General features: G+C 33.6%; 4 protein-coding genes across 5 annotated transcripts; 1 reads left to right on the forward strand and 3 right to left on the reverse strand.

Annotated features, from left to right (window-relative positions):
• Positions 1–803: 803 nt before the first annotated feature.
• On the reverse strand, positions 804–21115 carry LOC149491257 (tyrosine-protein phosphatase non-receptor type 61F-like). 2 transcript variants are annotated; one of them, XM_089714728.1, is made up of 9 exons: positions 20678–21115; positions 18822–18983; positions 18441–18697; positions 15303–15528; positions 14726–14875; positions 13679–13829; positions 8431–8569; positions 6727–6837; positions 804–919 (listed from the first exon to the last, which is right to left on the reverse strand). In XM_089714728.1, the coding sequence occupies exons 1-9, from the start codon at positions 20762–20764 to the stop codon at positions 877–879; spliced, it is 1326 nt and encodes a 441-aa protein (XP_089570854.1). In that variant the 5' UTR covers positions 20765–21115; the 3' UTR covers positions 804–876. The 2 variants fall into 2 exon arrangements, with proteins under 2 accessions (XP_089570854.1, XP_089570845.1); XM_089714719.1 differs by lacking the exon at positions 804–919 and having other exon boundaries at positions 4994–6837.
• A 3920-nt stretch (positions 21116–25035) lies between these two features.
• Positions 25036–33707, forward strand: ArfGAP1 (ADP-ribosylation factor GTPase-activating protein 1). The gene is made up of 9 exons (XM_089714740.1): positions 25036–25241; positions 25324–25491; positions 25702–25815; positions 26441–26595; positions 27440–27557; positions 29114–29224; positions 30363–30496; positions 30798–30966; positions 31752–33707. The coding sequence occupies exons 1-8, from the start codon at positions 25182–25184 to the stop codon at positions 30958–30960; spliced, it is 1023 nt and encodes a 340-aa protein (XP_089570866.1). The 5' UTR covers positions 25036–25181; the 3' UTR covers positions 30961–30966; positions 31752–33707.
• Positions 33698–35355, reverse strand: Pex16 (peroxisomal biogenesis factor 16). The gene has a single exon (XM_089714753.1). The coding sequence runs from the start codon at positions 35052–35054 to the stop codon at positions 34062–34064; it is 993 nt and encodes a 330-aa protein (XP_089570879.1). The 5' UTR covers positions 35055–35355; the 3' UTR covers positions 33698–34061.
• A 12452-nt stretch (positions 35356–47807) lies between these two features.
• Positions 47808–48743, reverse strand: LOC149491260 (uncharacterized). Its single transcript, XM_089700216.1, has one exon. It carries the CDS (start codon positions 48735–48737, stop codon positions 47808–47810), a length of 930 nt encoding a protein of 309 aa, XP_089556342.1. The 5' UTR covers positions 48738–48743.
• Between the last annotated feature and the right edge of the window lie 23346 nt (positions 48744–72089).

The following is a 72089-nucleotide window of genomic DNA, read 5'->3' on the forward strand; positions in this document are numbered from 1 at the left end:
TTCTTTTAAAGTTTATCTACTTTAATTCGGTAGTATCACACGAATATCATTAGTGTTATTAATTTAGGACATAAATATATTCCAAAATATGGATAACGCCTACTCAATTATTTACTTTCGGTGGTTTTCGATCAACAGCAGGTCTCCAAAAAGATGTATTTAGTTTAAAAACTATGCTATTTTGACTAACCTAAATAAATAGCTTAGCACCTATAAATGAAATGAAAGTTAGGTCAAAAATTACTTTGAAAGCTCATTCATTTAAGAATATGTGTTACTCAGAAAGGATGGATATATCAGTTTTAGTAGAGTTTACTTCAAAGTGGCCAAGCTCACTTCGAGGTACATTTGGGTGTTTTTAAGCTTGGTTTATGTTACCTATTATTGGCGTATTCAATGTTTTCGTAACGTTGGTCAATGCGCAAACAAACTCCCCTCCTACACCTACACTCTAGTTACTACAAATTACGAAAAAATAGGAAACGTTATACTCGAACGATAGATTCCCAATACATGTGCTCACTGTGAAACACAATGCACCCTTTTAATATCGATAGATTATATTTTACCCATCGTATTTTTGATTCAATAGCAAAAGTATACCTACTCCAAAACATTTCCTACCCCGCCGACAATCAATCGTATTTGGAACTAAAATAAAACTACATATTGAGAAACCGAATAAAACGGAAATTAAATAAAAGAATATTATGCGTAATTTTTATAAAAGTTTTACCAACTATAAGAATTTAGGACGGATGCCCAATATTATAATTTGGCCAATTATAATTGAACCCTTTATGTGCAAATTTTGTCGCCAATTCTGTGATATTATTATTTAATAAAACAAATTTTGTAGAAAAATTACCTAATTCCTCAGTCTTCATTTTCAGTAATAGGGTTTTCCTCCGATTTTAACCTGAAATTAATAAACCGCTATTCAAATTCACCCATCTTATCATTAATTATACAATATTATTATATTAATTTAATGTACCAATTGTTGTATTGTCGGTTAAATAATATTAATTTAACGTTATTTTTGCAGTGATAAATCGATGTAAAATGCAAGCGATAAAAAACAATGCATTATTTTATGTTAACCCGTTAATAATATTTTGTACCCTAAAATTTAAAAAATGTTCAAAGCGTAGGTAAAAATTTCACAAAATTAAATATTTAACCCGGCGTCATTGTGGTAGAAAACAGATACGCGAACGTTGAGGTGGGTCAATATTACCCATATATTTTATAGTTGTTATTTTTAAACTTTTTGAGAAAATTAGTATTCTGTGTTATTATTATAGGTTATAGGTATTCTGGTTTTGATAATATAAAATAAAAATAATAATTAACCAACGTTTTATTCACTTTAATCAATTTTGACATAAACTCATAAAAATACGAACAAAATATAGACCTCTTACGTTTTCATGTCATTCCTATGCTATTAACCAGTAATTTTGGTTACAAATAGCATTTTTATAAACTTAAGTCTAATATATTAGAAAAAAACTTTAACAAAGCTAATTAGAATCTTCGTTGTAAATGAAATCAATACAGAAAGCCATGATGCGTTCAGGACAAATAAATTTAGGGCAAGCTTGACAAAAATGTTTTGTTTTACTATTTTTATTTCCGGACACACTTAACATCTTTTTCGGGAATTGCAGGTGGCTCCTCTGATGATCCACCAATAAATTCTCTGCCCATTTGTCATTGCTATCGATCAATTTCTGGCGAATTTTCAAATGTTCTATGACCAGAGCAAGACCTACGTTTTTCAAAAAATTACGTCGCTTATCGTTTGGTTTATTTTTAATTATGCGACGTATTATAAGCGCATTAATTCCTGTGTGTCCAGCATGGCATAAAAATTGTCAGGGGCCACCTTTTGGAGTTACGACTCACATCATATGAGGCGCAATGTTCATCAGCGACGTCAACCCCATATTTAGTTTTATTGTAAAAGGTATTGAATTCGGGTTTTCACTTTTCTCCGCTTGAAACACACTGCACTCTAACATGATCCTCTTCTTTTACTTCATCATCATAATAAGGTAAGTCTGAGTCAGACAAGAGTCTAAACCCGCCATGATACGTGATATTTTCTATTCTATCCATTTATAGTACCTATTTTATAATAAGTACCTGTTGGACAAACAAAAACATTAAATTCACAGACACATGCAAAAAAAATGTTTGCAGACACCAAGAAATCATACACAACAATAAAAATCGATAACTTAGCCATGGCGCGAAATTGTTACATCAATTGTGAGGATGGGTCATATTTACCTTTTTCGAAAAAACACGCGTGTAGCTCCCAGTACACTCGACGTCGAAAGGATTTCACTTCCAAAACGTTTAATGTACATTATTAGCTCCAGCTACTACAAAGAACAGCACAATCGTGCAAGTAATTACAAAGATATTGTAAATTATAAACAAGCCGGGTCATTTTGACCCAACCTCAATGACGCCGGGTTAATGCTAAATAAGTTTTATTTCATAAAATATGATCATCCACGATATAGCCACAAACCGTAAAAAATGTTTTGAATATTATAAACCGATGTCGTCTATACTTAGTTTAGCGCGAATATATACATTTAAACTTCATAGTAAGAGTTACCGATCGTGAGCCAAACTCACATTTTATATATAATATAGATGTCTACATTTGTTTTTTTTTCACAAGCAGGTGCCGTTTATTGCTAAACGGGTTTATTGTTGGTAATCATGTTGAATTAAATGCAGTTATGATTCAAGTACAAATAAATGCTTCTGACATTTAGTCAAATGGATGTAGCAATCATAGCAATAAGTTATTTTTAAGATTTACAGAAGAATTTACAATATGTTACGATCACATACATTAAACTACGCGCATGACAATTATATTCTGTAATGGTTCCATACGATGTGGAATAAAATTACGATTGTTTTTATAAGACTTTTAAACGTCAATTTGTAACGTACTGACATTAATTATTATAAAGACTATCAATTACATATATAATAATTACCCCTTAATACACACATTGCTATTACTGAAAGCACATACAATTAGAGAATTATGTTAAAGTTAACCTTAATTAAAAATTATATATCAAATTTAAATTCTTCGTTGCGTTCAACGTGCACCAAACCTGGTGCAACTACATTAGTAGTTATCCCTAATTGGACAGCTTGGATCGATTAGTAGCGTCAGTGTAAGGCAATATGTATCAAAATTTGTACCAATTACTTCAATAACATCTTCAAAGGTCAAGTTTTTACTGAATTCTAAAACTATTTCGTGACATCTCCTCGTATATATGAATAAAAATATAAACATGCATGCGTGTGAGTAAACTCTAATATGTTAAAAAACTATTAATTATTTCATAAAGTGTATACCTAAAATATAAATGTGAATGCTACATGCTATAAATTTAAAACTATTTTAGAATTATTTTCATCTATCGAATTCTGTGTGCTTATTATGCTAACATTTTGATGGGATACTGCTATCAAAAGTTTTTACTTTAATAGTTAAGTATGTCGGGGTGATTTTTCTACAAATACGTATAGTTAATTTCTTCGTGATATAATATCGTGTCGCAGCCAAATTGTATAATATTGTCATTTATAAACAGCATCGTCAGTTTACAACAGCTTGGCATTTTGTAATAATATGCCGAAAATTCGTCTTCAGAAATAATTGTTTGTTTGTTCGTAATATTTTAACTACGCAGAAATAGGAGCCCAAACGGCGCATTGTGGACGTTTGGTTATAGTATCTACTGTTGAGAATCTTCTCAACATATTACAATAAGCCGAGCGTACAGTTTTTCAATGTCTTTTTTGCAGAATAATACTTAACCATAATCTCTAGAAGATATTTGGGTAAACTAAAGGGTACTGTTAAAAATAGTGCTTCCTATTTATTGCATGGTTGTATTTAGAATGAAATCACCTCAAGTCAAGTCGCAAATTACAAGTGTATCGGAAAAATTGGAAACATTTCACCGATAGCTTTTGTAATCGATGATTCACAATTCTAATTGCTATCATTATGTATATAAAATCATCTTAGAGCTCATTCACACGAAGACGAATCGTGATTTTTCACGAATCGTGTTTTTTCACGATTCGTTATTTTTTTTGACGGGAGCAATGCTTTTTATATCATTTTTTAAAATGATTATTTAAATTTTAAACTTTAAAATTGAGATTATTTAAATTACTATTACGCTGAATAGGGTCGTATGCTTTTCTTAAATTGCGATACTAATTTTGATGTAGTAATGTCAATTACGATCACAAAATGTACTCTAAAATAACCTTGTTTACAATTCGGTCGTAAAATTATACGTAAATACCTGTACGTCTTGGATGTATTGTTAAATACATATTAAAATATTTATATGAATTTCTACGGTTAGTTTGTTAAACATGTAAACTACTATTCAAAAATTGTATGGAATTATAATAATTAATAATATTAAAAGCGGTATCCATAGTTTATCATATGTAAGATTACTGTTATATATTCGGAGTTAACATGTCAGTCATGATTACATACATGTTATAATTTGGGGCATAATATATCAATTATAAACATTAAAATTCGCCTTGCAGCATACTTGATTATGCCATAAGCTTTGGAACCAAAGAATGCGTGGTCAATAGTTATATAATATGTAGTAGTTTAATATTTAAACATAAATTGTGTATAAAGTACTATGTATAAAAAGTACTATTGTAGTAGTTAGTTTTAGTTAGTTAGACCCATATATATAAAGTATTATTGTATTATAAAACAAAATCAAAATCTATGGATGTAGGAAATAGCTGCCTCGTTGCCAGAAACATTTTATATTACTTTTTGAATACTACAATCGTAATTTAAATACATTCCTAAAAACAATGATATATATTAATTCGATATTAAATTTATATAAACATCGATGTAAAATGCCATTCGTTTGTCTTATTTTTTTTAAGAAAGCAGTCATATAATTGATGGGAAAGTTAAGTGTTTAGCTTAGTCATACTTAGAAGATATAATTGATTTTTTTTTTATTTTTATTATGCGATTTAATGTTTTATAATGGTTAATTTAGCTGTCAAAGAGGCTTTGGGCATATGACTTTAGGACACAACTAACCCAGTTTTGTAAATGCATCTCCGATTAAATTCAAGTTACATACAATCGGAATCAATATTCGATTAGAAAAATAATATCTGCACAACTAAATTAAAAAAAAATCATAATTTAATTAATATGTATAATCATTATCATATATTGATATATAAAATAAAAAAAAATATTAATAGATGTTCGATAAATTCAATCGATAAACGCACGTCACTGATCACTTTTGATGAACATCAGTTCTGACGTAATTAACTAAAATAAAGTTCACGAAATTTCAGAAGTATAATATCATCTCTACCTTAAAAGAAACATAATTTTTTTCTATCTTACTCGCTCTTAAAAAAATATTTGAACTGTTATACTTTAAATAAATATATAATTTATACCAATAATTGTTTCTCTTAGTGTAATTGATCTCCAAAAAATTGGAGTGTCTGTTTTTAATATTGAAATAACCAATTTTTACTAAATGCATATGGGTATACATATACCAAAATAGGATTTTTTTAAATTTGTCTGTCTGTCTGTTTGTTCCGGCAAAACTCAGGAACGGCTGAACCGATTTGACGGGACTCACTGAAGGATATCTGTTGGTATAGGGAGTAATTTAGGCTATTTTTTATACTGATATTCCCACAGGAACATTAGGATTAAATGGAAAAACTCATTCAATCGTGCTGTTGAAACCGCGGAGCGCAGCTAGTTTAATAATAAAGTCCGGTCAAAATCATAACATTTCAGTCTAATGAAGACCAAAACAAAGAGCAATAGATTTTTTTACTTATGTTTTTAGTGTTTCGCAATTTGTGGTATCTACATTGAGCCCAAAATCAAATGAGTTTGTAGGCTTGACCTTTTTGGCACTAAAATCATGTTTTCATCATGCTGTAATTCATTAGCATGACGGTCACTCTTTATGTTTCATTACGCTTTTTGATTAATTGAAAATTTTTGTGATTTTTAAGATGTCCATCAAAAATGAATCTGTGACGTTTTGCAATCAGTTTGAAGATTTTACAACTGTTATTTATTTACAAATAAATAATTGTATTATTTAAATTATTTGATTTCAACAGACCAAAAATTGTATAATAAACGTGATTTTCAATGTGTATAGGCCTGGCTTTAATTAGTGAGCGTTAGAAAATAACCTATAGGGAACTCGTTAGAAGTTCGAAGTGGGAAATTTGATATTGATATTCATTTGTTAATACAAATTAATGAAACATTAAATTCTAACAGTATAAATTCTCAAACATCGATCTCAACACGGTACGAATAGAAAGGTGCATTAACGGACATTTATTTAAAAATCTAAACAATTAACTAGATCAACATTCCTCAGTCCAGCAATGATATATCAATAATCGTCGCGAGTCAAAACTGAGGCGCGAGGCCTCCACGACACAGAAACTATGACACATATATAGCATTAAACATCAATATGCAAGAAACACCGGAAAAATGCACTTATTAATAATAATCGTCATCCCGTGCACGGCTAGTGTTTGACGTAGGAGTAGACGATGATGCCGGTGAGGAGGAAGCCGAAGGTAATGGTGAGGGGCTTGTATAGTGACCTCTTGAGCGCGTGCCACCGCTCGGCGTCGCGCGCTCGCTTCTTCATGCCGGACACGCGCTCGGCCAGCTCGCGCGTGCGCCGCCGCCGCAGCGTCTCCGCGCTCGTGCCGCTGGACACACACACATATATCATAAATAAAATAATAAAAAAAAATGTATGCGTGTACTAGAGTACACACGTGAGAAGTGAAACTTCTTTATGACCTTAAAAATGTCACGAGTATGGCGTAACGCAAAAATGTCACGCGTACGGCGTAACGCAAAAATGTTACACTAAATTTTTGTCCAACCCCGATAAAGAAGTTTCACTTCAAAAAATAAAAATCGTTTATTTAGTATGTACATATGTATATACATAGATCTAAATTTAAACTCGATCATAAATAACAATTTATTTAACAACAGAACACACATGTACATGCAATTATAGGTTAAACTGCACTTCGCGGTTTCACCCGCGTGGCTCCGCTTCTGTTGGTCTCAGCGTAATGATAATATGTATATAGCCTATAGCCTTCCTCGATAAATGGGCTATCTAACACCGAAAGAATTTTTCAAATCGGACCCGTAGTTTCTGAGATTAGCCCGTTCAAACAAACAAACTCTTCAGCTTTATAATATTAGTATAGATTACATACAATACAAAATTATCGTAAGTACATTTAACTGCGATATCTGAACAATGTCTCCAATGCTGAGATCTCGAATTTATTCTATTCTTCAATAAATTCTCATCACACATCAAATCTCAATAGGTCCCACACGGGAGACTCCAGTTTCCAAATATATAAAGAATCTTCAAAATCGGTTCACCTAGCCAAATGTTTTAAGGAACCCCACAAAAATACAGTTTTTTTCGAAACCAGTTGAAAAGTGAAAGTCCCGTGTCCGCTTTTGGGTTAGATGGATTATACGTCCCTTTCACTGATAGATTTTAATCACGGAATTATCTGTCGCAATTAGCCTTCTGTCTCCTGTTACTGTTAGACCGAGATTTATTTTTTCTTGGAATTTTTTTAATACTTACTACTGATCATGATTCGAACTCGCATTCGATACCTACTTAGCAGTCTTGTGTCGCCATAGTAAAGAGAAGAATAAAAGTAAAGTAAGTTTGATAAAGGAACACCCTTTAATTTCAATCATACATATACACACTTATACAAAAAATATGTTACATTTGAAATTTTAGATGCTTCTTTCTTCGTTATATTATTTTAAACCTTATTCATCGTGAGTATAAATTTATGAATACTAGTCAGTATTATTTTAGAAATTCCTCGGAACTGCATCTTAACTACCAAAACACTGTAGCGTAGGAAATATCGAGCGTTCTCATTGTCGTACTATACACACAACAATAAAGACTAATAATCCCTTATTAAAAGATCGTCAATACAATTTATTGACGAACTTTTAATAATGTCAAAACGACGTTGCGAGCCTTTATTATAATTAACATCTTATTTCGTGGCAGCAATGTGCAAAATCTATCTCTTATTAGTTGAATACAAGCGTAGCGTAATATTGGTTCGGACAAATTTGAGTGTGATAATGTTAAATTTGTAAGTGTCAATTATTTTTTCTCTAAGTGTTTCGGTTCCGAATAAATGAAATTGAATTGTATAATTGTAACTAGAAACAATTATTGTTGTTTGATGTGTGTTTATTGAACTACAAAATGTGTGTGGGAGTATACTCACGTTTCAGTAACGCTGGGTGCGTCTCGGTCGTCGTCCTCGTCGTCAGCGGAGGAGACCGGCGTGGGGCAGTCGCGCGCGGGCGGAGTGGGCGGGCCCTCCTCAGAGCTCGAGCTCTCAGCCAAGTTGTACTTCAAGTTTCCTGTATTTTGTTCCAACATTGTAGATTTGTTCACACATAATATTTTTATTGAATTTTATAACTGATCGGGAGCTATAAGCTATTTCTTTCAAACTATTTGAAATGTTCAAATATTAAAATTATTCAGAGTTAATTGTACTTTACGAATGAGAATGTATTTAGATTTTTCTATTTCTTTCAAACTATTTTGAAATGTTCAAATATTAAAATTATTCAGAGTTAATTGTACTTTACGACTGAGAATATTTAGATTTTTATTTTAAAAAAAATATACTTATGAAAGCTTTTTGCAGAATCGGTCAAGTGAGCTTTTAAGTTCCTTTATTAAAATATTAATAACAATATTTACTTCAAAATATTTCCTCTTTATAATAGTTAATAACAATTTTAAATAGAGGGAATGAGATTTTAACTTCAACTTTAAAAGCAGACTACGAATAAATAATAAGAAACGTCACTTAATAAGTAACTAGATTTCCGCAGTCGCTGTCTAAAACTTAACTTATTACATATATACTAGCGGTCCGCCCCGGCTTCGCCCGTGGTACATGTTTACGAACGAACGAAATCGGTTCAGCTTTTCTCGAGATTTGAGCTTGCAACAAATTTAGCGTTTCATTATTAAATTATAGATTAAAAACATACTCTTAATACGAGATCTGAAATTAAGCCAACCTTCATCCATCTGATAACCAGATGAGACGTATTTTTTATGAAATATATATATTATAATTACAAACAAATATCTCCATGATCACTTGCCTATCAAAAAGTGCTCATGGATATTTTTTATTTAACTAACTTTTATGGATTTTCCTATATCACTTTCATTGCAAACCAATGATAGATAGTTATTGATAGTTTTTTAACATAGAACATGCCTAGATAGACTTTAATAATCATTTTTATGTATGGTTATGGTACAGACGTGAACAGGCAAGTCAAAATAGGTGACTCCACCGGTCTGCTGACTTATCGAAATGGATATCAAAGGTTAGACAATTTTAACACAAAATCAATCACACAGACTTGCCTGTAAAAATCGTTCTTAAAGTACGTATTAAAAAAATTGATTTTTTGATACATAGGTTATCATAGGTATATTTGATCATAAATTATATTTGATAAAAAATACGTCTCATCTGACTATCAGATGAGTGAAGGTCGATCCTAATTCGGATCTTAGACTACTTGAACCACTCTATCTATTAAAATACCGCATCAAAATAAGTTGAGTCGTTTTAAAGATATATGCATTATGCATAAAAATGGAGACAAATAAAAATGTAGTGATATTACGCAATATTTCTACTATAAGAAGACGTACATATATCAAAATAATATTTTACAGCAACATGGTGACCGCATGTTGACTGACGAACATTGCCCAATGCGCTGTATATAATGTTATTTATTCGTAGAATGCAACGACTGGTATAAAAAGTAAATATTAAAGTATTTCCTGTTCGTTGACTCTACATGAGATGGCGACAGGCCGGTGCTTGTCTACTCCGGAAGATGAATTGTAGGATACCTTAAAGCGTTGTTCTTCCTTTCTGTAAGGTTTTAATACTACCTGGTCGTTTGCAGCCTTCATCCACGTAGCAAGCTCTCGTCGTAGTTAAATGATAAAGTTAAAGTTATAAATATATATATAAAAATAAAGTAAAGTATAAGTAAAGTAAGTAAAAAATAAAAAAATACATATTCACTGTTGAGAACAATAAAAAGAATAATAAATATATAGATATAAAAATAAATATACTATATTTATTTAAAAGATATATGTACAGGGTGTAATCGTTAAGTGTGCACAGGCGATTATTCCGTAACTATTACAGATATAAAAAAACTTTAAACTGATATCAAAAGTACTTAACCTAATGACTAAAATGGCCATAGTAAATTTTTAAAAATAAAACGAGAAATATCTAAAAAATTAACATGAAACCCTCCCATACATTTAGTATGAGATATGAATATCCCATGTACATTTAATATGAAAGATTATAGCTTTTTCTTACTTTATTTGGTTTTCTGCTTTAATTACTTCGCAAATTTGAAGGAAAGTTCATTTAGAAACTTTGAATAGAGCTCGTCATTGTATTGAACAATGAGAACGTGACTTCGAAAATCTGCTATGGATACAAAATGTATGGGGAATAAAATGTATGGGAGCGTTTAATGTAACATTTTTGGATATATCTCGTTTTGTTTTTAAAAAATTTTTATTATTTTACTCATTAGGTTAAGTACTTTCGATATCAGTTTAAAGTTTTTTGATATCTGCAACAGTAACGGAATAATCTCTGGTGCACACTTAACGATTACACCTTGTATATCATATAATTTGAATTAAAAATTATGATTTGTTTGTTCAAATTATCAAAAATCCATTGAGATTATGATGTTGAATTGAATTTATAAGTGTATGTAGGTACACGTAGCGTAGGACGCCCTGGTACTCGGTGGAGAGCCGATATGCGCAGGGTTGCGGGTCACAATGTTGACAGCGAGCCAAAGACCGTGCCCAGTGGAGCCACACGAGAGGCCTATGTCCGAAGGGACACTTACAGACTGTAAATGGTGATGACGATCCCCATGGTCCAATAAACCGTAATCGGGAGATACTCCTCGATTGCAGCAACCAATGTCTATCAATGACAGATATTAATTACATTTATACGTACACGGTGGAATTTTGACATCAACATACACACTGATAAGCGTGGAAACAATTTAGTATTAGTAAAACATAGTTTTAATTGTGTATATCAAACTATTTTTACTTTTATGATTACCACCAATTAATAAAGGAGATGTTAACTGACGAGACCATTAATTGACTATATAAAATTCTTGCATGAGTTGACAAAGGAGCAGGTGGGTCGCATAGAAAGCGACTTACACCGCCCACGAACATTTACAGACGCCTTATACCTCTGCAACTGTATTGCCAACTTCAGTGGATACTTATAGAACGATAGCAGTATTATGATACTTATTCCACGCCGATGTTGTATGCGAGGGGTACTTCCCGAACCAAGTTCATTTATATACAACATGCTTAACAACCAAATTAAGATTTTAGACATAATATTTTACGATTACGATGCGATTTTAATACGGGATAATATTATTTAATCTGCTAAAAACTAATTTATCTACATATGCACTATATATCTTTTTGTACATATGCACTATTAAAAATAAATAATATATTTTTTAGACTTAATCTTTGAATTTTTGTGTCTATACTAGTTGATCTACAGATAAAATATGAATGAACTGCATTTATGTTAATACAATAATTACATATATTTAAATAAACCCTTTTAATGTTTGAAATACAATAACAGAATTTGATCCTCTTATTTAATTATTGTTTTTTTTTTTTTTTTTTAATTTGCTGATTTTCATTTGAAGTCTTTTTCATTTTCATAAGAAGACACATTATATTTTTTACGCGGTATTTTGCCATTGGCCATTTACTGGGTTAGCCCGCAAGTGTAGTTGTCCGCAATTTGCAAAAAAAAGACAACACACATTCGGGACTGAAATTGTGAAGCCAACTCATTTGCAATACATTTATTGACTTAGTTCATTTGAAAAAAAATAACCTACATCTCAAAATTTTTTGCGTAATTCTAAGTAAAGTAAAAGTAAAAAATATTTATTCAAAAATCAAGCATACAATCTCGTTGATACTTATGGCAATAAGGCTGTTAACACAGTAAATTGAGTATACATTATTTGAACCAAGGTGCCCACACTAGACTCGTGGCCTATACAAAATATACATAAACAAACAAAACTAGACATGGATGTAAATAAAATGTCGATTTTAACGTTTTACGAATAAATATTATAATTTATAAGCACACATATTATTACTTATGCATTACTTTATTTGATAAAACTTAAATGAACAAAAAAAGTGTATTAAAATATCAATCAAATAAATTTATTTTAAGGTTCTAAGAAAGAGGATCAATCATACATGTACGCAAAATTAAAAGGGTCATTTAAATACTTTTAATAATACCTACTCTGCTACAATATAATGCATATATATGTACATAGAACTTATAGATACTAACTAGAAAATCTATGAGGTGAATGAAATGTGATGTTTATGGGTTAGTATAATATATCTGTAGTATAATATAAGTGGAGTTGTGAATATTAGCTTGAGAGGTGTTATCCGTTTTGTTATACGTAAGATATCAAAATAATGTAGTGTATAAAATTTTATTATATAGTGTACATATAGAGAAAGTAGCAAATTATTAAATATTTTAAGTATATTTTTATATGTTATAGACATGATAAAAATACAAAATTATAAAGCATTACAGAGTAAAACTATTTAATTTTCCATGAAGTTGGAATTTTAGTTTGATCAAGTATACAATCATGGATTGCTTTTATTTGCGTTCGTATTTAGTTTTACTTGCATAATACATATTATATAAAACTCTTAGTTTGTATTTAGCTTTACCTTTAATATTTGTGTATCTACGTGCAATAGTAGATTAAATAATCAAGTTTGTGCGCGCGTGCGATCTTGTGTGCATATGTATGTGTGTGTGTCTGTAATAGTACTTTAAAAGTAGTGCGTGTGCGTGCATGTGTGTGTGTGTGCGTGTGCGCGCATGTGTTCGTACATGCGTTCGTGTGCGTATGTGTGCGTGTATATGTGTGTGTGTGTTTGTGTGCGTGCATGTATGCGTGTGCGTGCTTGTGTGCGTTTGCATGCATATGTGTATGTGTGCATGCATGTGTGTATGAGTGCTTGCATGTGTGTATGTGTGCTTGCATGTGTGTGTGTGTGCGTGCTTGTGTGCGTTTGCGTGCTTGCATGTGTGTGCATGCGTGCATGTGTATGTGTCCGTCCATGTATGTGTATGCATGTGTGTATATATGCAATAGTAGTTTAAGTAGACTTGCGTGCATACGTTCGTGCGTGTGTGTGTTCGTGCATTAATAGTATAAGTCGTGCGTGTGCGAGTCTATGTGCAATAGTAGTATAAGTGATGCGTGTGCACTGTCCGTGCATACGTATTTCTATGAACGTGTGATGAGTAAAGTAATAGATTGCGATATTACCAAGTGAGGTGCTGGTCGGTATAGCGGGGAGAGGTCTTGCGGGCGCCCGCGTGAGGCTCTCGGCGCGTGGCGGTGGAGGCGGCGGGGCTTCTTCCTCGCCCTCTTCAGCAACGCTCGAGTATATACTCTCTTCCATTTTCGGCTCCTCTTTCTGTACCAATCATTGTACAAACAATTAGACCCACAGTCACGCTCAAAAATTGTCAGGAACTCGTGCCACGTGATTTCGCAAAGTTTTATTGTCAGGATTCCGTGCCACGTGATTACTCAGAGTTTTGTTGTAAGGAGCCCGTGCCACGTGATTACGCAAAGTTTTTAATGAACAATACAATCATACAATGTTGAAATGCTGCCCGAAATGAGGTATAAATGTTTCAAGGAATGTTTTGTACGAGTGTGATTACAAGTTATTTACAAAACATCAATGGTGTCTGGGTGAATTGACAATTAAGTTACTTATGGTGGACTGTGTTGAACTTATCCTACGGTGTTCGAAAGTAAACTTTCTCATTCGATCATTGTTGTCAATCTTAGTCTTATTTTATTCATCATTTATGATTTCATACTAGGATCGTAGCGACACTATTTGTTTTTATTAAAAAATGATGACAAACTGCACATGCAATTATATGCAAATGTGCAAATATGCAACCTTAATTAGTTAGATTATAACCACATGAAGGTAAAGGGGTGCGGGCTTTAGTTGTTATCATTAATCGCATCAACCTTGCCTCGTGGCGAGTATAATTGTAATTAAACTTTATTATTGCCGCCTTCACACATATTTAAATATAGTCATTTTTTCTAATAAACAAAAGACCTGAATTGTATGATATACTAACATTAAATAAGTATATTAACTCTTGTTATTCTGTCTTGTTGGTATATAATATTTTATGCTATCTGCTGACTTTGCACCTTTTAAGTATATCGCGACTCTCTAATAATATATCTAAACGCTTCTATTACACGCTCTAAAGAATCCCATTCATGCGTATACTTCAATTTGCAATTCACTTAAAATAATTAGCTAGTGCATATACTCACATAATCGGGACTGAATCTTTTGGCACCTTCTATAATGGCTTGATATGAAAAACGAAGTTGGTCCGGTGTTTGGATCAGCCCCATTCGATCTTTACGCATTTCCAATAGGATTTTCTGAATGTTGACACTGTCGAGACCTTCTTTCTCGATCTAAAACCAAACACAATAAAATCGATAAACCTTATCAAGGTGTCTTCATCATATCGCAAGAAATGTTTATAATTATATTATAAAGCTGAAAAGGCTCTTTATTTGGCTTAAGGCTGTAATCTCAGAAACTACTAGGATTTTTATATCCGATAGTCTCTTTAGCGAGTCAGGTCGTAATCTATACTAATATTATAAAGAAGAAAGGTTTGTATGTATGTATATATGTATGTATGGTTTTCACACATAAACTACTGGACCGATTTTGATGAAATTTGACAAAGATAATCTTTAGACCCTGAGAAAGAACATAGGCTACCTTTTATTGCAAAATATGTACCACGGGCGTAGCCGGGGCGGACCGCTAGTATACCATAAGATTATAATCCAAATGAGTGGGGAGTGCCGTGGGCGAGAGAATAAAACTCACAATGACGAGGCAGGAGTCCACCAGGCAGAAGGTCCCCGAGCGGCCGATGCCGGCGCTGCAGTGCACAATGGCTGGCCCTACGTCCGCCTCCAGCGCGCCCGACGTGCGGACCTTCTTGAGGAACGCTAGAAACGCATTCGGCGAGGTTGGAACCCCGAAATCTGGCCAAGTCGTGTAATGGAACTGCAACACCTCTCGAGCCTCGCGACTCACCATATCGTAGATTCTAAAACAAAATTATATATGCAGGCACGTTGCGCGAATGCATGTCGGTCGCACTCTGGTTTTATATTTCAAGAGTATAAAGGAGTAATTCAATACTTGCCCTATTTTAATAACTTTTCAAGCAAATATTCATTTTTCTTGCGCATAAACTATATTTCCTATGGAGAAACTCATTGAATTTATTCGTTCCATTCCTATTTAAAAGAGACATTTTTCCTCATTACAAAGCGATAATTGAGGAAAATTACCAGTTATAGTAACGAGATTCATTGAATGCTTGTTCTCAGGTAACAGTACATACTGAAATTAATTACCTTACAAATGTTCACTACTTTTACAAATTCACTTTATTAGATTGTAAATGAAATATTCTTTCCTTTGAAAGGTCTAATAAAATTACTTAAATGAAGTCTTATAAATTGCCCTCTGTGTAATATACCATCTATTCAATAAGAAAATTACGACCTTATATTTTCTTTTCATTCCATGGTAATTTATAGGGGATCTTTAAGCTTTGATATTCTAACTTAATAACTAATAAGTAGATTGTAAAGATCTACTCATTTAAATCTCTGTACCTATTGCTGTACATTTCAACATTTCAATAATTCATAAATAAAAATAACATTATAACACTATTATATAACAATAAACTGCTTTACCTAATAAAACATTCGAACTCAACTCTAAAATAAATAATAAATCAAAGTATAAAACCAATATGCATCTTCCACTTATTCTTTGAAGTCCTTAACAATACGTCTAAGACGACCGTATCAGAATAATATTATGTTACGATTGAGAAAATATTTCGCAAAGCAATTTCAATTCGCATCCAACGTATGGCTCGTATTGTGCAGTAAAAAGGAAAAATATTTCTTGAAATATCATTTGTAGTTGGAAAGAATTTTCTACGATTGAAAATATATGTACCTATTCAAATGAAAATTGAAGAACTTGTTATTCAATTCTCGTGAATCTACAAACGTTTCATATTTATTATTTACGTAGATGAGTAGATGTATAGTTAAGAATTATTTACAAGTGGTTTTTATCTTTTATCAAATTTCGTATGTCTACGGTCTACCTAAGTATAGAAAATTTTATATTATCTAGTATGTAATTACACATAATTATTGGATATAATAATTGTTGGAAAATATTGTTTTCAGTTTATTTTTGTTGACACACTTAGTTGCATCATAATAGATAAGTAAGTATTTTCGCATTAGTGACACATGTGCATATATTTTTTGCAATTAGGAATAAATACATTTTACAAACTAAGTCTTAGAACGATAGTAGAACACTTTACAGATTTTTCTTCTCAGCGTTTCTCTAATAAAATTCTTTACTGGAAAATGATTTATGTTTTACAAAGTTCTAGAAATAGGTACTACTTATCTACCTCCCTTGCAAACTGGGTTGTACGTGGGATGCTAGTTGCATCCTATCCTATGCAGGATAACATAGGATTTATTTACAATAAAATTTACCCCCATAAGGACTATGCACTTCTATTCTATTTGCTGTTGCAATTCTTAAAACAATTCAATTAAACAAGGCGGGAGACTACCGAGATTAGTCACGGTCAGATCAATTAAAAATTACTGTTAAAACGTGCAGTTACGGATTATTGAGTTTAGAATATTGGGATTCATGCTTTTAAATTTGGACTTTTCAATGTATAAATCATTCAGTAGTAGGTATTACAGTTCACGCAATTACATGTATTTAACTGCGATATCAATTCTTGGATGAGTGTTACGTTGCATATGTATAAATATTCAATTGCAAACATTGCAATATTATGTATCTTTATATTAATTAACAATCCCCACATATAAGGTTTAAGAGAAATATCAACAAATACGCGCATTACCGTCATACCTCGAAACAATACACGATTCTGCTTTGTATAAAATACAGTATTTTTTTTTTATTTAAAAAAAATTAAAAATGACTTCATTAAAAAATAATGCCTGAAATCATAGTGAGACGGAGTCTAAACTCTAAAAGATGAAGGTTTTAATTAAGGTTCGTTCCGGTGAAAAGTTATGCAAAAAAAAGTTATATACGTATTGCTTTTCAATTAAATCATTAATTAATGGTGGGCATTTTCAATTTTCATATACCCGGAAGCAGAGCCGTAATTAAAAATAAAATTTACATTCGCATTGAAAGCTTCGCACTTGAGCATAACAAATTTTTTAATTCAAATTAATAATTCGCGCAATGTCACCAGCGCGATAATTGCTTATGGCCAAATCAATTTATTCTATTGGCACTGGGCACGTATGCTCAGAATACAGTAATCATATTTAATTTTCATATAGGCGTTCATTATCATTATTTCAGACATTGAGTACCAAACAAAAATACAGTATTCGAAACAGTTCAGATATATGTACTTGATATAAAATCTGTTCACATTGATCGATTTTCTCTGCACCAGGTAGGCGATAAGCTGCCCGAGTTCTATTTATAGATATATTCTTCGAAAATTGCAACAAGCAATAAAAATATTATACTTGTTATTTTCTAGAAGCTTCAGTAGATTCGACGAAGAGATAAATTGAGTAATAATAATGCTATTTCCAATAATTTTCAGAATTTCCTAACGGAAAATAGTCTAGCGACAAACGTATAACACTCGACGTATGCATGTAATATTCGCTGTGCAATTGGATTGAATAAGGATACACGAAATTAGCAGTTATACAATCACGAGCAATCACAGTCACACACACTGGAAATAATTTTGTAGGGATGCCACTGCAGTTATAAAGAACTACAACAATTGCTGCTATAATATTATTTTATTTTTTATATGTTAAAAAAAATGGCAAATCGTATTAGCGTACTTAGAACTGGTACAATAAAGAGGATTAATTAAATACGCAATAAACTTACTTGAATTTCCTTGTTGTGTAATAATTGCAATCTTCTTCACTAAGAAGATGAACTATTAGCTCAACCTCGCTCAGTACCATTTCGGAACCGATGTCTTGGGGCCAATACCAATGGCATTTGATCTCATTTTTCTCAATTAATTTATTGAGCATTAAAATTGCTCGGCTGTTTTGTTCCCACACCATCAACCAGAAATGTCCAACAGTGAATGCGAGTGGCCCTTGTGTGAGAATATATTTACGATTTGCGCGCTCCATCTAAAAATAAGTAACGTACAGGTAAATTCAATTTTTATTGTGTACGTTCATCTATGAACATTGGTCAATTTTATATATTTTTATAGGTTTGCATATAAACAAAACATACAAGGTTGCAACTTACTTTAACAAGATTGGCATTGATATAGTCTCTCTCACTACGCTTTAATATAACACGGCTGTGATCGTAGGGATTAACATCTCTGTAGCGGTTCAGCGGCTTGTTTTGGGGTTTCTTAGCCTCTGTGCATGTGTAGGGGTAGGACTGGCATTCTTGGCCAATTTTCTAAAACAAATAATCCACATGGCATTTTTGGTTTAAAAGAATATCATTTTTGGCACAAACAAAATTATCAAACATTAAAATCTGTTCTGTTGGTCTTGAATTATAATGGTGTAATTAACACAACTTGCTTATACATAGTTGTAGATTAAGATTCATTACTGTAAATGGCATTATTCTTTGTATGGTATTGTCTTTTTTTAAACTAAAGACTTGAAAACCTCATTTAGCTGTCATCAAGGATATGGTAACAGGGAATAAAGAGAAGCATCAGCACAAAAAAGTCGAGACAGCCGTTGCAGTTGACACAATTTATTAACATCCAAGATGAAAACAAAATTAAACTACTTATGGAGAGCCACATAAATAGTGAAACAAGCTGCTGACTACATCTTATGAAGCTTGGGATCATTCCTGTGGTCTCTCGCCCATTGGCCCCTGAATGATTGACCGGTCTTAATGTTTTTATTGTAAGAACTGTTAGACAGTGTTTGTACATTCTTGTTGTTGATATGGTTGTATGACACTCTATTATGCATATTTATTGTATTTATTTTTACAGAATATGACATTATACATTAATAAATAATCTCTTGTGTTATAATAATAATCGTAGTGTAATAATTTTTGGAACATTACAATAATAGTCCAGGATCATTCGCCCATTTTTGCAAGTGATTACTATCAAGCTAATTTTCCGTGAGTAGCTTTATTTTGATGAGACGCCCAATAATTTCCTATACGAAACTCTCGATTGTGGTAGCTTACAGAGGTAACAAGGATAAAATATTTTGATTTGATGGTTCTCAAATATTTATTTAGCACTTTGTTGACAATATGTCTGTTGAATTATATAAATATTAACTAAGTGAAAACAAAAAAATCAGCTGGTTAGTAATCATTTATGATGACCTCGTTATCAATACACATTGGAAAGAGGGGACTCTTTGATCAAACCATAGATTTTGTAGGACAAATATTTTTTCGAATAATTTAGATAATTATCTTGAGATTGAACACAAAAAAAAATTCAGTTAGTAATAAATATTTGAGAACCATCAAATCAAAATATTTTATCCTTTTTACCTCTGTTAGCTACCACAATCAAGAGTTTCGTACATGAAATTGTTGGGCGTCTCATCAAAATAAAGCTACTCACGGAAAATTAGCTTGATATTAATCAAGTGCAAAAATGGGCGATGGATCCTGAACTATAATAGAAGCGGAGAACATACAACATTTGGAAAAAAATAAAACATAGTTTACTTGTTTGTATTTTTCATAGTTTCAAAGCTATGAAAAATACAAACAAGCGAACCATGTGTCTGGTCTTTCTGTAATAAATGATAACCAAGTGGCAATGTTATTGCAAAAATTTACCTAAGCAAAAGGGAATAAATACTAGGAATACCATCAAGAAAATTGAACAGTTCATTTCAACAGCATTCAAAATTTAAGGGAAATACTTGAAAGGAAAAAATAAGCTTTAGCAAGGAAATTCATACAAAACAATTTTCTGGAAGTATGTGCTACAAATTTAGAGGAGTCTATTTAATTTCTAACCTAGTCATTTTGGTATTGAATAACTTGCTAAGTTAATAGTTCTTGTGGTTATAGTGATAACACTCCAAATTAGTCACTAGTGCGTGGCATACACAACGCAAAATAACGCGTCATATCATGCAGGCAAAATTTACCTGGTAAACTATCGGCCAAGCATTTCTGTTTGCGATGTCCATGTATTCTGCTTCCACATTGTTTGAACCCATTTTGTCGTCAGTCATTGTTCAACTATATCATTTCACACCTGTATTGACAAAGTATCAAAGAACAGCCGGATGCCGCAAAACTCGCGGCTTTCGGGAACTTGATACACTCGCATGTACACTCGTAAATATTTTACAAAAACTTCAAACGTCTAAACAGATGAAACAAACATATAGGAGCTGCACATGTATCTCCTAACAAAATTAATAAATAAAATTAAAAGTAAAAGCTGGATATATCATCACAAGTTCTCAACGACACAGCCTTTCTTCCAAAGAGTAAATTAATAATTGCTTTCTCGTAAACGGTGTTGGAGTGCCGAGCTGTGGTGCCGAGTGGATGCTCGCGAACCGACGTTAACTTTTTATGTTGTCACATTTTTGTGTCGTGACTGTAGAGTATAATAAAATAAAGCTTCATCTACACCATCTACACGCACTAACATTACATTTATATGCAGATTTTAATAACTTGCTTGGCAAATTATTGTTCTAATTCTTTTCTAATTGCATCTCATAAATTAAACATGGAAAATATTTTTTCTTCATAATTTTTGTTACATTCAATTAATGGGTGCCATTCTTTGACTTGCGGCTTTGTTCACGTAATCAAAGGAAATTTCGATTGGAATAATCCATACTAATATTATAATAAATGCGAAAGTAACTGTCTGTCTGTCTGTTACTCAATCACGCCTTAACTACTAAACCAATTTGCATGAAATTTGGTATAGAGATATTTTGATACCCGAGAAAGGCCATATAGGCTACTTTTTACCCCGGAACATAGAACAGGTTTTATCCCGGAAATCCCACGGGAACGGGAACTATGAAGGTTTTTCTTTGACTGTGCAGGCGAAGCCGCGGGTGGAAATATATACATATTTCACCACGGTAAAGTAGCCTATCAATTTCTAGCCTCCTAACTATATATCTCCATAAAAATCACATCTGAGAGCGTTTTCACATTATCCGATCCGATATCGGATATCGGAAGCCGATAGCCGATATCCGATATCGGAGGGAAGTAAAATGTATGAAATATGTACCTGTCTTTCACATTGTCCGATCCGATATCGGATATCGGAGCCGACACCGATATGCCCGTGAGCTATCGGACGATAATGTTCAGTGTTGCCAACTCAATTTTCGAAAAGGCAGTATACCAACAGCAAAAAAGCACTAGTTTGTGTATCTTCAGTCTTATAAGGCGCTAAATCTTTAAAAAAATTCTTTGCTTTAACCTAAAATCCTTTCTATTAAAAGAAACCTTTTTTTATTAAGAAAACACACATTTAAGTATTTATAGGCATTAAAAATACGATTTATACGCAGCTATTTTAATTACCGTATTAAAATATACGGCAATTGGCTGAACTGAAGTAAACAAAAATATATTGCGTTCTTAAATTCAAATATCTATCTTCGAAAATATTAGTGTCTATCATCTTTATTTTAACTCATTCTGCTTCGCTCCTCCTCCTACTCGGATGTTGGTTGTGCTGTTTATTGTTGGTACCTATTGTTGTCATTGAGTGCTTTGTTTTTAACCGACTTCAAAAAAAGGAGGAGATTTCACACCGATTTTATTTTTATTTTGAATTAACAACAAAGAATATTTGAAAACTCTTAATTCTAAAATAATTGCTTATGACAATAAAATAATTTATGTATCTTTACTTAAAGGAAATTACAACAATCATAATATTATAAAATATATATTTGAACGGGTGACAATATTATTATTTACAGTGTAATAAGAAAAAGAATAGAAAATGTGAACAAAAATTGTATCACTTAATAAATTTATCATAGGTACTACATGAACTTTTATAAATGTACTAGCGGTCCGCCCCGGCTTCGCCCGTGGTACATATTTACGTTTTCTCTACATAAAAACCATCCTCGTACTTCAAGGAATATAATAAAAAAAGAATTATGGAAATCGGTTCAGACGTTCTCGAGTTATGCGCTTACCAACACATTTTTCGATTCATTTTTATATATAAGAAGATATAGCGAAAAAAGGACTAAATGACTAGGTCTTGTTAAAAATACATTTAATAGATTTTAAAAGGTATTTACTGATACATAATAATATGTATTACTAAAACTATTAACTAATACTAGGTTGTAGTAGGTATTGATATAAATTTATTTAATTTATAATAATGTGTTAACATAATATACTACACAAATGACCGATATCAAAATTCAAAACTATTTCCTAAATAATATCCAGTTATTAAATATCAAATCTTTTTTACATTTTACTTTTATTTTTTTGAAGTTGTTTTTTTTTTACGTAGTTATTTTTAATGTATGTACAACTACAGTGCGACACAAAAGAGATGAAAATAAATGAGGGCGCCACCGTCGCTCATATAGCAACACTGATACTGCGACGCAAGCGATCTTGATACTATAGAATAAAAATCCAAAAATCTATATATATAATCTAAAATAAATACCGCGATTTAAACCGTTATAATTGTTTCATTGTAGCAATAGTGTAAATTTAAGACAAAAATACATTAGTATTTTAATTGACCTACCTAGGTCAAATTTTACTTAAATGTATTTGGAATTAGTTATTTTATAAAAATCGGTCAAGTGCTTAGACTGCAGAGGCGCACATAGAATCAAACATACAAACAAACAAGCATACATGCAGCTCAAACACATTACCCTCTTTCTGGGTCCGTCGGGTAGAAAAAAACAAGGCGATTTGAAAACCACATATTTTTATTTTTTTTGTAGATAAATTTTGTACATTAATATAATTCATCAAAATCTAAATATTCTACTCCTTCAAAGGACTGATCATCACTCTGTTTCGAAGTACTGGCAAGAAGGTACGGGGCATCTTCAGTATCTGTAAATATGATACAGTAAATATGATTTTTTTTCTTATGGTTTGATTAATTAATAGATAGATAGCTGTATGAAAACAGTTATCACTATACTATGTAGTAAAATCTAAACTAGGTACTTTATTTGAGGCTGGTTGGATTGGATATAACTTCTTGACTCAAATTGTGCTGGTCGCACTATAAAAACTAGTTTTTGTTTACATACAAATAACCTCAAATTAAATTGCGAAAACGTAATAATCGCCATACATACATACATTAAACACTCGTCACTAATGGAATATTCTATTTTACGTAGTACTGAGCAAAAATAAATGGAATCTCACCGGTATATTCTGCTGTACGTTTGTAAACGTTTTCCAAATCAGTCAATAAATTTCCAGCTTGAAATTCGGACAAACACCGAATAAAAACTTTATACACCACATCACGGACACCGCTACGTTTAACCTTTTTCATGATGTCTCCTTTTTTATTTAAATTTCTTGTTCTAAATAACAATTTTATCTCAATAATTCTCCACTTCACGAAAAAAACAACAAATTTTTATTCAACTTGACAGCTACATTGCCAATTCAGGGTTGCCAGGTAATGAAAAACGAATTAGTTCCAAAATAATTAATTTCATCTCTTTTATGTCGTACTATATGATCTATCATTAGAATTTTCTTTAATTATACCTTTTTTTATCAACTGGCAATTTAGTTTAGTTTTCTCTAAAAATTTCTGGCAACACTCATGATGATATCGGAAGGATTGTATCGGACAATGTGAAAGGGAAAATTGTATCCGATATCGGATATCGGCTATCGGCGTCCGATATCCGATATCGGATCGGATAATGTGAAAACGCTCTAAAGAGTCTTCGTTTTGATGCGAAGTGAAAAACGAAAAACACAAATTAGGTTTCTCACAGTCGGAGACCCCAATAAAACTGAATTTACTTTTAATACTACATTATACAATTTAATATATTATATGCTCGATGCAGACCGGCTTTTAAAATCACAATATAACATCAATAATTATTATTTGTGTTATTATTTGTACATTGTTATCTATGTAAACTTTTAGGCTACGGCAAATCCCTGTGGCAAATCCACTCTCACATGTCGATGCCGTGCAAACGACGTCTTCAGATAATTACTATCATACTATGAAGTAAAAACTAAAAAGTAGTATAATTAGAAGGCAAGTGTAAGGCAAAGAAACACACCTGAGGACACAAATTATATACAATATAGAAAATTCTCGTGTCTCGAAGCCGGGCCGGGCCGCTAGTATACAATATATTTTTCGAGTGTTTCATTTATTATTATTCTTGTTCAGAATCTGTGTATTCACTTTTATTTCTTTTATAATATATTACCTGTTCAAAATTGCCAAGTGGACTGTGATAAATGTTTTGACAGTGACAGCAATGTCGTCGTCGTCGGCAGATCAGTAATCGCAGATTTTAAATCTGTTCATCTCGTATTGTATTTTATTTAAATAAAATATTTCATTAACTTGTGTCTTTAACAATATAAATCGTTCTATTGTGAAATTCTTCTCTTAAGAAAATGGCTTCTCCAAGAACCCGCCGGAAATTAAATTTTATTCGTAACTTAAATGAAAACGACGTTCGTATTTTTGTTCCTAATTTTATCATAACTTGATTGATCTATAGCGACAATAATGTCATCTTTTTGCAATCTTCCGTAGAAATGTTTCGAGTGCGGTACCTTAAATCCCCAATGGGTGTCGGTTACCTACGGCATATGGATCTGCTTAGAATGTTCAGGCGTACATCGCAGCCTTGGAGTGCATCTTTCGTTTGTTCGCTCAGTCACTATGGACAAGTGGAAAGATATTGAGCTAGAAAAAATGATGGTACGTATTGTAGTTCATAGGGTTTCTGAAGTCCATTTTTCGTTTTTCGCTCGTTTTAGTTAAGAGTCTGCCATTGATTATAATTATGTATGTGCACATGTACCTATAGTTTTTTCTATTCTTTCACATACAATATCTTTGTCTGTATATTTCATTATGTTGCTATGCATTAATTTACATATTTCAAGATTTTTTATTAACATTATACAGGTTGGAGGTAACTCCAAGGCCAGGGAATTCTTGGAGAGTCAAGGGGACTATTCGTCTGATATGAAGATCACGCAGAAATACAACACTAAAGCAGCAGCTATGTATAGACAGAAGGTATCAATAAATAACTTATTAAGCTATTGCATAGCTTCTATGGCGGGCCTTGAGCGCGGGGACCAAATCCAGAAATTGCGTAACGAAAAACGTCACGCTCCCCACTCCGACGGGCGCGGAGGTGTGGCTTGAAGGCATAGCATGCAATAGCTTTACCGCGGCAGTCCCCGAGTGCCACACATCTTTTTTTTGTTGGCTTCAACAATGTGATGCGATTTGACTATTACATATACATATATAATACAATAACTTAATCCCTTGCATAGTCTCAAATGTTCAATGTGACTGTTACATATGAGCATTTTCTCCCCCTTATGCCCATTTCAACACATGGTGCTTGTTACCATGTAACTTTCATGTGGTATAATATTTTTTTGAGTCAATTTTGATTAAGTTGTAAGAGACAACTATCTCTCTGATGCACAAAGATTGCCCAGTAAATCTGAAAAAAAAGCTTTGTAGTTTTTACTACTATATTAATTTTGTTAATCTTTAAAAATATTTATAACAGCTATGTATTAAAGACAGTTATTTTAGACTACTTAATAAGTTTAGTAGTTCCTATTTTTTGTGACATAGTGCTTATATTTGCAAACTTTTAAGATATTTTGTTTACATAATATAGATAGCAGCTCTTGCTGAGGGAAAGGAATGGAGCCCAGCTGACTTCAAATCTGAGGTTGCAGAGAGACCCACGGAATGGAACCAGTCTCACAACTTCTATTCATCTGATGAAACTGGAATTCATTCAAGTGGTTCTGACAATAATATCAGCTATCAGTATGTATTCTTATACAAAAAGCTTTTTGTTCTGCGAATTGTATGTAAATCCTGTGAAACAAGATAAAGTGTGAAAGTTTCTCATTTTATATGCCCAATTGCCCTTATTTTAATTTATTTTTATAATAGTTACTATATCATAGAAATTAGAAACCATATGTTATGTTTTTAGAAAGGCTAAAGACAAAATTAGATACCTAAGATAGATTTGGAAAAATAATTTGCAGTGCTAAATCAATTGCAAAAAATCTGTTCAGGGAATTTGCCAGCTCAACTTAGTTTATATTTAACCATGATGTTGAGTATAAATCCTTATTGCTGCTATTTACATTAAAAAAATATGAAGTACTTACACTTCAGTGGGTAAAAACTTAAAAAAATATAGTATACCTGGTCAGAGCCTGAAATACAGCTAACTAAAGCATTTATACATGGCATTTTTTTTCTTTTGTACATTATTATTTATATCATGACCTATAACATTTGTGTGACATACTAGTATTCACTTTTGACCTTTAACCTTTGGCTTTGTATTTTATCAAACAAGTGGGTGGAGACATTTATTTGATAAAGTACTTTTTTAAATCATTCTATTTTAATTTTTAAACTACATGCTTCTGCGCAGTTACATTATTTGAATTGTTGAATTTATTAAACCCAAAAATAAATTTCGTGCTAAAAACAAACAGATTCATATTAAAAAAATGCTTGTTATTTGGGTCTGTTGTTCAAAAGAGTAAATAATTGGAAAAAGAACAGAAAATGATTATAGACCAAAATTTTGTTAATTGATCAGTTACTATACTTGTTAGGAATAAAATATTAATATCAAATACGTTTTTAGTAGCGAGTATGGCAGCAATCGCTACACTGGGTTCGGCAACACCAACTCTTACTCTACTCCAACCACTCCAGTGGCTGGCAACGAGATGGTGGAAGCTGCTCTCTCATCTTTATCCACTGTATGTATATTATAGATCTTTTATAATTTATATAGCTTTCTGTCTGCGAAATATCTTATTTACTCTATATATATATACTAGCGGTCCGCCCCGGCTTCGCCCGTGGTACCTACATGTTTAAACTATCCTATCTCTCAAGTTGGATCGAACTGCACATGGTGTGCGAATTTTATTATAATCGGTTAAGTGGTTTAGGAGTCCATTGAAGACAAACATTGTGACACGAGATTTATATATATTATTAAGATATATAAAATTCTCGTGTCACCCTTAGTAATAAGAGTAAGGCAGAACAATGTTTGCCGGGAAAGCTACTAAAACTGTACAACTTAATTTATTACGCGAATTATAAAACTTTACTTATTACATGCTGAGACATTCCTCGAGAAACATGTTATCAAAATGTATATTGGTGCAGTTTTTGAGTATATAGCTAACAGACAAACGCAGTGGAGGACTTTGTTTTATAGACTATAGTGACTATTTCATTTATAATCTATAGTAACTTTATAGCAGTTTTGGAATTAGTTGATAAAAATTCCGATAAGAATGAGATGCCTCACTGCAGTAAAATCTAGCCTTTATCACGCTCTAGCCTTCTCACTATCTTCAACCACGAAAATTATGTCAGCAAATTTTTGTATTTGCTTTACGACATGCAGGAAAGACAAAAAGAAAATGTAATACACACAATACATTTTCGCATATATTATATTGAAAGGTATACCTTACGTAAGTGACTACATATTATGCATATGTGTCTTATATATTGTATAAATGGATTTCAATTGACTGAGTGCTTGGTTGGGTCTTTTGTATCCATTATGCTTTCAATCCAGATCAACTCAGATGACCTATTTTAGATAAATGCAAATGTGCATAACAATACTAAGCCATATATATGTTACCTAGATGCATATTATAACATTTGAATGTTGTTTGTATTTGTTAAACTGAGCTAATAAATATAAAGCCTCTTTTAAGAAATTCCAAGCATTAAGACTGGTTCTATTTTCTGTTATTTATGGTTTATCTTTTGCAATATAATGGTAATAAGAATAATTTAATAATTGGCAATATATCAATTACACTGTGACTGGCTGTAACCAATTGTTGTACCAAAATTTATCAATCCATTCAGCTGTAGTGGCGTGAAAAAGTAACTCCTAGTATATCGTCTATCCATCTAATTATACAACCTTTCGCGATTAGTTATGAAGACAGTAGTAGACTGACAACCTTAAAAAATTTAGAGAATAGAATTTTAATGCTATTAAAACTTAATGTTGTTGTAAAATTATTATTGTTTCCTATCTTGTTGGGTTGCATCCTACCTGTTTTCCCTTAAATTTGTTTTATTTATGACTTTGTAGAAAACTTTACAAATCATATTATACTTACTAAAATCATGCTCAAGAACTACTCTATCATTAAAAAAAAAAACTTAAATTCGTTCGTAGTTTTAAAGATATAAGCAAGACACACAGTCGGCGAAAAGCGACTTTGTTTCATACTATATTATAGTGATTTATGTTGCTAAATAAATATTTTTATAGGGTTGGTCGTTATTCACTAAAGCGGCCCGCACCGCCACTGAGGGTGCTGTGCGCTACGGAGGCATTGCATCTCAGAAAGTGACTGAAATGGCTTCCACTGTCACTGAAAAGGTAATTAAATAGAAATATTTGGGATTTAATAAATTTCAAGTCATAATAAATGTATTACCTACTTAAAAATTATACATTGCCTTTTTGTGAAATTTGAACAAATTTTTTTGTGTGATTGCTACTTAGGTCATGGTTTATTTCCTTTATAAATTTTTACAGTGATTTTTTTCAATTATTTACTTAATTATCGGCTGTAATAGACACAATTTTTTTTTTCAAATCGACTAATAATCTAAACTGATAAAAATTCCACAACTTTACATCAATATTTCAAGATTATAACAAGTTAGTCATACCTCAATTTATGTTCAACCTTGTTGATTTATTTTTTCTATATTATTCATATTATTGGTATAATATATAGGTAATACATATAAAAAGGTATTATTAACAAATAAAAACAAGGATTCTGTTTTTCAATCCGACTGATTTTAAACGTGCATTTATGGGAAAGGTAATATTATGCTTATTTCATTTCCACTAATTTTTTTTCGGGCTAATTCGAGCTTTATATTTTTAATCGGTTTTATAAAATAATGGTTTATTGAATTGCATACAAAGATTAAAATATGCCAATAGAAAGGTACCGTACATTAGCATCACTTTCACTTCTATCTAACAAAAATAAGTGAGAAAGTGGTTTTGAATAAGTATTGCTCAATCATGACTAATCTTGATTTGATTTTTAGAGAAGGAAGAAATATAAATACCGTTCGTTAAATGTGCATTTAAAATAAATAAAAGCACTTTCATAGATCAGGAAACAAATAAGACTCAAAAAATAGAAATAACTACCTGCTTCGCCGGCAACGGCCAATAAAAAGACCACATATTTTAAATACATATAAATCGCGTTTAATGCACTGAAATTAAAGTTATATTCATTCAATACCATTAATTATATGGATTAGGTACCTTCGTGGTTAATAGATGGGCCGGTCAATTATGCGTCTGCTTGCTGCTGTTGCTACTATGAAAATATGTCATACTTAGTCAGTTTTTACAAAAATGATAATAAAAGTAAAATAAAATAAAAATAAATTTACATTATCATTCGGCTGGTGTATGAATTTTTATTTTTTTAAGTTTATCATGTAATATTAAATAAGATACAAAATAGAAATTTTTGTTAATAAAGGTAAACAACCGTGGCGGTTGGAGTTCGTTGGGCGGGACTACGGAGCTGCGCCGTGCGAGCAACTCCGGGATGAACAACCAGCCGCAAAGCTATGGAGCCATGAAGAATTCCACCTCGGAGCCCTACTCCAAGTGGTAAATTACGTTCACAAAATGATCGGCCACTTACCAATTCATTTGTTACAAAAATGTTATAAATGAAGATCAGAGCGGATCGAATTTTAACAAAGTTCACCTAACCTATCTACTAAATATCCTCTTTACATATGATACCTTTTGTATTACTGTTCATTTTTTGCTTTATACATTCATGTTTGTACAATAAATAAATAAATAGGCCGAACCTAAAAATTTGGTTAGCATAGGTGAGCCCGTTCTTGAGTTATAAAATTACAACGAAAAGCATTGATTTTTATATGTATACATTGTATTATAGGAACGAGCAAACCCAGCCGTGGAAGGAGTCGGTGACGACCCGCAACAACCTGGACACCCGCGATCTATCGCAGGTGGGCATCTCGAGCCCACCGCCCGATGTGAAGAACATCAAGATCAAGAAGAAAGGCGACGACGACTCATGGGACTGGCTGAACAACTAAGATCTGGTATAACGCGAATCATGTAAAAAGAACGCTGGATGAAAGTGATGGGGTGTGTTTTGGCATGTATCGAGTTTAGCACGAAAGTTATTTGCTGCTTATTTTATTGTTGAAGTAGGCTCTCGAGTCGTGGCTTCGCAACTACATATTTGTTATTCTTATACCACCTCATAACACCAAATAGACCAATAAATCGCCAATGCGCAGCTTAACCGTCAGCGTTCTTTTTACATGACCCGACCTATAAATACCACCACTGGCCCGGCCTCTCCCGTGGTATAATGAGACTTGATAGGTGTATTAGGGTGTTTGATTATACGCGAGTATTATACATTTAGAAATTAAAGACTTTTTAACGGATTTTAAACGCGATTTGTGTCTCCCCGTGACCACGCTCGCTGTAAAGTGTTCGGAACGTCGGGAAAATAATATAATGAATAAATCGCGTTTAAAATCCGTTAAAAAGTCTTTAAATTTCTAGGTGTATTAGGGTTGAATGAGTGAGAATGAGCTATCATTTGGAGTAAAAAAATGTAAACAACCTAGCTGAACTTATCAGTTTCAGAAATATTTGACATTTTAACTGTTTTTGAAAATTTACCAAATTCTTAGGGAAAACGATAAAATGTAATAAAAACTTTTTACAGCTTCCTAAATACCAAATTTTATTATAAACGGTTCAGTAGTTTTACGTGAAAGAATAACAAACATCAGTCCATCCTGATCCTCACCATCTTTCGTATTTATAATATTAGTAGGATTATAAGTTTTAATATCATGATTTGTTTCAGAAATATTCGTTCCTCGCAACAGCAGTCATCTGTTTATTAGTAATTTTAAGTCCATAACACAATTTTTACACTTTTGGATTTGTGTAACTGATTTTACAACATCTTTGCATTATTTGTAATTTTTATTGTATTAATGTGATTATTAAATTTCTTAAAATTTTGAACAACATTCCTGCAGGATATAAAAAGTCAGTGTATAAAAATAGTATGTATGAGAATATTTTACCATTATTCATCATTGAAAACCACACTTTTGCGGTAAATTTTAAGACATACAGCGTAATCTTTATTTCATTAAATATTTTATGAGCCAAGTATGATAAAAGTTATCTCTTTAATTTTTACATTACTAAAACACTGCACTATCAACTATTTAAAGTGCATTGGGGTTACATTGATATAAGTATTAATCTAGAAATATGTTTAGATGAAAGATTGTTCTGCAGTATCATACTTGATGGCTTAGATTTTAGGTGCCATTATAGAGTAAATTTTAATAAACTAACCTAGTAGAACATGCCAACCATAAATTTCTCGTCATAACCCCAATATACTTAATATTTTTAATTATGTAATTATTATGAAAAAGTAGACTAGTTCTTGTCCTGGACGTAGCTTAGGTCTTCTTAGGGGTGTGGCAAAGGCCATTACTATAACTATTACTTTAGTGAATGCATAATAAATTAGACTATTATTTCGGAAATCATGAATACTTAGTCAATATACGCTCAAATACATTTCTTTCTATATGGGATTAGCTATCTCGGTCCCAATATAGCTACGCCCCTGGCAGCCTCAATAAATAAATAAATTCAATCTAATTTATTGCTATTTGAAAGAAAAAAAATCCCTAATAATATAATATGTTTTGAAAAAATAACTGTTTTTATAAGTGTATATCTAATATTAAATAGCATAATGCGAATAAAATTTATTTACAGTAATTTAATAGTTTTACATGATTCATGAATATATTTTAATTATTAAAAATTATGTTTTTCATATTGTATATTTAGCTATATTTTATTGAGAGACTAAGGTGCTTTTTGGGATATGAAAATATGAAAGAATTTGAATAAATGTAAAACTTATTTACTATGCTTAAAACTACGCAATTAATTTTTGGAGAGCCCGTTTTTATCAATTAATATCGTACACTAAACAATCAAGTCGGTATTAAGATAAAAACCTCTTGATTAATAAACTGATAAATATCTTTGCAAAAAATTTCATCCGCCAATTATCCGACCGTTTATGTAAGTTATTATTAAATGGCACTAAATCATAATCCATTATTGTGTTAAGTATTTTGTATAACTACGTACAAATCTATGTTAGGAATAAGTTAAATTATAGGCGTAGCAACGGACTTAAAAAAAGTGTAAACAACATGGAAGTAATAATTTTGTTGTATTAATTTATATCATTTTTTTGTAGCTTTTGGCATTTCAAATGTATAAAGAATTAAAGAGTATTATATTGTTTGAGGCTAGAAATTCTGTTACAGTATTATATAAACTGGAATGAATATTGCTACGCCTGTGATCAAAGTTTTTTTTTATGCTTTAATCATCTTTAGATAAATTAGAATAGTTAGGAAAATTGTTTATATTATTCAATTATATATTTTGGGGCAGGATAATATAAGTTTAACCACATAATATGTATGACTAATTAAGTAACTAACAATTACTAAGAAAATTTTTGTCCCAATGAGATTAAGGGCCTTCCGTTGGATTTGATGAATAAATATATTGCATCCTTGTTCTCAATTTTAATTTATAACAGTGGAGTTTGACATCATATGAACTATTGTAAACAATGCTGTACTTTGATGAAGTTAATACATATTATATTATTCCCAAATAGGATAAGATGAAAAGTTCGGATGGCCCTATGCAAATTAATGTGTACTGTATTGGTTGAAAATATAATAAAATACAATAAAATTGCAAAGTGATTTTATTTATCCCATGAATATACCTGATTAAAGTTCTCTTAGTCACTATTTACCATACCCATGACAACTGATAAATACAGAAAAGGGAACTCCATAGAACCTGCTTCTAAAATATAAATAGGTAACCAAAATGTTACGTCTGTAAATCACAACATCAATATGCATATGGTATAAATATTTTGTACAAGATATCTTTTAAATACCTTACTTACACATTATTTCATAAACAGAAATACATAACCATTTATAGGATTTAGGTCTATTTATAAATTTGGCTTTTAATACATTATAAAATTTAGTTGTTAACTTAAACATATGTTGATATAAAACAAACAAGACATAAATTTTTCTTACATAGCCCACATATAGAAGTAAATATCTTGCCAATGGTTCAAATATTGTAAGATTGGCCCACACACAAAGGACATTGCTGGTATTGTATTTGATGTCGATTTTAAGAAGTTTTCAATGACATTTTTGGAATAACCATTGTACATTGGACTTCTCATCAAGTAAAGTACAAGGCTGAGCTTTCTGCGGCTTATTTCTAACCTTTGGTCGTAGTTTAACTCTTCCATGTGCCGATTATACAGCCTGAAACTTGCAACATCCAAACCTAAAGCTATCAGCCACTGTTTCCAAGATTTTGTACCAAAAACTTTCATTGCAGCCAGATGTATTATTGGTTTTAACACATGGAGTAATTCAGCTTTCTTTAAGTCTTTTATTTGCAATGTGGAATGTATAGTTTCATCCTTTATCTTAATTGGCTGCCAATCCCGTAGACCTACAGGTGGGGCACCTTCTACACGGCGAATCACTCTCCCTGATCTTTTCAATGTGAAAAATTCATTTGAACTGTCTTCAGAGTCCATAGCCTCTGATACTCTTTTCTTCCTTTGTAAGGCTGGTATTGGAGGATGCTGAATTGTGATTTCTTTGAATCTGTACAATAGCACTAAAGCTGAGGAACACTTAAATAATTGTAAGATTGTGGCGGCCGTCCATTTACCTCTTGTTCCCCATTTCTGCCTCACAACTAGTTCAACAAATACTTCACAATAGTGAGTAATTGTCAACCATAACTTTATTTGTTCTTGTAAACTGTAGTGTGGTATATCATTGCCATAAGCATCTTTTATGATTTTGTCATTGAATAATGATAATAGTTTTGATAAGGCATACACGAGTTCAGACACAATTGGTGATTTATTAATTTTCCCAGCTATAAAGTACGACGACCATGTCGCTACAGTTTCTACATCTGTTACGAGACTGGGATTCTTTATAACCCATTTTTGGTACGAACTAAATAGCTCTTTCAAGGAGAATTTTCTGTCCATCTTACCGGCTTTCAGATCTCCGTTTCTCCGTTCTCGTCGCAATGTATTGATTTTTTAGCAGGCTAGTTACTCGATGACAGGAAAAACATTTCATTTACTTAAAATATGTTTTAATGATTATTGCCTAATATGAGGTACAAGCGCAGAATATAATATCATTTTCCTTAAGCTATGACGACAATCAAATTAAAAGGAATATATTAATAATTGTTTGTAAATTGTAAAACTGTGAGAGCTGAGGTCCGAGCACACATGACAAAGTACGAACCACATACGAATAACGAACCCTTATAACGAACCACAGAGCAAGTAATATAGTGACGAACACGATAGTCGATACTGTGGTCGATACGAACGACGAAAACGTCACAACTGACAAGTGACAACCACAGGTAGATAAACGTATCTACAGCCAACGAACGTCGAAGTGTCCGTATTCTCAGCTATACACTCGGGCCTTGCTCGGGCTATACATTATTCCTTTATGGTCCGTATCAAAAAGCTTATATCTAATACACTGGAGATTTCAGTATGAACATTAACTTGTAACAAGAAAATATGACGTTGAATGACGCCTGTATGTATATATTTTATACCCGTCACCCGTGCGAAGCCGGAGCGGGCCGCTATGTTTTTATAAATAACGTTCACAGTTTTTCTGTAGTGTATTTAGTATCAGCATTGCACCCGTGCGAAGCCGGGGCGGGTCGCTAGTTAGATATAAGCTTCTTGATTTACCTATATTGGTTTCTCTGTCTACGCCTATATACTGTAGCTTTGTATGAGACGTTAGGCACTCGAGTGGTTTTGACTGATCATATTACTTGCTCTGTGGACTGATCACGTGATCAAAGTACTGCAAGTACCTTACCTCGAAAACGCCAGTGCTCACAGTAGAATATGGCGGCGATTAATGACGTCATAAATTTCCCTAGGGTACTGCGGCAGTATACTGGCAGTCCATAACGGAACGAATTTTTCTACAGTGATAGCACTGTGCAGTGGTCGCAGTGCATAACGGAAGACACCCATTACTTCCCCTGTGGTATAGGTCTACCCAAGAAGCTTATATCTACTAGAATCTGTATTTATATTTAAAAAATAAAAGATTTTCATGTGGCAACTTTATTTGACAACTATCAAATTGATTGTGTTGATGATTAATTTTTAGGATTTTGTCTTCAAAATCTTCGAAATGTCGATAAAACCGCTGCGATCACAAGCAAGAGGTGTTGTTTACAACTTTACAATGTGTATAGAAAAATATTCGATGAAGAAGGGTCAAACACATCACAATTTTCAATTTTAAGCGCGTGAAAGATTTTATTGCTAAATTGGACTTACCCGTTTTGATACTTTAAATTAAAAATGTTATAAATAGGTAACTATAATATTGTTTGTTGATTAAAATATAATTTTATGAAAACTTATTACAGGAGTTTCCAATTCGGCTATTTGTCAAGTTCAAGGTGTACAAGTCAATTTTATAATGTGTTAATACTTACGAAAATAAACATGATTTTATTTTATTATTGTTTTATTTAAAAAAAAAATATTAACAATCGTTTAATATAGTAAATAAGTTTTGATCTGCATTATCATTACATCCATATTTTCACATGCCATAATGATATATATTCAAATATAGGTATGTGTAAATACATAATACTATGTATTACCTTTAGAAAAGTAATATGTATATTATACATGTAATAAGTACCTACATAATATTACGTGGATATCTCATTATTAAATACAGTATTATCCACTTATGTAATGTGACTAATGATATTGAGGACAAAATAAAAAATACGCAGTATCAAGATCGTTCAGTCCATTTTCCCTAGGGTTGCACACTCAAAATTTTGATTATCCTAATTGCCATTTCTGGTTTACCTATATATGACCTATATTCTCTTTGTTGACGTAGCAGAAAAAAAAGTCGACCTTTGAAATTTGAATTTTTCTGTGGAATTTTTGAATCCAGTTTTGGCAGTTGGAACAGGGAACTTGAAGCTTGGAGTTTGGACGATAGAATAATGATATGAATATGATTAGAATATAATGTGAATCTGCGTTTTCCTCATATCAATAAGTTGTGATAAATGTAGTGGTTTTCGTTCTGTAAAAGTGCGCTGGAACCAGGCTCTGACCAAACCGCAAACGGTTGGTCGATACTTACGGCCATCTGTAAATCTTGAAGAAACAAAGGAGGTACGCAATTCCACATTTTCATGCATTTAAATAGAGCAGTCCACATGGTACCACCGTTCACCACATTGTCAGTTCTGATACAAGAGTTCATAATTTTTATACTAATCTACCTTGTATTCATTATATTATATTAATTATATATATTATAATAAACAAAAATAAATTAATTTTGAATTTGTAATATTATTCCACAGGTGGTGCTTCTTGGGTGGAAGGTTTCAAATTCACAACCAGCTAAATTGGATCATGCTGACTACCAATTGGATTGTTGTGCAAAAGAGGAGCAAATGTGGGAGGATATTTAACAGTTGTGGTCTTAATATCATTTAGAAAACACATAATTCAAAAAAGAAAATTCACCAATAAGGTTACCCATAAAACTTCTACCTTAAATTATTGTGATGTGCATTTAAATCATCCATGTCGAGGCACGGCTTAGGACTTTCCAGTAAAACCATTTGGAGATAGTGGGTACTGTGTACAGGTGCATGTGCATGGCTGAGGTTCATATATTTTTTTCTGCCATTTTTTTCTGTTTTACTAGACAATCTCTCAAGTGGTGGCTGCTTTATTGATAAGTTGATGATTTGTGAGCTTGTTTGCTGATCTTGGTTGATGTTGAGCCACTTGCTATTCATTGTATGAGTGCATTCCAGCTCATGAAGAGCACATATTATGTGCTTGCTTATGTATGCTTTTGCAGAGTGATATCTTTTCAAACTTGTTTCCAATTTTAGAAATATTTGAGTATTTATAGGGATATTTTGTGGTATGTTTTACTAAAACATACTACAAAAAATTTCTAAACATCTTCATCTTAACACTAAAATATTTTTTTAATATAATGTTTAAAGTCAACCAGTCCCCATTAAATTGAAAAATTATTTTTTTCTGTGAATAATATTATCACTGCTGATTTAAAACTGCTCTTTAAAATGATGATTGAGTGATTTGCTGAGCCCTCTTTTTGAGCATATAAAATGTGCATTTGCAGCATTGTTGCTTTCGTCCATTGGTACAAATGCTTGGGTGTAGCTATCGCTTTATTTGACACTACCTTTAGACTAATTGGATTCGCCAGACATTTCAAGTTGCTTCCTATCACATAGCCTTTTACCATGAAAACCTCCCTCAGTAGTCAGTACAGAAATCCTGTTTAAAATATAACAAATCAATTTACTTAAACCTGTTTTGAAGCGGTGGGGTGCATGGTGCCATCTATGCCTTTTTCTTTAAAGTTATATTGTATTTTCAGTTCACAGGGGTTACGATGGACAGAGGGTATATTTTTTAAAGTAAAGTGTTGATGTTAATATAAAATATTAGAAGATACAAAATGTTGCAGTGTCATGTTTTAGTTCATCGAAATTTCATCATTGTATAAATATTAGGAGAGAACTCTGGTCGTTATTTCAGTGAAATGTCTGGGAAGTGTTTCAAACCACGAAGATGTAATTGTCAGCAATATCGCATCAAATAATTATGTCACCATCCAAATTCTGCTCTTTTGATAATTTAAAATACCTCATTTGTTGATCTGCTATGTATGTGAGGTTTTAAAAGTGTACAATACTGAACAAAGAGTGGCGACAGTTTCGTCACATAAGAGAATTCGAGAGGTGATTGTGAAATGTCTCTACCAACCCAGAGTCACTCTTAGAGCTATTACGCACTGTCGACCAGTCGCTGGCGACTCAGTTGCCGGCGACGGCGTAGTTGTGGCGACGCACAGGCGACTGGCGGTCGCCGGCGACCAATAGAAGCACGGCTTCAAATGGGAGCGTTCGCACTGCAAGCAACTGTCGTAGCGACTCTTGTAGGGACCGGATTCAGCACGAATGTACTTAGAATACTGTCGCTCGGCTTGGTTTCCTGCCCCTAGTTTCTCTGTTTTGGTCGCCGAGAGACTGAGTCGCCGGCGACTGGTCGACAGTGCGTATTAGCTCTTAAACAACATCAAACTGCACACCGGTCGCCTTTCGTGAAATATATTTCATTACTCCTGATTTCCGTCAAGGTCAGAACAACTGTAGCACGTTTCGTTTAGTGTTGATAGGAAATAAGCGATGCAATATCTTCTCCGATTAGTATCAATTTAATATGTTTTATAGAAAACAGGCTATATGATGAGTACCCAAATCACCAGCAAGAATGCACTACTTAGGACGTAATGAATAAAATTTTATTATGTCAATATATTCAATGTGTTGATACATTTTATTTACGTTACAAATTAATAGCTTTTTTTGTAAATGAACTCCATCATTAAAGTTAGACACATAATTAATTCAATTCATTATATGTATCTAAAAGTATAAAAAAAATCTAAACTTCTCCATTTTCTGAGAAAATTTATATAATACCTTTATATAATTTTTCAGAAAACTGAGAATTTCAGATTGAAAATTAGTGTGCTTTTTCACTTCACATTTGATCAAGGAGAAAAACCTACTGTAAAAGGTAACCTCTTACAATTAAATGGCTCTATTGCTCAGGTACTTGGCTGATGACATAAATCCAGTTATCTCGCTCGAATGCGCAGCCACGGTTTTAATTTGTGTTTTCAAGGAATTTTCCTTCTTTAAACAATGCACCACAATCGTGGACACTACTCAAACACCGAGTTGCAATCTAGGATAAATTATTGTTAAATCTATTTTGGTCGGCGAACGACATATTTGAACAAACAATCAACAACGTGTGACTCATGACACAACGACATGATGGTGTTGGGTTTGAATACCAATTTTCTCGTTTTCTTTAGATTCAATATAGTACACTTCAATATAGACTGCTCTGTGATTGTCTAGTGTTTGGTTTGGTGAAGTTTTGTAGTCATTTCCTCTTTTCACAGAAGTTTTTTTTTAGGTTACTAGCGGTCCGCCCCGGCTTCGCCCGTGGTACATATGAAAAATAGATGTTGGCCGATTCTCAGACTTACCCGATATGCACAGAAAATTTCATGAGAATCGGTCCACCCGTTTCGGAGGAGTATGCAGACTAACATTGTGACACGAGAATTTTATATATAAGATGATAAACATTTATTTCTTTCTATTAATGAAACAATTTACACATAACACAACACGAAATAAGGAAAACAAACAAAATGGAAGAAAAATAAAGTCGTATAACCACTCAAGTGCTGAACGACCGGGAGCCGGTCGATCCACATTCAGGGGCTTGTGCGTTGCGACCGGCTCCCGGTCGATCAACAGTCGTGGGTTTTGCGTTCGCTTTATAAAACGGTCTAATAACCTTCCTCTTTCTAACTTATATGACATGTTAAGGAAAGAACAGGCTAGCTATAAATCAAGATAACAACATAACCACATGATTTAAGTGGCCCACTTTTCATGACACATTGAGTAGGTAGTTTTTTGTACAAAAAAATAAACAAGGAATGTGTAAAAAAAATGTATGGGAGGGTATGATGTTTTTAGTTTCTCGTAAGAAGAGTGTAACAAAGGATCAATAAATATTAAAATCTCACTGAACAGCTGTTTTAATTTTTTATTAGCAGACAAAATGTAACAAAAATTACAAGGGTACATTTGCTTTGACTCAAGTTGTTTTTATTTATTTAAATGTTACCATGTTTTGACAAGGCATAGACTATTTTATTATCTATGAATATACATATATACTTGCAAATGTGCTATTGATATAGGAATCTGAGATAATCGACTTTAAAAAAATATTGGACCGCCAAAAACCCCAACTGCGGCGGCACCGGGAGCCGGTTTCGCACAAGACCCGATTTTTGCAAAATGGCTCCCGCACTTGAGTGGATAAATTAAAATTAAAATTTCTATTGCTATTCATTTTTCTTCTCCAGGAACTTCATTAATTGATTTGCTTAGTGCTTCACCCCAAATATTAGAAACAATGTTGTTTCCTTTCTGAAATATACGCTCTATCATCATGAGTATTTATTTAGTATTATATTTGAACTAATTATAAGTGGCGATTGAAACTGCAATTGATGCTGTATGTATTAATATCTAAGTCCCGAGTGACACAACAAACTAAAATTTTTCTTTGCACGTTTAGCATTCAAATGTGGACTTAGATGCAAGCCCAACAGCGTTTCTCTCCTATTAATTTCAAAGATTGTATACTACGACTTTGACTGTCTATTTCTTATAAATGGGAGAAAAAGTAAGGTACATCAATCAGAAACATCTTTGGGTGCCGGTTGTGAATTTTCTACTTTTATTTCAATAAATAAATCTAGTAAATCTTCTACATCGTGTTCAGACTAAAACTTACATCGTACCTAGTAGTGATGAAGTTTTTTTACGAGTGGTTACGGCGCCAAAAGATTATATAATGGACTTTTTATTGAGGATCCGCCGCTGGGTCAATTTCTCGGGCCCTTTCTGCATCTCTCTTTGCATTCATTATAGCTTCGCAGAAGGCCATGAGCGCCTTCCTTTTTGTGTCGCCAACGACCATCTCTTTACCAGACTTTGAATTGTCAGCTCATCGTTTGTTCCCAACGACAAGTTCCCAACCAGTATTATTTGTACTGGATTCGTATCTATATTGTAAAAGTCTTGTCTTCTAAAAATGAAATTTACATAACACCTGATAAATAGATTTGAATTCTCTTAACATTCGATCTGGTTAACATACGCTATCAAAGATAAATTATAATTAAAATAGGAGACATCCAAATCTTATTCACAGTTCAGTTAAAAGGAGTTTGTACAGTTCCAATACAGTTCCTATTTATTTTGATTTTAATCTTTTTTTTAAATAATCGACAACTGTTTTTTGGAGCATGTCTTTAGCATCGAAATCTGTACGAACTCCTTTTAGTAATTTATTAATATCTTAACACCAATTGCACAAAAAAAAAATTAACACAAATATCTTCTAATTTTAATATAAAATCATTTTTATGGGTGGTACAATTTATAAAACCACAATTAATATTTTTTGATAAAATTGTTTTGATATAATTATAGTTTAATATCGTTCTTACAAGCATCTCTTCTAATTATATTAATAACATTATCCTGAATATCTGAAAAACATTTTACTAATTCATTACTGGCATATAGACCGGACTCTCAGTGGAGTTTCGTTTGCAAAAATAGCGGAACTAAATCTGACTTCTGATATATATATTGTATAGATCCCAGACATCCTATAGACAGATGTTGCCAACCAGTTTTGTGGTCCCCCTCCCCCCACCCCGGTAATTAAATATGGCATACAAAGAAAAAAATAAAAATTTCCAAAACATGCCGTGTGGGGTATCAAATGAAAGAGCTTATTGAGTAGATCACGAATATATAGCATACTATAAACATTTCTTACACTTTCTCTAAGATTTTTTAGAAAATTGACGAAAATGCTCCATTTTTGAGTTAACTTTAAACCACTATAGATTGAAAACACATGAATATATTTTTTAAATTATTATTTTAAATAATTAACAATAGGCCATTGTTAGAGCTGTTTACAAAGAAATTAGTAGACTTACTAATTTCTTTGTAAACAGCTCTAACAATATTTTTTTTAATATACAAAAAATAAACATGAATTAACTCACCTGCTAGATAACCCATTTTCACTGCCACTGTGCGGAATAGCACATTTTGGATATTTTTTGTGGTTTTCCATGGTTTTCCGTTAATTTTGGGACCAATTTTAATCCCTGGTATGCTGGGTCTTTGTTGTATAATTGTAGAATATGTTCCCATTTTCCTATTTTTTCCCTCCCCATTTATAATGCAATGTAAATCTTTGGTCAGTAGATTATTTCTGATGCCTTTTAGTAAATGGGGAGGATCATATAATGGAATGATTTCTCCACCATCTATTTCGAAAATTTCATTTTTTTTTCAATTAATTGCACTTACATTTGTTGCCCCCTGATCACACACGGTCGCAATTACATTAAAGCCAGATGATTTCAATTTCCTGATGACGGATTTTATTTGGATTACTAAGTCTTCTTTAGAGGTTGTGCTGGCACAAAAAGAATAAGATATGAGCTGCTTATAGTTCCTGTGGATTCCTCGAATCATGAATACCAGTGCATGGTTAGCAATTTTATTTTTCCTTTCCGTACCATTATTGACAAAGTGTGTGTTATTGTTTGTAAATAAATGTATGTCTATGTCTATGTATGTCTATGTCTCTTTTGTCGGACATGAGTGTTTCTTGAATAATTGTAGCCATTGAAGATAAATATCGCTATTCATCCAGCATTTTGGCTGGGCCACGCCTACACTCGACTGGAGTATTTATCATGAGCCGATCATTCATTCTTTGCCTAGGAAAGACAAAGAAAGGCGGAATGAAATGGCCGTTAGCACTCATGCAAAATAAGACTGTAATATTTTTGCCCCTCTCAGCAGAAGTGAGCTTTCCTACTTGTCGAACAGCCTTTGGAGCAAGTACTTTTTGGTGTTTTTATACGCAGCTGACTCCCGTTTCGTCACAGTTATTAATTTTCGAAGGTGGAAATTTTAATTGTGTCATCATTCTGTCAAGATTATTAAAAAAGAGATCAACTTGGGGTTTGTTAAACCCCACAGCCCTCATCATGCTTGTAGACTCTGGTGATCTCAGCGATACGTCCTGATTGATGTCTTTGCATGAAATCGTAGTAAAAGTGTTTACCAGCAGCTCCTTTCTCTTTATTAAAGCGATGAGGAATCTTCAAAGCTTCAGCCAAATCGTAAGCCAACTTCAAAAATTCCTGTTTTGTTAACGGCAGACACCTATTAGATAAATCTTTTACATGCTCCACTAAAAGTTCTTCGTATTCTGGAGTGAAGGTATTAGTGAATCTACCTAACTTTGGTTGCAACGACACTTCTTGTCCACGGTTTAATGACAATGTTTTATCATGTAAGGTGCTTTTTGGAATATTATAACGCAATGAGGCTTCTCTCAAACTCTTTTTTTTGGTAGTTTGTAAATTACTTTGGTCCCATTTTGCTTTCTTTTTCGTCTTCTCCATTTCGATATCTCCATTTCGATGTCTCCATTTCGATATCTCTTTGTTCTTCTAAAACAATAGATAATAATGATCAAAAATATTTCATGAAAAAGATGTTTTTTTTAGTGTTCGATATTAGGGGAAGCTTTTGTGTCCGGTACTAGGGGACAGTGAATCCTTTAATTAAATATCGTATACAAAAACTGCCATGGAATTACACAAAAAATATTAAAAATTTTGGATATGTACTAACTACGACATAAAATACCAATTATCACTAAAAACCATTACACATAAACTAAAAACCATTGTAGTTATACTCACTTGGTAGATCCAAGTGATAAGATATGAATAATCAGCATTTACATTAATTATTTTACTAACAATGCCGGTTGTTCTTACTTAAAATTAAATACGATTATTCCGATATGCTCTGTTCTTTGTTGTGTTCAGTGTTCTGTGTTCTTTGGAAGCCTTCGTAAAGTTGTTGATCTTCGGTCTTGAAACAAGGGGTTGAAATGGTTTTTACGATACGTCTCTTAGGGCGGCCGTACACGGACCACTTGAGACCGACGGCTTGAAGCCGCGACCACGCGGTGAACTATCGACATTCATTCACTGCCGTACACGGACTGCTCGAGCCGTCTTCAAGCCGTCAACTGCGTGGTTTGTAGCGACAGCTCGAGCAGTCAACGACCGACCGCTCGAGCAGTCCGTGTCCGTCGCCCAGCCGTAACTGCTCGAGCTGCTCGTGTACTATCTAACACTACTAAAGCTATTAATCTGATAAAAAATAACATTTTTTGTTGCAAACATTCTCTACAACTTTGGTCCAGTACCTTTTTGTCGTAGAACTATAAATAAAAATTTATAAGTGAAATTTTTTAGAAATTCAAAAAAATACAATTTCGTCATTGTTTAGCTTTCAATCGTTCAATGATTGTACGCTTCTAGGAAACGTACTCTCCTGTAATCGATTACATTAAATCTGTCGTGAAGAATTGACACTCTTCACTATTTTCGTGCGAGTAAGAAGATACATCCGCCATTCCTGCGACATTATTATTTTTGCGTTCACTTTTTTTTTGAATAAAATTGCTTGATGCAGTTGTCATGATACTTTGCTCCAACTGTCATTTTGTACTCTCATTACAATACAAACCCGAAGTTGTCGGCTTGAACGCGAATTACTTGGATCCTGGACCGCTTTGGCACCGATGAAGCAATTGTTCACAGAATCTAAGTCTGGCTCTGGAGCTTCTGAACTGAAGATGAAATACTGGAGCTGCTGCTGCGACGGCAAACAACATTATCGGTTCGATATTCCACGTAATAACAATAACACGTATTATGTACAGTAACTTCCGAAACTTTTCGTAAAAATTGTTCATTAACCTCATCATTTATTGCTATAGCTCGGTTTAGTAAAGTTTTTACATCTTTTGCCTTCACACTTCTTACTTTATTTTCACCTAAGGGTTTTTTTACAAATAAAACAATCGCTAACGATGAAATAATAGAAAAAGCACGCTTAAAAAGTATAAATGCTAATAAAAAAAAAATGCAATTTTTCAATGAACTTACTGTCACTAGCTTGCTATCCTAGCTTGAAAAACTAGCCTCGTATATCCCGGGCATTAAGGCTCTGGGATCTTTCTCTATCTGGGATTAATAACAGGAATATTGAAATAGTATGCGAAATCGTTGAAATCTGTAGCAGATCTTTTAAAAAATTCAAGGTATGTATCGTTTACACAATTACCTGAGTCGTCTTGTCGGTACAAAGAAGTTGTTAAATTTATAATTTGTGTTGCGGAAGTACATGTCAATATTGCGATATTCTCTATACGGAATGCAGTGTTTCTTTCTAAATTAGTTAACAATTTGAATATTATCCAGTAGTGCTTGATCTCAGATTTATTTTCTTCAGTAATTGGTTTTCTATAGTCAAAATGTGCCATGGTTCGCAAATTGAAGGTTTCGAACATGTCATTCATTAATTGAACGAAGTATTCAGTGGAGTTGAGATTTCTTAAAATCTGGTAATTTTAACGAAAGTTTAAGATAAGTAATCTGGTAATTTTAAAGTTAAACAAAATAATAGAGTTAACGCAACTCTCTTACTTAGGATCTGTATTGCATGGTTTACTTTCATTATTTGATTTCCAAAATAAATACGCCTTTTTGTTCTTTTATTTGCTGAAGGTCTTCATCGTCCTCTTATTGATTCAGTTGCCCGATTCAACCGAGATTGCCCGCAGGCGGCAGGTAGATGAGTAGCTGGTTTTAATATTCGTAGAGTTAGTTATATCATAACCAAGTTGCTCCAAAGTAGTAAAAGACGTGGCACGGCCATAGAATGTTAGCGAGACAGCTTTGATACCAGATCCATGATAATGTGGCTGTACCATTTTGCTAATGTTTTAGGATGTGACAAACAAGAGTTAAAGGATTTCTTGACGTACTCATAAGCTCTTGGGAGTATAAAAATTTAATGACAAATTTTCTGAATGCTGGTTAAACACATTATTGGTGGATAAAGCACTCTTACATTGTTGAATCAGTGATTCTATTATACGTACAATCTTATACGTACAATAAATACAAAATATCCCTAGACTTTGTTTATGTGTGTATTTTTAATTGCTTCTTTTTTATACCCGGCTCGGCGACTGATGATTCCTATGACACTGACAGTTGTTCTCAAGAGACAAACTTGTACAGGTAAATTATCTTGGAGAAATTTTTGCGTTTGTAGTAGTGTATGGTCAGCAAATAAAAAAAAACAACATTTTATTTTTAGTTTTTATTATTTGGGATTTTAAATTAAACTATATGTGTTTCTCCTCTGAAAAAGATGAGACTTTATTTTAATATTTGCACATTTAACATACGTATAACTTTTACATTAACAATGTTACTAAAATGAAAAATTTACTAACCTGAAAAAGAAACGACATTTAAAGTTTAATTTACTAACTTTAGTACACAATTTAAACAGTTCCAAGATTCTCTTTTTAATTTTACTTCAAAACTCAAAAATCAAACATTTATTTATTCAATTAGACTTCTTCTAGAAGCACTTTTGAAACGTCATTAGGTACATATTTTTAACATTTACCACCGATTCGGAAAGCAGTATCTACGGAGAAGAACCGGCAAGAAACTCCATAGTTGCTCTTTTTAATCATGTCAGTTTTAATTTTACAAAACATATATGTAACATCATATTATATTATAGTAATATGCCAAAGAACTGTCCTGTGGTTTTTACGCGACAACCCTCCATGGGTTTTTATCGTCCATATATTCCTTAATACTGTAATAGGCTCTCTGAACTAATTTTTTATATAAGTTTTAAATTTAGAACTACTAAACTCTTTAATATTATGAGGAATTCTGTTGTAAAAAGCGTATACCTTGGCCCATAAATGAATTTTTAACTTTAGCTCGCCGGAAAAATGGCATTTCATTTTATTCTAATAATTCATCAACCCCAGGCATATCACAATCATCCCCATCCTCGCTTTCATCAGATGAATTATTTAAATTAATTATAATTCGTTCTGATATTGCGTCTAAAGCTGCGTCTCTACCCTGATATTTGCTTTCCTCCTCAATAGCATGCAGACAAACTTTTCTCCATGATTTTGTATTGAGTTATGATATGGTGCGTTGTCAACAACAACAACACTATTTGGTTGTAAGTTGGGTATTAATTGAGTTTGAATCCACCTTGAATAGTTGTCATAATTCATATTGTCGTGGTAATCTCCACTTTTTTGGTTGGCTTTAAACATAAGCAATGCATTTGGTATAAAGCCATCCATTCCACCAGCATGAACAATGATTAAGCGGTTGCCTTTCGATATATGTTGCTTGAAACCTGAAGTGCTTCCATCTGACCAAGATTTTGAGAGGGTATGTGATGTATTTATATAAGTTTCGTCGGTGTAAACAATTGGTCGGCGTTGTTCACGATATTCAGAAATTTTCATCAAATAATTAATTCGCAAGTATCTAATTTCGTGTTTTTCCATAAGAAGATTCCGGTTATCTTCTGTTTGCTTCCAATTAAAACCTAATGACATGACGTGTTTTCGTAACGTGCTGACACAACCTTTATAATCGATATCTTCTTTCAATTTTGCGTGCAAAGTTTTCAAAGTGGGAACTTCTTTATTTGTGGTGTGGAAGTCATGAATTGTTCTTCTGATAACTTGCTGATCAAAGTTATCGATTACTATTGTAGGTTTACGATTCGGTTTCTTTTTAGGAGATTTAAATGTTACTTCCTGATCTGAAGGACAACATTTGCTTTCTGATACTACCTTTCTGACGGATGCTATTGAAATTCCTGTTGATTTAGCAACTAATTGAGTGGGGGTCATAATACTGCTCGGGTTGTTATTACACTCATTTTCGAAATATTTGTACAAACAGTACAAAACTTCTTTAGTTTGAGAAGTCAAAGGCTTGCCTCGACCATGTTTTGACACTGGAGCCATTTTGAATTAACATGTAGAGAACTGTAGAGGGGTTGTAAACTTAAAGACGATTCGGATTGTAATGATTTTATTTGCACACAGTTCCCGTATTTATACAAAAAATCGACCAAAAACAAAACCAATCAGAATTCTAATTTTGAAATTGAAATTTAGAATGCGCTCTGATTAAGAAAAAGAATGCGCCGGCTTGTACACAATATGATAATATATATATACTCTATGCATGTCTCCCATAAACAATATAAAGTTACAACACTTACACACAAATTAAACCCTTCAACAAATATTATAACAATAATAACAAATAATAACAACAATCAACAAATACAAAATTTAACAATTAAACTACGTAATAATTATAATTTTTGAATTAAATGTGTGCTTTATGTTCTAACGGTACCAAACGACTGCACGTGGCACCTGCGGACAGCGTAAACTGGTTTATTCTGGTTTTGTGCGTGTTTCCACTTTCCACTATCAAGTGACGATTTATTTATTTGTTTTGTTTCGTAATTATTATGGTCAAATATTAATTATGAAACAAATTATTATGGAAACGATATTTTATTGTTTCACGGTAGTCGCCTTGTCGTTTGCTCAAGTACGTGAAATTGAATGATATATTTTTTTTTATAAAGTCAAAACCATTTTCTTTCAAATAAAAACTTGTTTTTATTGAAAACAAAAGTGTTGCTAGGAATAAGTATAAAATTAAATAGTAATGTTAGGATATCGAAACATTTTTGTATAGGCCAGAACGATATAGTGGAAACGCGCTCTAAGATCTGAGTAATATACACAACACTACATATGCAAAAATTTCTCCAAGCTAATTTACCTGTAATGGTGTCACCATTAAATTAGAAACGTATTGGAGGCGTCTAAAAATGGCATTTATTAATTTTAACGTTGGAATTATAACAATTCTTAACATTTACGAGAAATTAAATCAATCTGACTTTACGTTTACGTCCTACAAAACGTCCTTACGTCGTTGGCATTTATCGACTAGTGCGGAAAGTATCGATAAACAAATTTCGATAATGGAAACGAGTTCACATTTTTTCCATGCTTAATAAGCTTTAGTGCATACACTATTGAATGGAACAGAAGATCGCAGCATACAACAATTGCATACTCAAGAAAATTAAGAAAATAATGACTATAGGACAAAACGAAGTAAAACAAAAGCTGTTTAACGATTATTTTTATTTAAATATATTTTAGTCTGAATCTGATGAAATCAGTGCTTGCGCCTCTTATTTAGAATCAGAACTGCGGTTGATCTACTATGGTGTCGTATCGCACATTACGATCCCAATCATCGTAGCAAAGTTTTTTATTTATTTAGATTGAGTATGACGCAAAGTCAAAGAGTAAGACTGAAGTAAAAGTATATAATGACCAAATAGTATACTGACCAAATAGTATGGTTATATCTAAAAAAATGTTAATTTACTTACCTATGATAATATACGTTTTTTAGACAAATTAAATGGGGGCTTCCATTTGATAATTGATAAAATCGTATGCACTGTGTTAATCGGGTTAAAAATTACGTGAAAATGATAAGGTGCATTTTTATGTTTTGGAAAACTTTCGTTTTACTGACCTACTATGCTAAAAAAATTAAATTAATACAACAACAACATAATAGACGTTAAAAATTTTAGTTAAAAATTCAGTTTATAATATTGGTAAAAACAAGTTTACCGACGTTGCTGAATGCAAACCACGCCTTTGCCTAAAATAGTAAAGTATCGACACGACCCATCAAACGAACAATCACGAACGAACTGTCATACTGATCATCAGTCGCCGCGCCGGGTAGTGTAGTTCCAGACGTTAGTGTTGTAAATTTTTGCATGCTATCATTTTTGTTACTTACTGAAATGTCCTATTTTGTACATTGTTCCTATGTGCTGTTTTCTTCTCTGTTATTTTATTTGGTGTGCAATAAAGAATTTATTATTATTATAATTAAATGTCATTGTATTTTTTTTGTTGGGTGGCGATAAAATTATTATCGGTGATTGCAAATTTACTAGCAAGAAGTTGCACGATTCAATAGATTTACTTCTCTACTACAAACTTCAATTTTATTTTTTTTTGGTTTCGTTTTCATTGTCATCACTACTATAATATTCATCTATACCTCTGGCGTTATTAATTCAAAATTTTGACGTTTTCCTCTGGCAAGTCAAAACGATAGTCTATGACTCTATGGTACCAATTGCTATTGTCGACGTACTTGGGACAGTTTCGTCTTGATTAATATAAGTTTTAAGCTATTGCATAGCTTCTATCGCGGGCCTTGAGCGCGGGGACCGAATCCAGAAATTTAGTAACGAAAAACCTCACGCTCCCCACTCGGACGGGCACGGAGGTGTGACTTGAAAAGGCATAGCATGCAATAGCTTTACCGCGGCAGTCCCCAAGTGCCACACGTCTTTTTTATATTTAAACATATTTAATTTTTCGACCTCAGCAGTATGCATTATCAGTTGGTCAAAATCTTCGGAGCAATTGGCGTGTTCTGAATGTTTTAAAATGTTTGCAATAAATAATTTCATAAAACCGACCCGACAATTCCCTCCTTGTTGCCTAACCGCCCCGAAGAAATTTTCCAATGCATCCTGATTTAATTGGCGGGTCAAAACTAAACTTTGGACTTTAAGTCTTCTGAGAGACTTTTGATGTTACCTATAGAAATTTTCAGGCCTGTGAGACATTTTATGGAAGTGGTAACATTTTTTTCATTTCTATTCAAAAGTAACAGTCCGCCCCGGCTTCGCCCGTGGTACATGTTTACGTTTTCTCTCCCAAAGAACCATCCTCGTACTTCAAGAAATATTATAAAAAAAGAATTATCAAAATCGGTCCACCCATTCACGCGTGATACCGTGACCAAGGGAAATAGGGATTCATTTATATATATATTTGGGAACAGAAGTGGGAATTTATCTTTTACTATCTTTTTATTCAAAAGTCTCTATGCATACTCTAACTGAACCATCTTTATTTTTAACTAAAACAACTGGACTAGAATATTCTGAAAAACTCACCCATATGATTAATGATACGGTCTTCCAACCACTCTTTTACCTGATTTTCTACTATTTTATGCTCAACTAAGGACAATCGTCGTGCTCTTTGTGCAACAGGCACATCATCTTTTAATTCTTTTCAATTAAGGGCCGATTTTTCAATGCCCAGATAAACAGCTAGATAGACTTTATTCTTCAGTTAACAAAATATTCAATTTTTCAATAGACGAATAGGACTTATCTATCGAATAACTACGTTATTTGAGGAATAAATCTATTTGCCGCTCCAACGGCCAGATAGCGCGCTATTCGACGGTTAGGCCCGTCGCTCATGGAGCTACTCAAAAAGAACTAGTCACAAACTCAAATTACTATAGTAGAGCCATTTTAATAGGCAACATTTGACAGTTCAACAAAATTCAACAACGTAACCTAGTAACGACAACATAGAATAACATGATATTTCTTTCTGTTAGATCTGCACATTTGCTTAACTTTTTTCAATAACGATTACATATTTATAATAATAATGACCGATACAAGTAATTTTAAGATTTCATTTTACTGATGAACCATTCTAAACATAATAAACAATTTCTGAATTGAAGAACTGACGTCGCTACAATTTTGTGTCAATAAACCTTTTTTCTTTTTAAATACCAGAGATGTTACTCTAAAAATCGAGATCTGACATCTAGAATCCAATGCATTGATTATTTGTGAACAAAAATCATCATAAATTAATAAATTCGATTTACAAATGTTTCAAATCCGTATCGATTAATTCACTTTAATCGATGTTTTTAAGCAGGTTACCTCTCTTCGAAGATAAAATTGATAGACGTCAAATGTTGCCTATTAAATTGGCTCGACTATAACGAGTTGCCTGAGCGTCACAGCCCATACATGTTCTATGGAGATTCGCACACGACGCGACTAGTTACTAACTGGTGAGTAACGCGTTAGCAACAAATCACGCGCGACGCGTCGTGTCGGTCTCCACGCTACTGGTTTCCCGAGTTTCTTTGTTTTTTATGATAAAAATGAACGAGCAAACATTGACAAGTGACTGAAACCTTATAACTTGAGTAGCGTTGTATGCGAGATACAATTTGTAACTGGTTTGTAATCGTAATTACTGATTAGTTCAGTCATTTTTGAGTAGCTCCATGAGCGAAGGGCCTAAGTAAGTTAGGGCCGTTAAGTATGTCGTTTCCATCGTAAAATATATAAATTGAAACACAAATTTAACCAAACTCTTTACTCGAATCAAAACAACAATCAACAATCATAGAAGACAAGAGCAATACAAGACAAACTTAAAATGCACTCCTGTGACGTGAGTCATAATGACGGTTGTTGACAAATTGCAAGAGTTGACTCTATCCCGCTCTAACCTGACTAATTTAATATGTTTGTTTCGCCAGTCCGAAAGCAGAGCTGCCAATATGGAAATATTTGGTCAGATAGTTAGTTATTCATCAAATAAATCACGATTGAAAAATAGGCGAGCCGTTATGAGTTAGATAAATAATTGAATTATTCGAGGGGTAGTTATTAGACTGTTTATCTCGGGATTGAAAAATCGGCCCTAAGTGTTTTATCTTCTATTCTGCTAGCCATAAGCCAGCTATTTTAAACCAGCGCGGATTGTTCAGTGGTAATTATTTAAAAACAATAAGGATGATTTAATTAATGGATTATTTTGACTTTAATTGTTTTATTTACTACTCTGCTAAAAATTTTATTTAAATATAATTTATACTACCAGTGGAAATTTAGAACCTTGGGAGTCTCGTTAAGTAGCAGAATCTTATGGTTGAAACGATGATGACAACCCTAATTTTTTATTTGAACTTAGAGCAATTTTCTAGTAACATAATAATTATGATTTATTGGTGATCTCTTTAAATTAGTTTGCTTAAATCCTAATTAGGACACACCTATTATAATACATACAAAAACATTTATTTGGTACTAGATCTCAGGATTTTACGTGATTTATTGTGGAACTGATTTTGCATTGTTTGGTGACTACATTTTGGTGACAGATCTACTATTCATTATCATGGTTATTTTGTTTAACAGGTCTTTGCCTAAAATCATAGGAAATGGTATAATGTCTTTGTTCACTATGTGGAATAACACTTTTTGAAAGTCTCTGCCGTCAATGTTGATGTTTACAAACACTTCCCAGCGAATTAACCCTCATTCTTCCGAGTCCCGTCAAGCTTAAGTTTTCGTCGTATTTCTTGGTTTGAAGCGCCGTGAAGAAGTCGTATGTCATTAAATTTACGTCGCTGCCGGAGTCGATCAGTGCATTCACATTTAAATCTTTAATTTTTACCATAATCATGGGCTTTGTAGTACTACCACAAAGCCCATGATTATGGTAAAAATTCTTGTTTGTTTACAATTTTGAATTCGTTTGACATTTGGCTGTCATAGCTGTCACTAAATCTCGTTTAATTGACGTTGGCAGTTCGATTTACCGATGACATCGCTTGACAACAACAGCGCCTCCTGCTGAGTATCTACTGGAACCTCGCGAATGCTGATCTACATTCATATATACCTTTTTCTCGTATACTTCGGTACATTGATTTCCCAATGTGGGAAACGGAACGGTGAGGGGTGAAAGAGAGGTATGAGGTATGCGAGAGAGAAGAAAGGGGTTATGGCGGCGGATGTAAGACGAAGTGTGCGTGCGGAATAAAGTTAAATTATTAAAAGTAGTTAAAGACGTATTTACAAGCAAACCACCATTCATTTATTTCAATCCCACAATTTTGGGGGCTCGTCCAAATTCCGCAAAAAGACGAACTACGATTGTGCCGGCCACATGCTCACGCGCCATTGTAAGAAGACGACACGACACGGTGTGTTTTGCACTATTTTACGACGTATACACGACAAGAAGACGACGACGACGATACATTGTTTGCTTAAAGAAGTAACTATCACGATGACGGAAGTAAAAACGACGGGTGCTGAACAAACCACGATGACCGCGCTTTTCCTCGACGGCAAAGCCAAATTCAGTGGAGACGATAAAAGTCGGTATTAGTCAGTTCAATAAAGAAACGAATCTTCAATGGCGGCCAAAGCTGACTTTGACAGATGGTAGGATCATCAAAAAATAAAATAAAAATAACGTAAATTGATAATTATTTTATTAATTATTTCAAATTGTTTGTTGACAAACTTTTTTGGTATTGTATTTGTGTATTTATATGAATTATCATATTTACGTATACAAAATGTAATAAAATCCCCATAATACTTGTAATAAGCCCATAAAACTGAACAACTTTTCCCAAAGAACATATTTTGTCAAATTCCAATAAAACATTATTTACTTTCGCAAATGCATAATTGTCATTGTAAATTTATGATAAAAACTATTATAGGGAAAATCAAATACATTTTAGTGATTTTATTTTTCCATTTTTTTTTTGCATACCGTACGGCCGTGTGTGAGCGAGAGGGAATGATAAGCGCCGCCATTGAAGATTCGTTTCTTTAAAGAACTAACTAATATCATCAAACAAATGGGCAGGATTTAGACAATAGCGAGATTTTCAACTGGACGCCGCAACAAAAATTAATTTTTGCCCGAAGATCGCTAGTAGGTACGGCGGAATTATGGTTGAAGAGCGAAAAAACATTTATAAGTTACTAGCAACCCGCCCCGGCTTCGCACGGGTGCAATGCTGATACTAAATAGACTACAGAAAAACTGTGAACGTTGTATATAAAAACATAGCGGCCCGCTCCGGCTTCATACGGGTATAAAATATATAGCCGGGCGGCCGGCCGGTATCGCCGCAAACGCTACGTCCCGCAATTTTATACGACATCACATTAGAAACCTCAAAAATAACAGTATGTCTCCACTATTTTATGGATGTTATTTATACATATAAACCTTCCTCTTGAATCACTCTATCTATTAAAAAACCCGCATCAAAATTAAGAATCAAAGATTTAAACATACAAAGGGACATAGGGACAGAGAAAGCGACTTTGTTTTATACTATGTAGTGATGACGATGAACCCAAGACCGCGCTCTAAAAAGAATTCCCTGACACCGCTAACAACAAAGAAATGCATGAAATTATGTCATCACGTAAGAAACACAAGAATGAATCATACTATGAATACATGTTAATTATGAAGGAGTTGGGTCGCAGAGCTAAATTCCAGGATTACGTTTCAGTACAATATATTATCGACGGTATTAGCGATCATGAACCTATTAGGTTCATGATCGCTAATCGATATTGTATGGCGCCAACTCTTACGCTACGTTAAAAGAAAAATTATCATAACCTATACGAAAAGATGAAAGCAAAGATGTAAACAAGCTGTAAACAGTGGGTCTGGGGGGCAGTGTTACCAACTCGAATTTTTATAAATTCTTCCGTACGACTCTAAGTTGGTAGTTTCCGACCAAACTCAATTCGAAAAGTAGGTAGATCTATCAACTTCTTTTTTTCAAGATTTAGAAGGAATCTGCACGGTCGTATAATATCTATAACCGATTATTTTAGTAAAAAAAAAATTATTTTTTGACTATTTTTGAAAAAGCAATAAGAAAAAACCAAATTGTTAATATTTAAATCAAAGACTGGACAGCGTAATTGGATTGGTGAATTATTTTATGATATATTTATTTAAATATTTTTGGCATGTCAACTAAACAACATACAAATATTTAACAATTTTAATCTTTAAAAGAGTACATAATAAATAAATAAAAAAAAAGCGCTTCAGTAGGTACAGGTTGTTCGGAGCTGTCGCTGGTAAATCGTTTCGTATGTAAAAGTCCCTGGAGAGTGTCAGTAGATAAATTATTGCGACTAGAACTTTTTAATAGATTAACAACAGAAAAGAGTCTCTCAACATTAGCACTACTGTGTGGAAGCACAAGTACTTAGTTGTCTTACAAATTCACTTAGCAGAGGAAACATTTGAGAATTATCTCCTTTTTTAATATTACAAATATGATGCCAAAAATACTCAACCCTGATATCCTCTCTACTATTGAACGGAAGCGTAGTATTTCGCAACAGACGCCACTCTCGGTCCAATTCTGTTAAATTTGAAGGGCATAAATCTGCAAAGAAAAATATTTACTGTTACTTACTGTTTAGATAAATTATCATTATCAATTACTGTTTAAAATCATTAGAATACCTACCAGGAAAATATTGTCTTAAATGAAAAATAGAAGTAACTGATTTTCGATTTATTAATATTAAGCACAGAGGATTGAAAAATGATAAATTTTTCAATCGTTGTCTCGATAAATGTTCGAATGAAAATCTATTTCATATTTGTTTAACACTCGTGATATAAAACAGAATGCATTTCTCTATAATTTTTTTTTATTTCAACTGCTCTCATTTCGCGAGCGAATTTTTCTTGTGCTAATAATGCTAAAACGTCACCTCCCAGGTATACTTGATCATTAGGTAAATGATTAGACTTCAAGTCATACTTTAAATTCATAATTTTACTTTCTAAACTTGCTGAATGATCTGTGCTGACTTCTTTCTCTTCATCTGACAACTCCAGAAATTCCGGCTTAATAAAGCACTCCAAAATAGTTTTGTAGGTAGCAAATACTTTTTCGAACAAAATAAAAAGCTTAGGGCTTTCCGATTGCATTTCTTTGTTAGGGTCGTGAAAGTATGACAGGATAAATTTTAAGAACTGCAAGTAAATAATAGTAGATGGAGCTAAGCATTTTGCGAGTATTGTTTCTGCAGCAAGTAGCCTATCAATCAAAACAGCACTTTTAAATCTGGAATTTCGTAGTTTAAATAACTACGAAATTCCAGATTTAAAAGTGCTCGTATACTTTTGAACGTATATCTTCTAAAACAATCTCAGCAGCCATTTGAAAAATTCTAGTTCGTTCGTCTTTTTTACTTTTTAATCTTTTTTCATACTAGTCTTTGCAGAGTTTCTTACTTACGGTACTATTTATGTACAAAATTATCATGTCTCTTTTAATTAAATGACAATCGATATCGTTCTGAAAGTGCTCTTTCAATTTACAATTAACTGTTGTCCAACATTATTCCAAATGATATTTCTTGACATTCTACATGCTGATTGTTATCTTCCCGTAAGGCTCTTATTCCGTTTCTTTTCTTAGTCCATTGAGTTTTGGGTGCTGATCTCTTGCGTGAAATAGAAGGTTGGTCGGAAGAAAGAGTATGGTGAGACTCGGGTGATGATACTGAATGACGTAACGAGTCAGATAATTGTGATTCCTGTAACAATGTTTTCTTTTCAGTTCCCTTCAAAGAAGGGTGGATCAAGATAGCTTCTGATTTTAAAGAAATGTGGCAATTTGAGAATTGCACGGGAGCAGTAAATAAATAAATAATCCATTTATTCGAAATCTCACTTATTATGTAATATACAGTTTTGTTAGTAAGTAGTTACTTAAAATTAAGGTTTCTTATAATTAGTATTAGTATTATTTAAGAGGATTCGACCCCTTTTGGGTAAAGGCCTCCTCCATCCTTTTCCATAACTCTCTGTCCTTGCCTATCTTTATCCAGTCTTTTCCTGCGACGTGTATAATATCATCAGCCCACCGTTTTAATGGTCGGCCAACATTCCTTTTCCCCTTTGGTTCATTCCATCTTGTAGCTTCCATTGTCCTCCTTCCGTCTTCATATCGTGAGATGTGCCCTGCCCATTTCCACTTTAGTGAGAGTGCGTGTCTGAGAGCATCAGTGAATTTAGTTCTTTGACGAATATTTTCGCTCTTAACTTTATGTATTTTTTTAATTTTTAAAATGCTTAATCCAGTCTGTAGGTATTTATGCTCTACAAAATGTGGCGTAGAAAATGTTTTGAAACTATATTGTTTAGGTATGAAAGGTTAATCAAAATCCAAGTTTTCGACCTTGACAGACCCAGGCGCTAGCCGCCATCTTGAATTAAAGGTGCTAAAATTAGGTATATTTTAAATATGTACCTTCTCAATTGTTTACAAAATCACAAAAGTGTCTATGAAGGGTTCAAAAAAGACAAAAATACCTACATTTTTTGCATACATGATTATTCTGTAAGTCTTAAAGGTAAAAAGTTACAAGCGACGGAAATAATAATATTAACAGAAATCATATAATTTTAATTTTGTTTAAAAATTGTACAGCTATCATTTTTTAATTCTCTTTGATGGCCTGGGCTGGTTAATGGTGGCTTCTTCACTATCGTTGCTGAAATTTTCTGTTTCATTGTCTGTAATTTTAGTTTCCAACCATGAAATTTCGTGTGTGAATGCTGTGTTTTCCAAGTTGTGTTAATTCTTCTTGTTACTTCTTCTTCATTACTTGTCATTTTAAATGAGATTTGCTTCCCCAAGTAGATGTAATCACTTACATATTCTATACTAGAGGTCCGCCCCGGCTTCGCCCGTGGTACATATTTCGCAATAAAAGGAAGCCTATGTCCTTTCTCGGGTATCAAAATATCTCCATACCAAATTTCAGCAGTTTAGGCGTGATTGAGTAATAGACAGACAGACAGAGTTAATTTCGCATTTATAATATTAGTATGGATTATTCCCTTTTATATCTATTGGACGTTCATGATTGTTGGTTAGGTTAGGCTTTGTTTACATTCATTTCTAGTCCGATTTTAGAGCTTTCGTAGTCCAGTGATCTCATCATCTATTCAAGGTCTTTGGCAGTTTCAGCAAGTATGGCAATATCATCAGCGAATCTCAGATGGCTTAAATAATGTCCGTTTATATACACACCTTTGCTTTTCCAGTCTAGTTTTTGAAAAATACTTTCAAGTACTGCTATAAACAGTTTCGGAGAAATAGGCCTGTCTCACTCCACGTTCGATTTTATTTCATCTCCCCGTAGAGCAGTAGAGCCTGTCAAAATCATGACCCTCCTTTTGCTTTGCCGTAGTCGGGTAAAAATTAACCTTGATGAAATAACTTCTTAATTTATATCTGAGCGAGCTGTTGCGAAAAAAATATGCAAGACTCTTATTGAAAATCATTTTACATAAGATGATCGTATGTTAAAATTGTCATATTTTATAAATAATGTTACACTATAATCCTATTTATATTCGAAATATGACTTTAACGGAATATTTAAATTTTCAGATGCTGTAACATCATCATTATTTGCAGTATATAAATGTACCTACAAAATAAACACAATATTACAATTATCTGTTATTTTATTTAAAAAACACCAAAAAGTTTATTCTTGTTTCCTTTTTCTTCTGTTCATCTGATTTCTTTGGTGTTTTAGTCTTTCTTGTTTTATTTTTGAACTATTTCAATGTTACCATAACATATTTTCACCATGAAATTTATTTTTGTGCTATGATTAAAAGTGCATCTCCTATAGTTTTATTAATGGCTTCAGCGAATGAGGCGGTTGTTTCTGCCATTTTTTCAGTAGCATTTGCCAACGTCTGCAAGAAGAAAAATCATTCCTTTTTTTTCTTGTTATGGCAAGAAGATATAACTATTTGCCAGTGTCAAGTATGATAAAAGGTAAGGAAACTATTCGCGGTAAGGAATAAGGTGAGGAGATTAGGATTAACGTTTTAGGTCAGAGGAGTTAATTAAAGATAAAGAGGAGAAATATTTACATACAGGGTGTCCCAAAAAGTAGTGATGAACGGAAGCTGGGAGGTAGAGGACCTAGAGGGCTATCCGAATCACCCCCATGTATGTTATGCGATTTTTCGTATTTTCGGTGTTATGGCATTTTTTTCAATTTTTCATCTAATTGAATTATTGCGCTAGATGCTATATCCGGGTTATTTCGTCAATTGACTGTATTATGTCTGTAAAAGATTTCGAAATTTGAGGATGTAATTTACTTGCTTCAGCGTATGATATATTCTGCTGAGACATTGAAATTTTAATGTTCCTCTGTCTATTGAATTCAGGACAGACTTTATTTGTAGCATAGTGAGAGCCAGAACATATAATGCACTGAACACAATCTTCCTCAACTGTACATGTCCCACCAGAATGATCTAGACCACATTTGTAACATCGAGGTTTTGATCTACAAATTTTTTTTGTATGGCCATATCGGCAACAGTTAAAACATTGAATTGTTAGGAAAATATACTTGAGTCAACTGGTAAAGCATTATAACACATAAATATTTTTTGAGGTAGAACTTGACCATCAAATGTTAATATAACAGATTGGGATGGCTTCCAAACATTTGAACCATCAATGTTAACTTTTTAATTTATACGCCTAATTTTAATAATTTTTCCACAGCCAGAAGGTTCAGTTATATTATCTATAACTTCTTATGGAGACCAGTCACTCGGAACACCCCTAACTAAACCCATTCTTGTTATGTGAAATGTTGGGATTTTGGCATTAAGTTTAAATGTTGTTAGATTGCTATTATTTAAAAATAAATGCATTTGCATCATAAAAGGTTGAAAATGCAACAGAACATCTATTTCTCCCTATTCTCTTAATGCTCCCAGGTACAATGTTCTAAATTTTATTTTTCATTAAAAATTACCAAATGTTATAGGGTGCAATGTGGAGCCATCTCCCGCAGAACCTTCAATTCTCTGTACATGGAGACTATATATGGATCTGAATCTGTTTGAATATAATTGGCACGGATAATATCTATAGGAGTAGGTGGAATCAAATTTGATGGTTCTGCTACATTTTTAGATATAGAGGAAGAAGCATCATTACTAATGTTTATTTCACTTTCAATCATATTTTTTTACGCAGCCTTTTTCTGTTTAGTTCTGGATCTATTAGCATACTATCATTGTGTGTGTCTAAGGCGCGGGACAGACACAAGCGGCGCGGTGCGAATCGGGCGCACTGCCGGCGCGCATCGGGTGCGCTATTGGCGCGCATCAGGTGCGCTATTGGCGATTTGATTTATGGCCGATTTGTTCCCATATCTTGTCTTGTACATTACGATTAGAGTATTCTGGACGATTATAATCATATAGGGCTGGATGTTGTTCGACTAATTCACAAAATTTTATATTAGAATCAGCATCGTCACGTAATTGACGCATTTTTATGTGAATGTTAACAAATTCCGAACGTCCACGGATAACTCACTGCAGTCTGAGCGCGGGCGTTGGACGTGGGACGGGACAAATACAACCGGTGGTTGTGGCCGGTGTGGGTGAAGTGGCGTGGCGGGGGATGCGCGCCTGCGTAACGTCTACGCGTGGCACAACCGTGCGCGCCTTTCCAAAATTCTTTCATACAAAATGTAGAAGAAGGACGTGGTGCAAAACAGATTGAAGAGGTGCGCTTATGGCACGCCCGCGCCGCGTGACATAGCTGGCCACAAGAGGGCCTGACCGTAAATCTAGCTCCACTGAAAAAGGACCGGGAGGGTCATTCATATTCCCGCCCGAAACTCTTACGAGGATTCAATAATATCTAAGAAACTCGTACTAATAATATCTAAGAAAACTTACCAATACATATACACAAATTTATATGAATGTACATGTACATGTATAATATAGATACAAGTAATATTTACAAATTTAACACCTGTGACTACGATAAAAATAATTAAAATTAATTAAGCTTTAGAAACACTCCCTCCAACTTCGAAGTTTCCCGCGCTTCCACACCATTCCTTTTATTTAATTAATTTCGTATTTTAATATATAATTAGCCTTTTAGACGGCTATTTATTAAAGAAAACACTTTCAGAGAACAATCACAATTTTAATATTAAAATATTAACAATTACAATAAGCGAAAAATGGTGACGTCTATCCGATCCGTGTGTCGAAAATCAAGAGCGCCATCGAACGCGGTGCCTGACATTTATATACATCGTCCTCGCTAACTGGCCAGCAATCCCTTTTCCATCTTTCACCTCCATGAAGGCCGAATATGCCCCCTATTGCCTATTCCGCTAACTATATAGTAAAAAAATTATAAATTGTCTAACTCGTCGTATACTTACCCTCATTGCTTCTGATTTTGATTTTGCGATAGATAAAAAATCAATCCGAGCTGAAGCGAGCTGCTGATTTATGCTGTGACGTGGAATGGCTCCTGAAAATCCCGCAATTCAACAATTTATTGTTTGCGAGCATTTTATTCGCTTATTACTTTAATATTGCTGATATGTATAATATACAATATGATGATAAAACTCACGATTCCTTTCTTGGTTCTGACGCCTTCTAGAACCTGTAAATTTAAAATTTGTATATTAGGTATAATATATTGTTACAAATCTATACAGTTTCTCAGTACAAAACTACTACAATTAAAGTCTATTATTGTCAGAAGTGTTATTTGGGCCAGCACTTGCATACAACTCATTGGCTGAAAAACGTATTAGTGTTTAATAGATATGCCAGCGTAAGATTGTGTCTGTGAATGTGACCGTTATATTATGAAATGGGCATTCGATATGATGGATTTGGTTAGGTTCGGTTTATTCAAACTACGCAGATATAGGATTTCCTGATCGACGTTTTGGAAAATTAAATTTTCGGCACATTTCATAGCTGTTATGTATAGTCGAACCAAAAATAATGCGTTAAATTTTAAGAAAATGTTAACGATCATAATTTGTCGACACACTACTCGACTTGCGGGTTAGTTAACAGTAAGGCGATTAACACACGGCACCGCGCACCGCGGCGGTTGGCAGTGAACCCCTACGAGGAACGGACCGTTTGACCGCGCGGTCGGGCGGTGTATGTGTGTTTGGTATCAACGGATTTAATAGAAGCCAATGCAACTTGAGAACCGCTTCACCGCCAACCGCGGCGGGACGCGGCACCGTGTGTTAATCGCCTGACAGTTTTTACAATCTTAAGATATCAGATACATTTATTATTATAATAATTGTAGCAGGAAATTAATCCCTGATTTTATCTTGGGGTTGCAAAAGGTCATTTTCCAAGTTATATAGAATTGATGGAAGCAGCTCCAGATATATTTGGAGCTGCTTCCCCCTCTTCCACATCTACTATTATGACTGTGACAATTCTGCAACCTCGAATAGATAGAGATTATAATAGATAGAGAAAATATTTATTAGACATCTTCTTGTTCCTTTGAGCTTATTAATTTGAAAATCAATTAGAACGCATCATGATTATCTAATATTGAAAATCAATTACTTAGAACCTAATGAATAAGTAAGATAAAAGATTTTAAAATACACTTACATGCCAAGGAGATTGTACCACAGACATTGAATCGGTACAGCTTGTTCCATAAACATAATCTGAACCGGTAATAGAGATAATTCTTCTTTCCAATTATATTACTGGTAGCTATTCTTTCTCTGCCCAAACTAGTGGCTTTAGTACATGTTTTACCTACACTTAAGGTCCTTCCAAACCAAAAAAAAATAATATTGTTTATTTATACTTGTTACTTTCTACGGTATTAACAATGTAATTATATATCGGAATGAAATAATCTTTGTTAGATAGTAAATCTTCGACCCGGCCGGGAACACTAATTGAATGTCTTTGGGCGATATCACTTAATTCACTGACAAGTGTCAATCTTTGAATACCAAACGTTCGACACTGTAAAATAATATGGTTTATGTCTGCATTTTCCTGGGAACAATGGGTACAAATGTTTTCTGTAATTATTTGCATCCTATAAAGATGCGCTGGAACCAAGCAATGTCCAAACCGCAAACGGTTAATGACACTGGTACGACATTTTGGTAATGGTTCGGTCACACTACCAACGACGACGACAACCACGACCAAAATTCCAATCTTGCCGAAATTTGTTCAAAATCAATATTAAAATCTCCCGTCATTCTGGTACTCGGAAATAAAAATTAATAAAAAAAATTGGGTTTTATGAGATTTTCGCCGAGACGGTAAGTATATCATACAATCACCTGAACCAAAATGGTAGATCATCTAATTATCTATAAAAAAGGTTAAATACATTTTTTCTAGGAGCCACCGTTTCTATGAAAAAGCTGTTTGTTTATCCATTGATCTCCATTGATCTCTTTTTTTCCAAACACCAATACGACAGGAAATTCTTAAATTTCATTTTTAATTGTGTTTTGCACAATTTTATTTAATTGCGACTGGATGAAAATTTTGTTCGTGGTCGTCGTTGTCGTTGGTAGGGTGACCGAATCCTTAAAGGGGTGACAGACGTGCGAGTAAGTACGCGAACTTGTGGCTCGACGACCTTTTTCGCTCGTGTATCACCCCAAGTACGCGTACTTAAAAACCGTCGAGTAAGTTCGTTGACGATCCAATATGTTTGAAATTTTACTCGTAGCCCGCCTTCGCTCGCACGTCTGTCACCGCCGCGAGCCGCGAGCCCTAGCCTGTCTAGCTATAATAGGTGTTACTAAGTGCAAAAGTTCATCATGTAATGGCTCAGGCATCCTTAAATTATTACGTAAGTCTTCCTTCTCTTCACGTATTAGCTACTTCACCAAATTTACGTGAGATAAACGCTCTTTTTTGAAAGTCAGTTTTTCACCCACTTTTGCCGTTTTCGTTTTCTGCTTTTAGTTTTATGGATATAATATAATATAATTCCTGAATAACACAAAATTCCCTCCGTTGATGACAAAGTGACGTCCGATATCGGTGACACGTGAGAAGCTACTGACCATGCTCTACGTGTGTCACCGACGTCGAGCCGAGTAAGTACGCGAACTTTAAGGGCGTTTGTCCACTACAAGGAATTTTACGGTCCGGCATTCCGATTTTTTACGGTCCGGTATGGCACGCCATTAATCTATATACTAGCTTGTGCACTATACGTAATTTTACTGTCCGACATTTTACTTTTCCCTATTCCGGATGGTTTTTTGTGTCTACGAGTCGCTGTAGGTATAATTGTTTTCGAATGCCCACTTGCTTGGATTTTACTGTTTTTACTGCATAATATGCCAATTGAAAGCAAGCTCTTGTTTTACTTTCTTTTAGTTGGCAATGAGATTTGAGAAGTTGGTATTGTTATTTTATATACATTGACCAAGCATTGACCTATAATTATTATCTAAGTAAGTGTTGGTAAGTTAAAGTTCAAGTGGGAATAGCTTTAGCTCCTCGTCACCGATTAAAATAAATAAGTGAAACACGCATTTTAAATCTCTTACGGAACTTTACTTTTTATTATAACGAAATAATATAATATTTCACCTTCTATATTTTTTACTCGTTTCTTGTAAAATGCAAAAACAATCATTTATGATAGCATTATACCGCCAAACTTCCTTGAACTGTACAGCACTGATCCGAGTAAAGACGGACAGGTGCACAAGCAATTCATCGGTTTTTTCATGCCACACCGGACCGTAAAAAATCGGAATGCCGGACAGTAAAATTCCTTGTAGTGCACAAGCGCCCTTAATCTAACTAGTCTGGTCATAAGTTCTGTCATTATGAACGATTTTCAATTTTTTTATGTTTACCGCAAATTTATTTTTCACGTTCGATTTTTGAATATTTTACGCATTTAAAAACGAAACATTTTATTAGAATAACGTATTTTTTACAATAGAGTGGACGCAAAAATAAGACAGAGTCGCTGTTCTCGCGCTGCATCCTTGTGGTTACGCGCCAAGTACAATTTTCAGTTTGCTAAAAAATTTACAAATAACATAGAGATTTGTTGATTGACCTATAAAACGATTAAAGGAAGATTCAAGAGTAGAAAATACGAAGAGAAGTGGTCGTCCTCGTACGGTTAGGACAACGGCAGTGATTAATGCAGTATGGGCGCGAATAAGAAGAAATCCAGTCCGAAATCAAAAACAGTTGGCACTGCAGATGAGCCTGAGCAGAACCATAGTTAAAAGGGTGTTTAACGAGGACCTAGGGCTACGGGCTTATCGTAGAAAAACATCGCATCTTCTTTACTCATGCTTGAAGAAGTTAAGACTGGACAGATGCCACGCTTTGCTTAAACGATACGCGGGAAACAATCACCGTGAACTCCTCTTTTCAGACGAAAAAATTTTTACAGTGGAGGAGTGCTGCAACAAACAGAATAGCAAAATGTATGCCCACAGTAGTAAAGAAGCGAGTCAACGTGTACACGGAGTCCAACGCAGGCATCACCCCTCATCATTGATGATTTAGCTGGGAGTGTCTTATTTTGGCCTTACAGAGGTGTTTTTCTCTGAAATAGGTGTTGAAACAAGTGCCAATGTTTACCAAAATACGGTCCTGACAAACCTTGTAAACCTATTTCGCAGACCATGTTTAAAAATCAGCACTGGATATTCCAACAGGACTCAGCATCTGTCCACAAAGCCAAGAGTACCCAAAACTGGCTGGCCACCCAACAGATTCACTTCATTCGTCACCAAGATTGGCCATCTTCTAGCCCAGACCCGAATTCTCTGGATTATAAAATCTGGCAATATTTAGAGGAGAGAACCTGCGCTTAATCCTACCAAAATTTGGAGTCACTCAAAGCATCCATTATTAAAGTAGCTGCTGAAATAAACGCAGACATGGTGCGTACTGCGATAGACGTCTGGCCGCAAAGATTGAAAGCTTGTATCGCAAAATATGGTGGCCATTTTGAAAATTTTTTATTCATAATTATTAAGTAATATGTAAGCTTAATTTGCACATATAAATTAATAAATATATAATAGTAACTTCTTTTTTATTTAATAAAACATATGTGACAAAACTTATGACCAGACTAGGTATATACTAGCTTGTGCACTATACGTAATTTTACTGTCCGACATTTTACTTTTCCCTATTCCGGATGGTTTTTTGTGTCTACGAGTCGCTGTAGGTATAATTGTTTTCGAATGCCCACTTGCTTGGATTTTACTGTTTTTACTGCATATGCCAATTTAAAGCAAGCTCTTGTTTTACTTTCTTTTAGTTGGCAATGAGATTTGAGAAGTCGGTATTGTTATTTTATATACATTGACCAAGCATTGACCTATAATTATTATCTAAGTAAGTGTTGGTAAGTTAAAGTTCAAGTGGGAATAGCTTTAGCTCCTCGTCACCGATTAAAATAAATAAGTGAAACACGCATTTTAAATCTCTTACGGAACTTTACTTTTTATTATAACGAAGTAATATAATATTTCACCTTCTATATTTTTTACTTGTTTCTTGTAAAATGCAAAAACAATCATTTATGATAGCATTATACCGCCAAACTTCCTTGAACTGTACCGCACTGATCCGAGTAAAGACGGACAGGTGCACAAGCAATTCATCGGTTTTTTCATGCCACACCGGACCGTAAAAAATCGGAATGCCGGACAGTAAAATTCCCTGTAGTGCACAAGGGCCCTAAAACCGCGATTTTAAAGTTCCTACGCCTATCACTCGTTTTAGGCAAAACATCATACGCTTATGTCAATTTCTATCGATAGCGTATTCTATTCCTTGGCGTTTTGACATTCGTTGCGGCCTGCCTGTCAGGTCTTCATCATGCTCCTGACGTGCTGCCTCGTCTACAATTTCGTTACCAGTTATGCCACTGTGTGAGGGAACCCATACAAATTCAATATGTTTGCCAATAATTCGTAATATCCAAGAGCCCACGAGCGACGGCCAGACTTTCCTTTTTTTCGGAAAGTTGAAAGTTTCTCTGTATATATCTCCTATACAGATAAGAACGACCAGCGACTATCAAGTTTGGGTTGTGGTTACTTTGGCAGGAAACAGGTAGTTAAGGTGTATAAAATAGTACTTAACTTTCATTATAGTTTAAAAGCTAAATTTTATATATGTTACTTGGGGACCTATAAAAAGATGGTACCTAAGGAGCCGGACAGTTTTCATGGTTCTTACATCTTGCCAGACACATTTAAAAATAACTATCATATCAAATTCACATAACTACCTAAAAGTGTAACAAATATGAAATAACCCACTAAAAACATTGGTTAACTATAATTAATAAAAAATAGTAGTATAATATATAAGCAATACAATTATTACTTATCTTTTACGGGGGCTTCGATATCACCAACTGACTGGCCTTCTTACTCCGCGTATTGAGAGCGTGATAGTCGTAAGTTTGTCGTAGAGGTATACTGGTCGTCTTCCTTTAATCAGTCGAAATGTGAGTGCCGCTAGATGCAGTGTCCTTCTTTCTTTCATCTTAACAATTAAAACTACACTCGCGTCGGGAGCGCGCCCCACCATCCGTGTGCACGAGACAGTGTACTATGTGCATATATTATATTTTAATTATCATTATAGTTACTATACTGCACAAACACTACATACACTGATTATCACACAATTATAATTACAAAAAGATTAATCAGAATCAAGAGTATCTGCATTTCTGACATCATAGATTTATCAGAACTTTCATTATCATTCTGCTCTTCTTCACTTTCACTTTCGCCACTGCTATCACCTGTGAAAATAATCATTTCATCGGAAGAACGATCGATGCTTGGGTCAAATTTTCTGTATTCATCTTCGCATTTAATGGCATGATCACACACTTTTTTCCATTCTTCTGGCCCTATATTATTGATTTTTTCTAATATAGCATCTTTTACTGACGTGACAGTCATTGTAATATTTTTTTGGCTACGTGTTGCTTTATTTGGGACCAAATATTATTTACAATGGGGTTAAACTCGGGAATTCGGGATGGTATGGTGGCAATCGTATAATTTTATGTCCATGTTCTTCCATTAACGTTTATTATGTTCCTCCTCCATTACGATCAATAGCAATTCTGTGTATTTTTCTTTATGTCTTTTTATAATGTCATACAAATCGGGTTTCAGTTTTTTTGGGTCATGCGGTATGTTGTGTTGTTGTAACCAAGCTATCATTTGTGGTTTAGGTGTGTTTGAATTTGGTGGTTTTACAGACAGCTTATTATGATACGGGGCATTGTCAATTACCAACACACTGTTAGGAGGCAAGTTGGGAATCAATTTATTGCGTAGCCAAGTTTGATAACGTTCCGCGTTTATTTCTATATGATAATCACCTTCTGAGTCGACACATTTATGTAAAATTAGAGCCCCTGGTACAAAGCCTTTTCCATTGCCTGTGTGAACAATAATTATTCGCTCTCCTTTGCAAATGGGTTGTTTTATACTTTTTTGCTGCTATCTTGCCAGGTTTTACCCTTCCGTATGTGATGTATGTACGTATGACTCCTCCATAAACACAATGTTTCGACCAGAAGTTGTTGTATTTCAATGAGATATTTGATTCTTTTCAAACGTGTATCATGCTTTTCCATGAGCTTTTCCATGAAATTAATAGCTTCGATCAACTTTTTTCTCAAATTATTTACAGTTGGGAGTTTTTTGAGCGTCAACTGCAAATTGTATATAATGTTAATAACACAGTAGTCGAAATCATCAAGTCCCAGCCGAAATATACTTTAAGGTTTTCCTTTTTTCGGTGTGGAAAATTTCATCAATTGGTTATTTTTTTTCGTTTAAGATATTACACAAAGTTCGTCGTGAAATTCCTGTAGCTTTTGTGACACGATCCTGAACTTCATTAAAATAACCATGATGGTCTCTTTTAAAAACATTGGCTTCATTTAAGAAATAAAGGTACACGTTAAATACCATTTGCCGTGCTTGTGACTTAAGCGGCTTTCCACGTTTAAATTTACCCATTTTGGAAGAATAATAAAATAGAATGCGCAGAGTTAGCCATATTTTTTGTCATAAAATGCAGCCTTAACATGACAATCACTCTTAGAGCCATCGGTATCTATACAAATTGTTGTGGTGCGGAAATGGAAATGCGACCGTGTATATCGCGGCGTAGGCGCAGTACGAGCTTGTTCGTACGCAGGTCACGCGATATATGTGCACGACCGATAAACAACGTATGTCTATCTCCGCTGAGTGAACGCCTTCGAACGCTGGTTCACGCTCACTCCCGACGCTTCTGCTAGCGCCAGTGAAAACGTAGTATACGCCAATGCAACCCTCTGCACGTATAAGAGGAACGCGTATTTCGCGATGCAAAGCACGCGGGCTTCGCAATAACGTATAACGGCGAAATAAAACTGCAGTAATTCTTCTTCAAGTAGCTTTCGAGGGCTGGTGATAGTCGCGTAAGTTACGTGTGCTCCGTACCGTTGACTCCCGAGAACTGATTTGCCTACGCTCGGCGTGGAGATTATATACCCGTTTAGCACGGAGAGTCGTTAGCAAGTCAGATAACGAGCTCCGCGAAAATCATTAAAATAACTGTGTAAAAGACGTTGTTCAGTGTATTGCAAGAATAAACCAGTTGATTCAAGTGTCGAACTTCATCAAGTGCAAATAAATTCAGTGCGGAAAACACGTATTATAATAAAAAAGTGTATTACAAATAGCACGAACAGGAACTTAACCTAAAAAGTCGATTGTCATTTGAAATTTATCAAACTAACTTTTCATCGTAATTAAAGTACCAACCCAAGAAGTTAAAAACAAAAATGGCCAACAACGTAACAACTAACACATCATAAACGCTGTTTTCAAAACGTGGGCTGGCATTGTTCAGTTGAAATAAAATTTTATCCGCCGCCATTATGAGTTCACAAATGTCAGGCGAGATGATGTTACTTCTGGAAAAAATGAAGGAAGAGTTCACCAAACAAACAATTCAAATAACAGAAAACGTTCTTAAAATGGTAGATGAAAAAATACAGCCCATAATTGCGGAAGATGTAAGACTTTCGCGGGAAGTCGAAACACTGAACAAGAAGATACAAACATTAGATTTAACCGCTAGGAAAAATAACATCATTCTACATGGAATCGCCGAACCTAGCACAGAGAGATACGAAGATTTAAGCGCTCTGGTAACTAAAACAATCACGGACTTGGAGGTGCCTCTCGAAAACAGTGAAATTAACAAAGTGCAACGCCTGGGTAAAATAAAGGAAAATGGAAAAATAAGACCGATCTTGCTAACACTAACGACTATGCAGAAAAAAATCCAGATCCTAAGAAACAAGAAAAAAATGAAAGAAAACACTTACATTACAAATGACTATTCTAAGGAAACCATAGAGAAACGCAAAGCACAAGCCAATATTTTTCGTGACAATGAAAAAAGGAAAAGAACGCCGGAGACACCAAGCCCCAAGGAAAAAACCAACAACACTAGCAAGAAAATCCAGCGGACAGATGCTTTTCAACGCATGCGCGAGCGAGCCTACTCTATGTCCGACAAAAATACCTACCTCAAATACTAACCGGAATCAAACATATATACAACATCAACAGAAACAAAAAACACTTGCATTCCCCAATCCGGTTGGTCCCCGTGGGGAATTAGACCAAAACCCTC

Source organism: Colias philodice, chromosome 1 (genome assembly GCF_061535455.1).
Source record: "Colias philodice isolate Cphi_HAF_F1 chromosome 1, ilColPhil1 Martin Lab GWU primary, whole genome shotgun sequence".
NCBI lineage: Eukaryota > Metazoa > Arthropoda > Insecta > Lepidoptera > Pieridae > Colias > Colias philodice.

Bases quoted from the DNA above. Each gene is read 5' to 3' on its own strand.
- ArfGAP1 (XM_089714740.1), top strand. From the start codon at position 25,182: ATGGCTTCTCCAAGAACCCGCCGGAAATTAAATTTTATTCGTAACTTA. The intron at 26,596-27,439 runs GTATGTATTCTT...ATACGTTTTTAG, and splicing joins GACAATAATATCAGCTATCA to TAGCGAGTATGGCAGCAATC. The intron at 29,225-30,362 runs GTAATTAAATAG...TTGTTAATAAAG, and splicing joins CTTCCACTGTCACTGAAAAG to GTAAACAACCGTGGCGGTTG.
- Pex16 (XM_089714753.1), bottom strand. From the start codon at position 35,054: ATGGACAGAAAATTCTCCTTGAAAGAGCTATTTAGTTCGTACCAAAAA.
- LOC149491260 (XM_089700216.1), bottom strand. From the start codon at position 48,737: ATGGCTCCAGTGTCAAAACATGGTCGAGGCAAGCCTTTGACTTCTCAA.
- LOC149491257 (XM_089714719.1), bottom strand. From the start codon at position 20,764: ATGACTGACGACAAAATGGGTTCAAACAATGTGGAAGCAGAATACATG. The intron at 18,984-20,677 runs GTAAATTTTGCC...TATTTGTTTTAG, and splicing joins CTTGGCCGATAGTTTACCAG to AAAATTGGCCAAGAATGCCA. The intron at 13,830-14,725 runs GTGAGTATATGC...TGATTGGTACAG, and splicing joins AAAGATTCAGTCCCGATTAT to AAAGAGGAGCCGAAAATGGA.